Source organism: Pinus tabuliformis, chromosome J, assembly GCF_031772625.1.
Source record: "Pinus tabuliformis cultivar Carrire ecotype Pingquan chromosome J, CPIR1, whole genome shotgun sequence".
Classification (NCBI taxonomy): domain Eukaryota; kingdom Viridiplantae; phylum Streptophyta; class Pinopsida; order Pinales; family Pinaceae; genus Pinus; species Pinus tabuliformis.
The window spans coordinates 1640369443-1640441531 of record NC_142295.1 but is presented as its reverse complement, the minus strand read 5'-3'; the positions used below and the strand labels follow the sequence as shown (position 1 = coordinate 1640441531).

Here is a 72089-nt window from a genome sequence, read left to right as displayed (position 1 = left end):
CAATACCCATATCGGAAGCATCACATTCAATGACAAATGATTTGGTGAAGTTGGGTACTGCTAAGACTAGAGTGGAACACATGGCATTTTTGAGAGCTGTAAAGGCCTGTTGTGCTTCATCATTCCAGAGGAATGAATTTTTCTTGAGGATTTCAGTGAGGGGCTTCGCAATGCTACCATAATTGTGGAAAAAATTTTGATAGTAACCCGTGAGACCCAAAAATCCTCTCAGGCTCTTCAAGGTCTTAGGTTGAGGCCAATCCTGCATTGCTTGGATCTTTTTGGGGTCTACCCTGACACCTTCACGCCCCACAATGTGGCCCAAATACTCAACTTCTTCCATGCCAAAAGAACACTTGGACATCTTAACAAATAATTTATGCTTGCGGAGCAATTGCAAAAGCAGATCTACATGCTAAAGATGTGCAGCCCAAGTGCGACTGTAGATGAGGATGTCATCGAAGAAAACAAGGACAAATTTTCTGAGATATGGTTTGAGAAGGTGGTTCATAAGGCTCTGAAAAGTAGATGGGGCATTACAAAGACCGAATGGCATGACCAGGAACTCATAATGGCCTTCATGAGTTCTGAAAGCAGTATTTGGAATGTCGACTTCTTTCATGCGAATTTTGTGGTAGCCTGGGCAAAGATCTAGCTTAGTGAAGAATTGAGCCCCATTAGTTCATCCAGCAAATCATCAACAACCGGGATGGGAAATTTATCTTTGACTGTCAACTTATTGAGCGCCCTGAAGTCTAGACACATACACCATTCCCAACATTTCTTGAGTACCATGACTACCGGTGATGAATAAGGACTAATGCTGGCACGAATGACACCTACTTCCAAAAGTTCCTTGATTATTTTTTCTATTTCATTCTTTTGGGTGAACGGATATCTATATGGGTGCACATTTGGTGGTTGGGCCCCTGGGACCAAAGTGATGCTATGATCATGTTCCCCTCTCGAGGGTGGAAGCTCATGAGGCTTGTCAAAGACTGGCAGATGGTTATTTAAATCTGTTGCATCTCAGGATGAATCGGAAGAGAATTGGGTTTCACGGCCTGGATGGCATTAAATTGAGATATAACTCCATGATGGACCTTTTTTAACAATTTTTCCATCCTATGTGAGCTGATGATAGAGGGATCTCCCGCCTGGAGTCCGCGGAGGGTATGTGTGTAGTCGTTCTGCTTAAAGCTCATATATAACTCCTGAAAATCCATTATGATTGGCCCAAGTGTGTGAAGCCATTCAGCACTGAGGAAAATGTCGCACCCTCACATGTGTATGGCAAACATGTGGGTCTTCAACTAATAATCACCCATTTGAAGTTTGACATTTTCACAGTGGCCGTCACATTTCATTGTTCCCCCATCCGCAATTTGGACTTGGAAGTTAGAAACTGCTCGTACAAAACAATGCACTACTTCCGCGATTTTTGATGGATAAAATTATGTGTACTTCCACTATCAATCAGGACTACTACTAGGCGATGCTTAATAAAACCTCTGATTTTGAGAGTTTGAGGTGAAGAAATCCCTGCCAAAGCATGTAGCGAAATAACTGGTTTGTCAGGGACATTGTCCTTCTGGTTGTCCTCTTCTTCCTCCTTAGGTTCCTCAAGTGGTGGGGCTTCCTCCGATGAGCTGTGATCAGTGGCATCAATTTGAAAGAATTTGGGCTCCTTGCATTTATGATCGGGGGAGTATTTTTCATCACAGTAGTAACATAATCCCTGCTTTCGTCTTTCTGCCATTTCTGCAGGTGATACCTTTTGAACCTTAAGTGTTTGAGTAGTGTTGTGAGCCTGTGGGGGCCGACCCTTGGCGGTGAAATTTGGGTGATTGAACTGGGCTGCTAACGCACGTTCAACTTTACAAGCTACCTTGCAAGCCTCCGACCATGTGGGAGGGTGGTGCAGTCGAATGTGAGCTTGTATGGCCTCTTTAAGACCACTCATAAAACATTCCATGTAGAACTCATCTTGGAGACCCATAGTGCGGAAAGCTAAGGCTTCAAAGGCTGTAATATATTCATCCACTGTGCCAGTCTGTCGGAGCTTAGTGAGACGACCCAAAAAAACAGAGTCATGGTCAAAGCGCTCTATAAGAGCTTTTTTGAAGGTGTCCCAAGTCAAGGGCCTTCCATTGCAACATTGATGCCATTGCCACCATTTCCATTTTTCATTGTCCAAGTACATGCTCCCTACAATAACCTGAGTCTCATTATCCAAGATGTAATTCAGATTGAAATACTGCTCCATTTGTGCTACCCATGCTGCCGGGTTAGAACCATAAAATTTATGCATATCCAGCTTGGGTGGTCGCGGACGGGATTGTTGGTGGGTGCCTCAGAGGTGAAGAAAGTGGCTAGACTCACCCTCACTGTGTTCATTGCCAATATACACCTCTTCGCGGGCTTCCGCCTTGCCCTTAGAGAGTGTGCTAGTTATTGTCGCCAACTGGTCTTGGATTTCTTTCAAGGATTGTTCAAGTTTATCAATCTTCTCATTGACCATAGCTTGAGCTCTAGTTTCTACCATGCACCGATCCGATGTACTTGAAATTTAGGACCGCCTGAATTTTTTTGGCACTACAATTGAATAGTACCCTCCTGCTCAGCTCGTCGTCCTGATTCTTATCGGCTAAGTGACCAATAAGTGCTTCGGGTTTTTTTTTTTTTTTTTCTAAGGACTCCTAATGGAGTTTTACTCCTTGCTTAGGAATACTACAGTCACCGAATCTCCGAAATGTCAATTCTACCAAAAGTCCTTCGAAAATCATGCCCAAGTCAAATATGGATGGCAGATCTGATGGATCTAAGAGATCTCAATGGCTGATTGGAGAGACGGAATAGATTTCTGCTATGGATTTGATGGATCTAATAGATCTGAATGGCGGGATTGATTGCTACTGCTGTTGTAAAATCCCCACCTACGAGATCTGATCTAGCAGAGATTATGCATGATCTAGAGATAGAGAAGGGAACTATGGTCTCGAGGAGTGTCAGGTGCTACAGATCGCAATATACATAAGGGTCTGACAGTAGTACTCGGCCCAATGTTTCAGGGCACTAACTAAGGAGGATCAATCGTACCCTTAGCCGTACAACCCGACTACCCTATCATACGGGCGAGTAATCTCTCTGAGTGTCGTTCTCGGTGTACTGTAGCAGCAAGATGGCCGACGGTTTATCTATGGCGAGGTTTCAAAGGAGCTAGGGGGCTTCCGATATACCCAGAAGGTACTTGGAAGACAGTCCGTGCGTGGTTCTGTCTAATGCGCTACTACTCGAAGGGGTACCCACAGGGGTTACAAGGGAGTCCAACAAGCGTGACCACCTCTTGTATTTCCTGCATGCATGCCTCCCCAAATCCGCAGGTTTATGTGCTCAACGACAGATCCCGTTGTTTAAAGATGCTGGAACACGTCTCTAGCCAAAAAAATTTGCTAAGAAATGGAGATCCCGCCGGCCCTAGAAAGCGCTCTGATACCACTTGTTATGCTCTTAACCTGCAAGATGATACAAGAATACCAAATATGCGCAGAAATATACCCAGAACATAGAACAGTGAGAAATAACAACAGTTAATATTTTATTCAGAGAACAATGTTCACTTGCCTCTTCGAGGGGGCAACCTCCAATAGAGCAGAGCTCAATTACAAAATAAGACACGATGCTCCTTGCAGGGAGTCTCTATCCTTTATATATGACTCATACATGCAATACCATGGTTCTTATTAATACCATCTATCTAATACCATGGCCCATTTGCAACTAACTGTGGTCCCGTCATTAATTGCGGGTTAACCACTTACAATTATTAATATGGGCTTTATTGACTCTTTACTTAACTATAACTATGACTCGATCCTACTACATAGATAAGGGGGTTAGGATGAGACCCTAACAAATAAACTGTTCCTATAGAAAAAGATGTATAGCCTAAGGATGAAAGATGGACACTCAGTGACAGAGAATTTGGACGCATTTAATACTGTGGTAAGTCAGTTATTATCGGTTCATATTAAAATTTCAGATGAAGATAAGTGCATCAATTTGTTGTGTTCTCTACCAGAGTTGTGGAATAGTCTGGTTATTGCAATAGGTAGCAATGCAATTGCCTTGCAGTTTGATGAAATAGTCTTATCCTTGCTGACAGAGGAAATGAGACAGAAAAGTATGGAGAGCCAGAATGTTGATGTCTTGTCTATTCGAGGACGGTCCTAGAATAGAAACAAAAATAAGTCATTGAATGGGAGATATAAATCTAGAGGGAGATATAAATCTCCAAGAAAACTTGTAAATGTGGTGTGCTGGAAATGCGGAAAGGAAGGGCATTATAAAAGGGACTCTAAATCTAAAGCTCCCAAGAAAGGAAAGAGATCTGATGATGCTCCTTCTATAGAGGCGAAAATCACCTTAGATGAAGGTGGGGATGTGTACTTGGCTTCTTCAAGTACACATGTAGATCATGAGGCATGTTTGATTGACTCAGGTGCATCCTTTCACTTCACTTCCCATAGAGAGTGGTTCTACGAGTATGAGAAATATGATGGTGGTGATGTCTTCTTAGGGGATGATAGGAAGGCTAGAATCATTGGTCGTCGAAAAGTAAAGTTGAAGTTGCAAGGTGGAAAGGTTAGAACACTTCCGGGTGTTCTGCATATTCCTGCATTAGCTAGAAATCTGATTTCCGTAAGAAAGCATGATGATGCAAGTGTAAAAATAGTGTTCGAGAAATATACCTGCAAGATGGTTCGAGGAGCACTAGTATTGATGCAGGGAGTTTGGTTTGGAAATATGTACAAGCTGCAAGGTAGCTCTGTTATTGATGGGTGCAACAGTTCTGTGGTTCTTGAAAGTGGAGTAGAAAATCTAGTGGTCTCTGGAGAAAATACCATGCTATGGCATCAAAGGCTTGGACATATTGGAGAGAAGGACCTTCAAATACTTCATGGTAAAGGTATGGTAATAGCTCTCTAGATTTTGATTTCTATGAAAATTATTTATATGGGAAGCAGAATCAGGTGAGTTTCCCCTCTGGTGGTAGAAGGGTGAAATAGATGTTGGAGCTTGTGCACAGTGATGTGTTTGGACCTGTGAAGGTTCCATCATTAGATAAGTTTGTGTACTATGTATCATTTATATATGACTTCACAAGGAATATATGGATATATTTCCTTAAGAAGAAATATGAAGTCTTTAACAGGTTTAAGGAATTTAAGGTTCTAGTGGAAAACTAGACAGAAAAGAAGATAAAGGTGCTCATGACATATAACGGTGGAGAGTTTTGCAGTAAGGAATTTGAAGAATTCTATAAGTAGTGTGGTATAGCACGACAGAAGACTACTCCATACACACCTAAGAAAAATGGAGTTGCAGAAAGAATGAACAAGATGTTGATGGAAAGGGCAAGAAGCATGATCAGTGGTGACGGGTTAGGACAGGGATTTTGGGTAGAGGCTGTGGAGACAGCATGTTACCTGGTCAACAGATCTCTTTTATCAACGTTGGAGGATAAGACTCCACAAGAGATATGGACTCATAAGAAACCCTCTCTTTCACATCTGAGGGTATTTGGATGTGATGCATATGTACATGTTCCAAAGGAGAAAAGAACAAAGTTGGATAGTAAATCTGAAAAGTGCATCTTTATTGGGTATAAGGATAGTTTAAAGGGTTATAAGGTTTGGAACCCAGTAATAAGGAAGGTTGTGTACAGCCGAGATGTGGTGTTCAAAGAGGTGAAAAATATTATTAAACATGAAGTCCCATCAAAGGAACCCGAGAATATAGAATTTGATCTAGAGGAGAAAGAATCAGACTCTAAAACAGAAGATGAATCAGAAGATGAAGAGCCACAAACTCCGGTTGTGAGAATATCAATTCGAGAAAAATGACAGCCAGAAAGGTATAGTCCATCTGCTTTCTGTTCAAATTTTTCTATATCTATAATTGATGATGATCCTAGAACTATGAAAGAAGTAGTAGATTTAGAGGATGAAAAAAAATATGGAAAGAGGTCATGGTTGATTAAATGGCATCTTTGCACAAAAATGAGGCTTGGGATCTAGTGGAGTTGCCAGTTGGAAGGAAACCCATTGGCAAAAAATGGGTGTTCAAGAAGAAGACAAATGCAGAAGGGAAGGTGGAGAAATACAAAGCTCAGTTGATAGCAAAAGGTTATTCTCAGATGTCGAGAATTGATTTTGGTGATATTTTTTCTCCTGTTGCCGAGGTAGCTTCTATTAGATTACTTTTATCTGATGCTACTTCTTTTGATTTTGAAGTAGAAAAGATGGATGTGAGGACAACATTTCTCCACAAGGATCTGGAAGAGGAGATCTACATGAAGCAACCTGAAGGATTTGTAATGAAGAGTAAGAAAGAACTGGTATGCAAGTTATAGAAGTCTCTGTATGGGCTAAAACAGTCACCAAGGATGTGGTATCAGAAATTTGATACATTTATAAGCAGACTTAGCTTCACCAGAAGTAAAGCAGATCGTTGTGTGTATTTTAAATTAATTGGTGACCGTGTTATTTATCTGGTCTTGTATGTGGATGATATGTTGCTGGTTGGGAATGATAAAGAAATTATCCAAGATTTGAAGACCCAATTGTTCTCCAAATTCGACATGAAAGATATTGGTGCTGCAAACTATATTTTGGGCATGGAAATTAAAAGAGATCGGGTAAAGAGGATCTCTGGTTAAACCAGAGGAAGTATGTCGAGACAACACTGCAGATGTTTAATATGCAGGACAGTAAACTGGTGAAGGTTCTTATTCTTGTAGGTGTAAAGTTATGTGTTGAACAGTGTCCCAAGACACAAGAGGAAGAGGCCATGTCCCATGTTCCATATGCAAGTGCAGTCGGTAGCCTAATGTATGTGATGGTCTGTACTAGACCATACATTACACATGCAGTGGGAGTATTGAGCAAGTTTATGTCAAAACAATGGAAGGAGCATTGGATAGGAGTGAAGCAGGTTTTCAGGTATTTGCATGGCATTAGTGATTATGGTTTGTGCTACCAAGGAAGAACAGGATTGGACAAAGTTTTGGGTATTCGTGGCTTTGTTGATACAGACTGGGCTAGATATCCAGATTAGAGAAGATCAACAAGTAGGTATGTGTTTAACCTATTTGGAGGTGTAGTCAGTTGGATGAGTAAGAAAAAATCTGTGGTGGCACTATCAACTACAGAGGCATAATACGTGGCAGCCACTCATGCACGCAAGGAAGCATTTTGGTTGCAGAGATTGTGTTCAAGTATGAGGTTAGTGTAGGGAGCTATAAGGATAGACTGTGACAGTGAAAGTGCAATTTTCTTGGCAAAGAACCCTTCTTACTATTCAAATACAAATCACATTGATGTTCAGTATCACTTTGTGAGGGATATGATATAAGAAAAAAAGGTGTTGCTAGTAAAGGTGGACACTTTGAAGAACACTGTAGATGCATTGACAAAATCTGTGAGTTCTGAGAAGTTATTTTGGTGTAAAGAAACAATGGGCATTACAACGCTCAATAAATGACTAAGCTCTCATGTGGCCCCTTGTGGAAAGAAAACAACAAGTGGGAGAATGTTGGGTTGTATTATATTCTTTCCCTGACTAGATCCCCTAGTAGACCGGGGGGTTAGAGGGGGGAAGAGCTCCCCCTTCGTTGCACCAATTGCGCAACAGGGGGGTCACAAGTGGTTTGAGGGGGGTGGAGCACCACCTTGGGGAATTTTTTTTTGGACCCTATATTAGGTTGGGCAGACCTACCTATGGTTTTGTGCATGGTTTTCGCACATGGTTTTGGACACGATGGTTTTTGGTCCATGGTATTGGATGTTTCAACATGTATAAATATGTATTGTAACATTGAAAGGAACATAATGAAAAATCAATCTGGTAGTCCCAATTTTGGGATCCAGGGGAAAATCTCTGTGTATATGTGTTTTATGTGTTATTCTCTTTCATTATTTATTTTCTATGTTTTAGAAATTGTATGTAGGTAATTTCTGTATGGAGTTAAAATATACAAAACATTCTATTGTTTTTCATCTGCACCTTTGCAATTAGTTGCCTACTTGGAGGCCTATCCAAAATTATGCATACATCATTCTTGATAAAAATGTTGTAGCCCTTTTGCACGAGTTGTCCAATGCTTATGAGGTTATGCTTTAAACCATGGACAAAGTAAGCACCTGAGATGTACTTCTTCTCCCCCTTCTTTGTTAGGATATTAACTCTTCCTTTTCCCATGATAGAGATTTTGCCATCAGTCCCTAATGTCACTTCATATTTCACACTTTCATCTAGATTGGAAAACATTTCTATGTTCCCTAACATGTGATTGCTACACCTTGAATCTAGTTACCACATATCACTTTGTTTTTCTTGTGCTACATTACAAGCTAAACACATGCTATCATGGTTTTGATTTTCTTTTGTGAAATTTAAACTTGGTTTGTTACTAATGTCATATTGCTTCTTCCTGCATTCTTTTGAATAATGACCATACTTCTTATAGTAGTGACATTAGACTTGAGATTTATCATACTTCTGACCTTGTGCTTGATTTTGGCTTGGGCCTTGACTTGGATTTTTATTGCTGCCTCTTTCATTTGAGCTTGAAGGGCTACTTCTTCCACCTTTGTGTGGGCTTCTACCTCTTCCTCTAGCATATGATATTCCTCTGCCTCGACCTTGACCAAAGGAAATTTGTATCTTGAAGGCATGCTCCAATGAGAAGCTTTTTTATCTATTTAGTCTATGTTCATGACAAATGAGTGATGAATTGAAGCTTATCCACTTAGAATTGTGAGAGATCCTTTGTCTCTTCTATGGCCACAACAATGGCATCAAACCTTGCTGGCAAACTTCTTAATACTTTCTCAACTATTCTTCTTTCTTCAAGTGTCTCACCATGAGACCTGATTTGAGTAACCAACCCAATTACATGTGTAAAAAACGAGTCTACATTATTAGACTCTTCCATACAAAGTGTTTCAAAATCTCTTCTCAACTTTTGTAGCTTTGTTGTCTTGACTTTTGCCATGCCTTGGTAGGCTATTTGGAGGGTGTCCCATGTTTGCTTGGAATTTGTTGCTGCTGCAACCCTTGGGAAAATACTTTCGTGAACTGCTTGAAAAATATAGAACATGGCCTTTGAATCCTTCTTTCTTGTCAGGCCAGGCAGTAACTCTCCAATTGGTAGTGAAACTGATTCAATTCATTTCATTAGGTATGTTATTGTTATATACAAAAGGGTGTGACTGCTCAGTTCATCTCCTGATGACTGTTCACATTCCTAATTTAACTATTTACATAAATTCACCCAATCGTGAGGATTAGGTGTTAACATTCCCCCCCTTAATCTGAAGGGATGTTGGTGAGTCCAAGCATCATTCTGAATCTTTCAAGTTTTTCTCTTCCTAGTGCTTTGGTGAAGATGTCTGCAATTTGCTCATTTCTGGAACAATGACGGAGATGGATTGTTTTGGCCTCAACATGATGTCAGATCAGATGATATTTAGTATTGATGTGCTTTGTTCGATCATGGAACTTTGGGTTCTTGGCCAACTTTATTGCGATGTGTTTTCAATCATAAGTGGAGTTGATTGTACTTGTTTTACCTGCAAATCTTCAAGAATTTTCTTGAGCCACACAATTTCTTTTATTGCTTCAACTGCTACCATGTATTCTGCTTCTGTTGTGGAATCTGCTGGAACTGATTGTATGTGTGATCTCCAGGAGACAGCTCCTGATCCAAGACTCATAGCATATCCTAAAGTAGATACCCCAGTTTCTTTGTCTCCATCGAAGTCTGAATTAGAGTATCCGATCAAACTGAAGTCATCCACCTGTGTGTACTTGATTCCAAAGTCTTGAGTTCCCTTCAAGTACTTTAGAACTCTTTTTGCAGCAGACCAATGTCCCTCACAAGGTTTTTGCATAAACTGGAGAGGATTCCAACAGCAAATGAAATGTCAGTTCTGGTAGTAGTAAGGTAGTTGAGGCTTCCTACAAGCTGTATATACTTTGTTGCATCCTCAAATTCCTTTCCTTCAATAGATGTGAGCTTTAAGTTTTGTTCCATTAGAGTAGTAAGAGGATTGCACTCTGTCATGCCAAATCTGTTTAACAAATCTCCAATGTATTTCTTTTGAGAAAGAAATATGGACTTTGGATGTTGGGTTACTTCAATGCCAAGATAGTAATGAACATAGCCCAAATCATTCATTTCAAAACTTTTCCCTAATTCCTTCTTTATGGATGCAATGTAGTTTTCATTGTTCCCTGTCATTAAAAGATCATCTACATATACCACAAGAAATACAATTGTTTTGCCAACTTTCTTGACAAATAAAGTTGCATCATCAAGACCAAAATGATTGAAGTTGACTTTCAGAAGATGCTCATGTAGGTTTTAACCCTGTACAGAAATTACATGCATACGAATTCTTAAACAAAGAAAATAAAAAATACGATAGCATAACCCATAAAACACATATGCACAGAGATTTTTCCCTGGATCCCAAAACAGGGACTACCAGCTTGATTTTTCATTATGTTCCTTTCAATGTTATAATACATATTTATACATGCCGAAGCATCCAATACCATGGACCGAAAACCATCGCGTCCAAAAAAACATGTGCGAAAATCATGCACAAAACCATAGGTGGGTCTGCCCAACCTAACATATGGTCCAAAACCAAAATTTTCTGGGGCGCTGCCCCGGACCCCATAAAGTGGGGTTACAGGTGCCCTTCAAACCCCCTATTAACTACGTGGAAAGAATATAACACAACCCAACAATCTCCCACTTGTTGTTTTCTTTCCACAGGGGGCCACAGGAGAGCTTAGTCATTTTTTCAGCCTTGAGATTCCCATTGCTTCTCTACACCAAGAGAACTTCTCAAAGCTCACATATTTTTTCAATGCATCTGCAGTATTCTTCAAAGTGTCCACATTTACCAGCAACACCTTTCTGTCTTCTATCATATCCCTCACAAAGTGATACTGAACATCAATTTGCTTTGTCTTTGAATGATAAGCAGGGTTCTTTGCCAAGAAAATTGCACTTTGGCTGTCACAGTCTATTCTTATAGCTCCCTGTACTAACCCCATACTTGAACACAATCTCTGCAACCAAACTGCTTCCTTGCTTGCATGAGTGGCTACCATGTATTCTGCCTCTATAGTTGATAGTGCCACTACAGATTTTTTCTTACTCATCCAACTGACTGCACCTCCAAATAGGTTAAACACATACCCACTTGTAGATCTTCTCTGATCCAGATCTCCAGCCTAGTCTGCATCAACAAAGCCATGAATATCCAACACTCTGTCCAATCCTGGTCTTCCTTGGTAGCACAAACCATAATCACTAGTGCCACGCAAATACCTGAAAACCCACTTCACTGCTTTCCAGTGCTCCTTCCCAGGTTTTGACATAAACTTGCTCAATACTCCCACTGCATGTGCAATGTCTGATCTAGTACAGACCATTGCATACATCAGGCTACCCACTGCACTTGCATATGGAACACGGGACATGTCCTCTTCCTCTTCTTGTGTCTTGGGACACTGTTCAACAGATAACCTCACACCTACAGGAATAGGAACCTTCACCGGTTTACTATCCTGCATATTAAACCTCTGGAGTATTTTCTCGACATACTTCCTCTGGTTTAACCAAAGCTTCCTCTTTGACCGATCTCTTTTAATTTCCATGCCCAAAATATAGTTTGCAGCACCAAGATCTTTCATGTCGAATTTGGAGGACAATTGGGTCTTCAAATCCTGGATAATTTCTTTGTCATTTCCAACCAGCAACATATCATCCACATACAAGACCAGATAAATAATACGGTCACCAATTAATTTAAAATACACACAATGATCTGCTTTGCTTCTGGTGAAGCCAAGTCCCCGTATAAATGTATCAAATTTCTGATACCACATCCTTGGTGACTGTTTTAACCCATACAGAGACTTCTTTAACTTGCATACCAGTTCTTTCTTACCCTTCACCGCAAAGCCTTCAGGTTGCTTCATGTAGATTTCCTCCTCCAAATCCCCGTGAAGAAATGTTGTCTTCACATCCATCTGTTCTACCTCAAAATCAAAAGCAGCAGCAACAGATAAAAGTAATCTAATAGAAGTTACCTTGGCAACAGGAGAAAAAATATCACCGAAATCAATTCCTGGCACCTGGGAATAACCTTTTGCTACCAACCGAGCTTTGTATTTCTCCACCTTTCCTTCTGCATTTGTCTTCTTCTTGAACAGCCATTTGCTGCCAATGGGTTTCCTTCCAGCCGGCAACTCCACCAGATCCCAAACCTCATTTTTGTGCAAAGATGCCATTTCATCGACCATGGCCTCTTTCTAGAGTTTTCCATCCTCTGAATCCATTACTTCCTTCACAGTTCTGGGATCATTATCAGTAACATACAAAGCAAAATTTGAACTGAAAGCAGATGGACTATACCTTTCTGGCTGCCTTCTTTCTCGAACTGATCTTCTCACAGCCGGAGTTTGTGGCTCTTCATCTTCTGATTCCTCCTCTGCTGCAGAGTCTGATTCTTCCTCCTTTGGCTCAAACTCTATCTTCTCAGGTTCCTTTGATTGGACTTCACGTTGAATAACATCTTTTACGTCTCTGAACAACACATCTCGGCTGTACACAACCTTTCGTGTGACTGGGTTCCAAAGCTTATAACCCTTTAAACCATCCTTATACCCAATAAAGATGCACTTTTCAGATTTACTATCCAACTTGGTTCGTTTCTCCTTTGGAACATGTACATATGCATCACATCCAAATACCCTTAGATGTGAAAGAGAGGGTTTCTTACCAGTCCATACTTCTTGTGGAGTCTTATCCTCCAACGCTGATGAAGGTGATCTGTTGATCAGGTAACATGCAGTATCCACCGCCTCTGCCCAGAATTCTTGTCCTAACCCGGCACCACTGAGCATGATTCTTGCCCTTTCCATCAACGTCTTGTTCATTCTTTCTGCAACTCCATTTTGTTGAGGTGTATATGGAGTAGTCTTCTGCCGTGCTATACCACACTTCTTACAAAATTCTTCAAATTCCTTGCTGCAAAATTCTCCACCATTATCTGTCCTGAGCACCTTTATCTTCTTCTCTGTCTGATTTTCCACCAGAGCCTTAAATTCTTTAAACCGGTCAAAGACTTCAGATTTCTTCTTAAGAAAATATATCCATGTATTCCTTGAGAAGTCATCTATGAATGATACATAGTACATAGACTTACCCAGTGATGGAACCTTCACAGGTCCAAACACATCACTGTGCACAAGCTCTAATATCTGTTTCGTCCTCTTACCACCAGAGGGGAAACTCACCCGATTCTGCTTCCCATATACACAATTTTCACAGAAATCAAAATCTAGAGAGCTATTATTCATACCTTCTACCATACCTTTACCATGAAGTATTCGAAGGCCCTTCTCTCCAATATGTCCAAGCCTTTGATGCCACAACATGGTCTTCTCTCCAGATACCACTAGATTCTCTACTCCATTTTCAGGAACCATCGAACTATTGCACCCATCAACAACAGTGCTACCTTGCAGCTTGTACAAAGTTCCAATCTGAACTCCCCGCATTAATATCAGTGCTCCTCGAACCATCTTGCAGGTATCTTTCTCGAACACCGTCTTTACACCTGCATCATCCAACTTGCTTACAGAAATCAGATTTCTGGCCAAGGCAGGAATATGTAGAACACCCGGAAGTGTTCTAACCCTTCCACCTTGCAACTTCAACTTTAATTTTCCCCGACCAATGATTCTAGCCTTCCTATCATCTCCTAAGAAGACATCACCACCATCGTATTTCTCATACTCGCAGAACCACTCTCTATGGGGAGTGAAGTGAAAGGATGCACCTGAGTCAATCAACCATGCCTCATGATCTACATGTGTACTTGAAGAAGCCAAGTACACATCCCCACCTTCATCTGAGGTGGTTTTCGCCTCTGCAGAAGGAGCATCATCAGATCCCTTTCCTTTATCAGGAGCTTTAGATTTACAATCTCTTCTGAAGTGCCCTTCCTTTCCGCATTTCCAGCACACCACCTTTATAGGTTTTCCTGGAGATTTAGATCTCCCTCTAGATTTAGATCTCCTACTCGATGACTTATTTTTTTTTCTGTTCTGGGACCGTCCTCGTACAGACAAGGCATCACCATTCTGGTTGTCCATATTTTTCCGTCTCATCTCCTCCGTCAGCAAGGCTGAGACTATTTCATCAAACTGCAAAGCAGTTGCATTGCTACCTATTGCAATAACCAGACTATCCCACGAATCTGGTAGAGAACACAACAGACTGATGCACTTATCTTCATTTGAAATTTTAATATCAACAGATAATAACTGACTTACCACAGTATTAAACGCATTCAGATGCTCTGTCACCGAGTCTCCATCTTTCATCCTTAGGTTATACAGCTTTTTCTGCAGGAACAGTTTATTCACCAGAGACTTAGATTGGTACAAAGTCCCTAACTTGACCCACAAAGCCTTTGTCGTAGCTTCCCCTGATACATTTAGCAATACTGAATCCGAGACACACAATCGTATTGTGCTCTTTACCTTCCGATCCAACTTCTTCCATTCTTCATCGGTCACTCCCGATGGTTTAGTACCCGGATCTACCGCGATCCACTGATCTTTATCCACCAACAAATCCTCCATCTTGAGCTTCCACAACTCAAAATTCTGACCATTGAACTTCTCAATTTCTATCTTTCCACTGCTCACCATCTTCTTTCACCACCAGAATCGATCTCGCAGATCTCCCACTGAACAGGGTCTACCACAGGCCCGAGCGAAACCCTTCAGCAATAAAGGCGTCCCCTTGAAGCCAAAACAGCTCTGATACCAAATGTAGGTTTTAACCCTGTACAAAAATTACCTGCATACGAATTCTTAAACAAAGAGAATAGACAATGCGATAGCATAACCCATAAAACACATATGCACAAAGATTTTTCCCTGGATCCCAAAACCGGGACTACCAGCTTGATTTTTCATTATGTTCCTTTCAATGTTACAATACATATTTATACATGCCGAAGCATCCAATACCATGGACCGAAAACCATCGCGTCCAATACCATGGACCGAAAACCATTGCGTCCAAAAAAACATGTGCGAAAATCATGCACAAAACCATAGGTGGGGTTACGGGTGCCCTTCAAACCCCCTATTAACTACGTGGAAAGAATATAACACAACCCAACAGCTCAGTTAGTTTTTCATACCAGGCTCGCGGTGCTTGTTTGAGGCCATACAAGGACTTCACAAGTTTGCATACTTTATGTTCATGTCCTTTCACAGCAAATCCTTAAGGCTGGGACATAAAAACATTCTCTTTTAGATCTCCATTCAAGAAGGCAGTTTTTACATCCATTTGATGGACTTTCCAACCATTCTGAGCTGCTAGTGCAAAGAGTGTCCGGATGGTGGCCCATTTTTTTGTGGGGGCAAAAGTTTCCTCATAGTCGACCCCTTCCTTCTGTGCAAAACCTTTTGCCACAAGCCTAGCCTTGTGCTTGTCAAGTGAGCCATCAGCTTTGTACTTGTTCTTGTAGACCCCCACTTGCAGCCAATTGGTTTGGTTCCAAATGGAGGATCAACCAGCTTCCAAGTGTCGTTCTTTATGAGGGCATCATACTCCTTTTGCATCGCTTCTTTCCATTCATCATGAGAAGCAACTTCTTTAAAGGAAGTTGGTTCAAAATCTGTAGACAAGTTCAATTCACAATCATAAGAAACATCCATATCAACAGGTGAATTAGAGTCATCTACATCACCTCCATTTTGCCGGTTTGAATTTCTGGTTCCTGTTTTTCCAATTTCATCAAGATGAAAACTTTCAAGTGTCTTTGTCAGCCACTTTGGGGGACCTTTCTGAGATGGTCCAGGCTGCTCTGTTGATTGAGTTGGGACTGAATCAAGATTGAGTCTCCCAATTCTATCAATTACATCAGTTAAAGCATCATCTGTTATTGGAGTTTCATTTGGGGGAGAGTGTTCTTCAGAAGAAGATTCCACATGTTGATCTAGAATAGGAATCCCCCCTTCAAGATGTGGAATTTGATTATCAAATTCTTGAAATGATTTCATTTTTGCGAATCTATCCAAGCGATCAAGTTGCCGCTCAACAACATTGTCAGATTTGGATGATTCAAGAAAATCACATCTCTAGATACAACAAACTTTTTATTTACTTCATCATAGAGGCGGTATGCTTTGGAGGTGTTTGAATACCCCAGGAAGATACACTTACGACTTCTAGCACCAAGTTTGTTTCTATGTACCTTTGGTATCAAAGCATAACAGGTGGAACCAAGGAACCTGAGATGTTTTACCGAAGGAACATGTCCATACCATAATTCATAAAGAGTCTTGTTTCTTATAGCATTAGATGAACATCTATTCTTTATATATGCAGCACATAGAATAGCATCATCCCAAAACATTATCTTTACATTTTTGAAGAAAAGCATGGATCGTACCATATTCAAGATTGTTCTATTCATTCTTTTAGCTACACCATTCTGTTGGGGATTATAAGGCACAGTTGTTTGATGTTTGATCCCATGTTTGTGAAGATAGTTTTCAAATTCATTTGATGTATATTCTTTTCCATTATCAGTGCGAATAGACCCAATATGAGATTGTGCATCATTTTCAATCCATTTATGAAAATTCTTGAATGTTTGGAAAGCATCAGATTTGTTCTTCAATAAATAAACCCAACACATTCTGGTGTAGTCATCAATAAATGTCATGATATATTTATTTCCATTTGCAGAAGGAACAGGCATTGGACCACATAAATCTGAATGAATAAGTTCAAGCTTCCTATGTGCTCTTGAATGTGAATCTTGAAAATACTGTTTGCTATGCTTTCCTAGAATGCAAGCATCACATTGCTTAAGTTTTCTAGGAATTGTAGGCAAACCAACAACACCATTTTTCTTCAATAAGCGGAGACTGTCATAGTTTAAATGTCCAAATCTAGCATGCCATAATAAATTTGATGGAAGTGTACCTTCTTCATGATGAGAAATATATGAGAAATGTTGTGCATGAGCAGAGGTTCCTTGCAGTTTGAGAACCCTTTCTTCTTCTATTCCCCTCATGACAAGTGAGTGGCGAGATGCTTTTCTTACTTCAAGCTTGCCATCAAACATATGAATGGAGTGACCTTGCTGGCGGATGTGGATCAAGGAGAACAAGTTTCTCTTGAGCTATGGGAGATATAGAACATGATCCAGAAGAAAGTCTAGAAGACCAGGCAGTTTAAGCTTGATTGTGCCAAGCCTTGATGGCTTGATTTTTGATTGATATGCAAAGTATACTGCTCCATCAACATTGTCAGTGAAATCTTCAAAATAATCTTTTCTATGAGTCATGTGACAGGTTGCTCCTGAATCAAGAAACCAATCATTTTTCCAAGAAGCAAGTGAAGCATTAAACAAATCTTCATTTACTCCAATGTTACATTGTGCCTCAACATAGTGAGCGGATTCAAGTGCTTTACCTTTGTCTGTATCATCAGTTTTACCTTTCTGTTGGTTTCTTTTCTGCTCAATTTTGTCCCATGGTAGCTTGCATGTAGAGGCATCATGTGATCCATTTCTTTTGCAGCAAATACAGTGTAAATCTATCTTTTCTCCTTGAGAATGTCTGCCCCCCCCCGCCTCTGAAATATCTTCCTCTTCCTCTTTGTCCACCTCTTCCTCTTGTAGAATCTTGAGCAGGATGCTTTTCTTTATGAGCAAGGCACAAAGTCTCTTCAGAAGACTCAGGGGTTGTCTTCTTTCCAAAAGCTTTCTCTCTTTTAGCAAAATTTTTCACAAGAGAGTCAAAGGTTATATCTTTGAGATTTCCATTTGCTTGCAAAGACTCAAGATAATTGGAGTAAGTAGGATAAAGTGCCTTGAGAAAAGAAATAAGAGGGATATACAGCTCAACCTTAGTGGATTTGATATCATGCATTATAGACTTTACTTCAGATGCAAGAGCAAGATGATCATTATTTTGCAGTTCAAGAGTGAAGAGTTTAATCATGAGTTGAACAACCTCAAGTACAAAATGTGAGTCATAGAGTTCTTTCAGCTTTTTTAAGGCTTCAAAGGCAGTTGAATATGACGAAATATGGCAACTCACCTCTTCATTTGCAAATGCTACGATTAATGCATAAGATTTGTTGTTCTTGTTTTCCTAAATGACGAGCTCTTTGTCTGAGGTAGGCTGTACTGGGTCATTGTCTCCTTCTCTGACACACACTCCTTTCCACAACTCATTGAAGATGAGGGTGTGTTTTATCATTTGGGACCATTCAGGATAGTTCTCCTTGCTAGTGAGAACTATTCCTACCATGGAGATGATTGAATGCATTCTGTAAAAAAACTTTTGTTGATAGAAAAGAATACTTCAACCAATGTACTCAAAAAAGCATTCTCAAAAGATTTCAAATCCACAATGTGACCCATATAAATCCATCATTGTATAAATTCACCTCACATAAACCTCATATAAGTTTTATATAAGTCCATCATATAACTCTCATAAAACTTCACCTTATAAATCTTATATAGATCTCATAAAACTTCACCTATAAATACCATGGTCATGCACATTCTTTGAACAGTAATTTACAGCGGTCAACTTCGGCAAAGCATCAAACATATGAATGGCACCAGCAATCAAATCAGATCCAACTGTAGGGACAGAAGCACAGAATCTCAGTTGCAAATGGAATTCGAACTATTCAAAGCTGCATTCGAACTTATTTGAAATGTTGCATAGCAAATGGAATTCGTTACCATACACATTGTTCATAAAATACCATGAACACATGAAACAACAACATTCGAACTTATTTGAAACATCTGCATTCGAACTTATTTGAAATGGCAGTATTCAAAACGTATTTGAAATAAACAACAACATTCGAACTTATTTGAAACATCTGCATTCGAACTTATTTGAAATGGCATCATTCAAAACGTATTTGAAATAAACAACAGCATTCGTTGGATCGTATACCATTCAGGCAGTATTGAAAACAGTCATAACCAGCGTTTGAAAACTTATGGGATCTCCGCTATGGCACCATGAATCTCGGTGGAACCTCCAAGGCAGTATTGCGTGGTTTGGAGAGGCGGTATCCGCAGAACAGGAAGCTCTGATTCCAATCCAGAAATTCAAGCCGCCAGCAGTGCCGCCCTCGGTGGTAAGGCCTACTCCATGGACGCCGGCCTCCAGGTACACGGGAAATGTGCAGTTCAACACTGGTCCGAACTTATTTGAAACAACAACGAACGTATTTGTTTGAAATGGCATTCAAAACGTTCATAACCAGTGTTTCAAAATTTTCATAACCAGCGTATGTCAATTCAACAGCGTAATGCCACAACACGCCATCAACACGATTTCCATTTCAATCCAGCGCAGTTAAACACATCATCATAGAGGACAGAGGACAGAGGCGTTGAGGAAAATGCTCACTTCAGAAACGCATACAATAATACAGCTAAACACATACCAATTCACTGAAAAAACGTAGAGGACAGAGGCGTTGAGGATAGAGGCGTCAGAACAGTGCTCAGGTCAAAACGATAGAGAACAACACTCAGTGGACAATGCTCAGACCAGCGTACAGCCCACAATAGCAAAAATGAAGGGAGTTGCAACTTATTTTGAGAACTGGCTCTGATACCATGTCAGGCCAGGCAGTAACTCTCCAATAGGTAGTAAAACTGATTCGATTGATTTCGTTAGGTATGCTATTGTTATACACAAAAGGGTGTGACTGCTCAGTTCATCTCCTGATGACTGTTCACATTCCTAATTTAACTATTTACATAAATTCACCCAATCGTGAGGATTAGGTGTCAACATTTCTATTGTCCCTCAACAAATCCCTTTCTGCTTGAGACAAGGAATTGTATGTTGCTGCATCTGTTGATTCTTGAAAACCATTCTCCACCAAATCCCAAATGTCTTGAGTCGAAAACATGGCCTTCATTGTAATAGCCCAATAATCATAATTGTTGCCATTAAATTGAAGTATGTGAGGATTAATTAAGTTTGTGCTTGATGTTTCCATTTCTGAGTGAAAAAAATATAAATAAATAAATAAAATTCTTTCTACTCATAATTCTTGCCATTAAATTGAGGTGCTTGTGCTTGATGTTCCATTTCTGAGTTGAAAAAAAAAAGAACTTTCTACCTGTAATAGCCCAATAATCATAATTTTTTCCATTAAATTGAGGTATATGAGGATTAGTCAAGGTTTTGTTTGATGTTTCCATTGCTGAGTGAAAAGAAACTTTCTACTTGCTGGTAAATAAGCTAAAAAACAATCTGAACTCAAAACAATTTTTGATAAAAATGACAATGTTTGTATTAATAAAATAAAACCCACTGGTCAGCTCAAAGAGAGTCTGAACTAGGAGAGTCTGGCTTTGCATAACGCTCTACATTGTTCATGTACATTACACATTAAATAGAAAACATGGTCTTAGGGAAGTTAGAATAGCATCTGCATCTCGCTCTGCATTGTTCATGTACATTACACATTAAATAGAAAACATGGTCTTAGGGAAGTTAAAACAATATTCTAAGAAATAGAAACTAATTCCTATTCTGAGGTTACGTGAACCAACTCTACCTATTCTAGGATATTCTCCATTATCTTCAACAATTTTAACTGCTACTAAAAAAACTTGTTTTTATTCTCACTGAATTTAACCCAATCTACCCTCAAAACAATTTAACTGCTAGTAAAAACACTTGTTTTTATTCTAACAGAATTTAGCCCACTCTAATACCATGTTAGAAAAATTTTACGGGGCAAAGGAGAGGAGTCTCACTTAGAATTCAGTTTCGGCAAGGTCAGTCTTATGAGAATTCAATTGGTAAGTTTTATGTTTCTGCATGGAAACCACAACTACACAAAGGCTTAATAAAACACATGAAACAATTCACTGCAAAACAGAATAAAAGCAAAAGGGTTGCGGTAAATTTACTCATGAATGTTTAAGAATACATCTCAACATAATATATTCTTGATTATAATATAAAACAGAGGTTGTGACTCCAAGTGAAAATACAAAAGACTTACTGCGATTTACATATCGCTTGGTTGTGGAGTAAATATCTGTAAAACTGGTTTTCAGGCGCCCACCAATATTTCCTCAAAATACTACGCATCACTCGGTTGGCATCACTCGGTTGTAGAGTAAATCTCTGTAAACTCGGTTGTGGAGTAAATGTCTGTAAAACCTCCACGATTTTCTGCTCACCACCTCCACGATTTTTTGCTCACCACCTCGACTCTCACTCTCTAAGTTGCCCAACTGTTACAAATGACATTTACATCTATATTTATCTCAACATACAAATTTGACATGAATACATGAAAAAACAAATAATTGATACTCACCATGGGTGATTTTACATAGTAAATGGTTTTATGAAAGTGTATGTGTTGTGGAGTGTGGGCAATAATTTCCGAGTGAATGCTTCCCATATTTATTTACCAAACTTCACTAAATGCCTTAAACTCTTTGGTGTGTTACGGAATAGTCAGCGTTATACTTCTACTCTGACTTCAGTTGAAATCCCTTGATATTGACACCAAAATAAGATTTTCCAATCCCCGAAACCCTTGCACTCTGACTTCAATTAAAATCCCCTAGACCCTTAGCAGAAGACTTTGACATTGCCCTTGTACCATGCCCCTGAATTTTTCAACAAAATCTCAATAGAATGTGATCATTATCATACGAAAATATCCATAGATTTATTTTTCTATTTTAATAATGAAATCATATATATATATATATATATATATATATATATATATATATATATATATATATATATATATATATATATATATATATATATATATATATATATATATTCTATTCTATTCTATTCCATGTTTCAAGTTTTGTGAATACTGTTTCCTCAGCATGAAGTCGCAAGAGAATTGAATATGTAACATCGGTGACCAATTGAGCGAACACACACCCCTAAGATTAAGTGGTTTACCGATTCTCATATTATTCGAAAAGCTTAAAGAAATATCTGCCTAATTCTGAAATATTCTGGGAATTTACAACTAACTTAAAAATGCCCAACCGTCAGGGCTATATAGGGAAGGATCCTAGCTCCTAATTAAAGATCTCATACCACAAGACACTGTGAATTTTCTCATATTATTCGAAGCTATTAAAGAAATATCTGTCTAATCCTAAAATATTATGGGAATTTACAACTAACTTAAAGATGCCCAACCCTCAGGGCTGTTGGAATTTTCTGATAAATTCCATAACAGACAGACAAAAAATTGCTCTGTTATTGCACTCTGTTTTTGCACAGAAAAACAGAAAATTGCTTGCTGGAAACGGTGTTTCAGCAACACAGTTTGGTGTTGCAGCAACTGAGTTTGGTGTTGTAGCAACTGAGTTTGGTGTTGCAGCAACGCAGAATAACACTCTGTTTTAACACAGAAAAATACTCTGTTTTTAACTCAGAAAACAGAAAAATTCGTTCTCTGGAAATGGTGTTGCAGCAACGCAGTTTTTCTTCAGTTGTTGTAACTTGTGTTGCAGCAACGCTGTTCGTGGTGTTGCAGCAACGTAAATTTTTGACGTCAAGTATTTTTTGAGTTACGGTGTAACAGCAACGGTGACGGTGTAACAACAACAGAAAAAATTAACTTGTATTCATCAAAATAAACTAACTGTTACAGATTTGTCTTCCTCATACTGAGGGAATTTCACAACTTCTATTACAAAATAGATTTACCAAGGAACGCTTCTGTTCCACACAAATAACATCTACCCTTTCTATCAGCAAACAACCAGAAAGCAAATTACATTCAAATTTCTGCACTGCTGTGCATTTCACTGTTCTAAAATTATTCTTCTTCCTCACGCTGCTGCGTGCTCTCCTCTGCTCTGTGTGATTCTTCAGCTGTTGCTGCTTCTCACCTCAAAACAGAACTGCTGTGTGATATTTATATGCTAAAACATATCTGATTAAAACAATAAAATATTACAAAATATCTTCTAATGTTTATCTCTGTATTTAATGCAGCAAGGCGGTGATGCTTCTATCAAAAACAAGTCGGCTGTCTGCTGGGGAAATCAATTGAAACTTTAATGCATATTCATGTGCAAAAATATCGGGCTTGACTTTGATGCACCGATCAGCCTGGAGTATTTACTGCAGATCAGATTCTTGTCCAGCTGTTCATTGTTGCAGTTGGAATTAAATTCCAACACTCCCCCTTAATTTCAACTGCTGCATACCCAGACATTTTCTGAAATGATCAAAACCTTTCTTTGCTAATGGTTTTGTCAAGATGTCAGCTAGTTGATCCTCTGTTCTGCAGTGCTGCGAAATAATCTCACCATTGTTAACCAATTCACGTATGAAGTGAAATTTGGTGTCTATGTGCTTTGTTCTTTTATGAAAAAACAGAGTTTTTAGACAATGCTATTGCTGAGCTATTGTCACAGTAAATGGTTGTGCCATTTTCTTGTTCATGACACAAATCTTTGAGAACTCTTCTCAGCCATACTGCTTGGCATGTTGCTGCTGTTGTTGCCACATACTCTGCCTCTGCTGTTGACAAAGCCACAACTGGTTGCTTCTTGGAAGCCCATGAGATGGCTCCCGATCCCATATGAAACACATATCCCGATGTGCTTTTCCTATCATCAACACTTCCAGCCCAATCACTGTCAGTGTAACCTGTCAACATGAAACTTTCAGAAGAGGAGTATAAAATACCAAACCCCTTCGTTCCATTCACATACCTTAGAATCCTCTTGGCTGCCTGCCAATGAGTCTCTTTCGGTCTTTCCATAAATCTGGAAATTAAACTCACAACGTGCATAATGTCCGGCCTAGTTGCAGTCAAGTACATAAGGCTGCCAACTATGCTCTTGTACAATTTTGGATCAAAATATTTGCTGCTGTCTTCTTTGGTTAATTTCAGCCCCACAACAGTTGGAGTCACAGCAGCCTTGTTGTTCTGCATGTTAAATCTCTTCAACACAGCTTCTACATATTTATCTTGAGAAATGAAAACACCATTTTCACTTTGGTCTACTTCAATTCCAAGAAAATATCTTAAGAAGCCCAAGTCAGTCATTTCAAATTCACTTTTCATGACTACTTTAAAATCAACAATGAGAGAAGCATCATTGCTAGTAAAAATCAAATCATCTACATATAAAACAACAATAATAATCTTACCGTCATTCTGTTTTATGTAGAGTGTGGGTTCACCATCACACTTATCAAACCCATTCTAAATCAGATAAGCATCAATTCTGCTATACCATGCTCTTGGAGCTTGCTTCAGCCCATAAAGAGCCTTCTTCAGTTTACAAACTTTATGCTCTTGGCCTTCAACTTCATAGCCCGGAGGTTGATCAACATAAACCTCTTCTTTCAACACTCCATTCAGGAATGCAGATTTAACATCCATCTGATAAATCTTCCATTTGTGTTGTGCTGCAATAGACAACACTGTTCTCACTGTTTCCATCCTTGCTACTGGTGCAAAGGTTTCATCATAATCTTTTCCTTGTTGCTACTTGTAGCCTTTCACAACTAGTCTTGCTTTGTGCCTGTCAATCTTACCTTCAGCATTGCTTTTGGTCTTATAGACCCACTTAACTCCAATGGCATCCTTGCCTTCAGGGAGGTCCACTAACTCCCATGTTTTACTCTTCTCAATTGCACCAATTTCTTCATTCATTGCTTCAATCCATTTATCTTCATTTACAGCATCTTCAAAATGGATTGGGTCATCAATATGACAATACAAAGCGAATAATGAATTCAGACCGGTATTGTTACTTACCTCTCCTTGTTCATAAATCTCATTCAGATTTCTGAATCTTGGTCTTCTTGGTGTGCTTGGAGTTCCATCCGAACTTGAGGGTATTTCTGATCCCTGTGGTGTTTCAGCAGTAGGTGTTTGTGGTGTAACAACATCTGTTCTTCCTTGACTTCTCAAGGTTGTTCAGATTCCAGCTTGTGGTGTGGTTTGTTGTACTTGTTGTGGTGTAAGAGGAGCCACCAAGGAAGGATTATTTGCTGCTGTCCCTTCCTCTTGTTCTTCATGAGACACTATTGTCTTTACATTCACTGTTTTTTTCAAGCTTCCATCCCAAGCTTCATCTTCAATGAATTGCACATCTCTGCTTACTATTAATTTCTTGGTGGATGGATTATAGAGTTTGTATGCTTTTGACTCATCACAATAGCCAATAAAGACACACTTCTCCCCCTTACTATCAAGCTTTTTCCTTAGCTAATCCGGTACATGTGCATATGCAACACAACCGAATACTCTCATGTGAGTGACAGTTTGCTTTTGACCACTCCATGCCTCTTCTGGTATTCTGTTCATGACAACTTTAGTTGGGCATCTATTCAAGATGTAAACTGCGCAAGTAACAGCTTCTGCCCAATACTCATACGGCAAATGTTTTGCCTTCAGCATACTTCTGACCATGTCAAGAATGGTCCTATTCTTTCTTTCAGCAACACCGTTTTGCTGAGGTGTATACCTTGCGGTAAATTGCTTTTGTATGCCATTCTCTCTGCAAAAACGCAGAAAGTCTTGGGAGATGTACTCTCCTCCTCTATCTGTTCTGAGCACTTTGATATAATGCCCACTCTGCTTTTCAACAAGAGTTTTGAAGTGGCGGAATTTCTCAAACACTTCACTCTTCTGTTTCAGCATATACACCCATGTCTTTCTGGTGTAATCATCAATAAAAGTTAAAACATATTTATTTCCAGCAAATTATGGTATTTGCATCGGTCCGCACACATCAGAATGAACAATTTCCAAGGGTGCTTTTGCCCTTATACTCTTTCCTGCTGGAAAGCTTTCCTTGTGTTGCTTGCCCAAGATGCAGCCTTCACAAAGGCTGTTTGGTTTCTCAATCAACGGCAATCCCTTTACCATGCCCTTTCTGTGTAACAGATTCAGGCCTCCGAAATTGAGATGTCCAAATCTCAAATGCCACAACCAATTCACATCTTTCACCTGTTCCTGAAAGACTTCTTGTGTTACAGCCGCAATAGTTCTGCCTTCCTTCAAATCTACCCTGAGTTTGAGAGGAAACATTCTATTGCTGGTCATTTGCACCTGTGCAATGATCTTCTTACTTGGAGGTATGTCTCTGATAGTACACAAATCATCTTTGAAGAACACATTGTAACCTTTGTTTATGAGCTGTCCAATGCTCAAAAGATTACATTTCAGACCAGGTACATAGTATACCTCTGGCACAATCATCTGTTCTCCATTTTTTGCTCGAATACTGACTCTGCCCTTACCCTTGACAGATATCTTATCATCTGTCCCTGTTGTTACCTCAGATTTCACATTTTCATCCAGATTGGCAAACATTGCAATATTTCCAGTCATGTGATTACTACAACCTCAGTCTAAAACCAAAAATCTTCTTGTTTGTCTTGCGCTATGTTACATGTTAACAACACGTTCTTTGGGTTCTTATCTTCTTCATTTGCAAAATTAGCATTCTGTCTATTATTCATGTCATTTTGTTTTTTCTTGCATTCATTGGTGTAGTGCCCAAATTTTTTACAATAATGACATTGGACTTGGGATTTGTCATACCTTTGTCCATGAGCTTGCTGTTTGCTTGAACCTTCAGCTTGGTTCTGATTGCAGCTCCTTTCGCTTGTGCTAGCAGGGTAATTTCTGCCTCTGTTTTGGCTTCTACCACGACCTCTGTTATTTGCTCTGCCTCGACCTCTTCTTTGGCCAAAAGACATCTGAGTCTTGAATGCTTGCTCAAAAGAGGAATCTGTTCCTCTACTCAGTCTGTGTTCATGAGACAACAGAGAAGCACTCAGCTCATCTACCGTGAACTGTGAGAAATCTTTTGTTTCTTCTATTGCCACCACAATAGATTCAAACCTTGAGGGTAAACATCTCAAGATTTTCTCTACAATCCTTTTATCTTCAAGAATCTCACCATGAGATCTTATCTGGGTTATCAAGCCAATAACCTGAGTGAAGAATGAATCTATTGTATCAGATTCCTTCATGCTGAGATTTTCAAAGTCTCTCCTCAACATCTGCAACTTTGCAGTCTTCACCTTCTCCATGCCTTGATAGGCAGTTTGGAGAATATCCCATGCCTCTTTGGATTTTGTTGCTGCAGCAATCCGCGGAAAAACACTTTCATGTACTGATTGGAAGAGGAAAAAGAGGGCTTTGGCATCCTTCTTTCTGTCACCCTTCAACTGGTCTCTTTCTGCTACTGTCAAAGCAGCCAGTGCTGTTGCATCTGCAGGTTCAGCATAACCTGTTTCAACCAGCTCCCATATTCCTTGAGAAGCAAACAATGCTTTCATTGTTATGGACCAATAACTATAATTTTTCCCATTAAACTGTGGCAGTTGGGGATTTGTCAAACCTGTTCCAGCATCTGCCATCTTAACCTGTATTGGTAAAGAAAAGATACTGGCTGTATTTTGAAAATAAGCAAAAACTTTCTCTGCTGGAAAAATCTGCTCAACAAACTTCTTACAACTCCTACAGTGAAAAACAATCTCTGTTTTGACTCACTGAGTGCCTAGACTAGCTCTGATACCATGTTGAAATTTTCTGATAAATTCCATAACAGACAGACAAAAATTTCTCTGTTATTGCACTCTGTTTTTGCACAGAAAAACAAAAAATTGCTTGTTGGAAACGGTGTTTCAGCAACACAGTTTGGTGTTGCAGCAACTGAGTTTGGTGTTGCAGCAACTAAGTTTGGTGTTGCAGCAACGCAGAATAACACTCTGTTTTAACACAGAAAAATACTCTGTTTTTAACTCAGAAAAGAGAAAAATTCGTTCTCTGGAAATGGTGTTGCAGCAACGCAGTTTTTCTTCAGTTGTTGTAACTTGTGTTGCAGCAACGCAGTTTTTCTTCAGTTGTTGTAACTTGTGTTGCAGCAACGCTGTTCGTGGTGTTGCAGCAACGTAAATTTTTGACGTCAAGTATTTTTTGAGTTACGGTGTAACAGCAACGGTGACAGTGTAACAGCAACAGAAAAAATTAACTTGTATTCATCAAAATAAACTAACTCTTACAGATTTGTCTTCCTCATACTGAGGGAATTTCACAACTTCTATTACAAAATAGATTTACCAAGGAACGCTTCTGTTCCACACAAATAACATCTACCCTTTCTATCAGCAAACAACCAGAAAGCAAATTACATTCAAATTTCTGCACTGCTGTGCATTTCAGTGTTCTGAAATTATTCTTCTTCCTCACGCTGCTGCGTGCTCTCCTCTGCTCTGTGTGATTCTTCAGCTGCTGTTGCTTCTCACCTCAAAACAGAACTGCTGTGTGATATTTATATGCTAAAACATATCTGATTAAAACAATAAAATATTACAAAATATCTTCTAATATTTATCTCTATATTTAATGCAGCAAGGCGGTGATGCTTCTATCAAAAACAAGTCGGCTGTCTACTGGGGAAATCAATTGAAACTTTAATGCATATTAATGTGCAAAAATATCGGGCTTGACTTTGATGCACCGATCAGCCTGGAGTATTTACTGCAGATCAGATTCTTTTCCAGCTGTTCATTGTTGCAGTTGGAATTAAATTCCAACAAGGGCTATATATAGAGGGAAGGATCCTAGCTCCTAATTAAAGATACGAGAAATTATTATTGCAATTTGGATGTTTGTGTATGGTGAAGACTCTATGATGAATGAACGAAATGGAGAGTATGGTCTGGAAATAGCCTGCCGGTACTCCTGCTGCGACATACGATATTTATAGCATCCTCTTCATTCTGGTGATCAGTATTTACAGAAAGGGAGGCAAAATTCCAAAGAGTGAGTTGAAATCAGAAGCAGGAAGATCGTTAAAGAATACTTGGCACTGGGGAACAGTTACGGGATTTGGCTTTGAGAGTCTTTGTTATATTTTCAACGACGAAGAGAGCATTGGGTCCAGAAGAACAACCAATGTCTGCAATGCAAAATGTCTTGCATTCTACCGTTAAGTTTAGGGATAAAATTGCTTCCTCCAACATAGACTGCACAATTTGTAATACGCTCTTCTGCAGTATTGCACAGTGAGACAAAGTATATTAAAAATTAAATGAAATATTGTATAGTTAATGGAGATGAAAAAGAGAAAATGATCGATCGACCAAAATTCAGACCCTGGACGAGAGCGGAATTTTGAGCATAGCTGGATTCTCCAAGGCCAGCGTTCATATGAAAATATTTCTCCATCTTCAGGTCGATCCCCATTCTTGTTGCAATCACAGAGAAAGCAGGAGACCGATAGATAAACTAGAGTGTTAATGTTAAGGGCATCAGATAACTACTCGGGCCTGGAATTCAGGCTTTGATTGCAGAGCATTGACTGAATTGAAAGTTCTTATTTTCCAAAAGTATTGTCCATTCAAATTAGAATTGGTAGATCCATACGCATGTGGGTTATTGGGGCACCTTTGAAATTTGATATATATCTCAACTTTCAAGCGGCCCAGGTGGACTTTTTTTTATATGCGAGAGAATCCCATACTCCAACTTTCTTATGTAAATGATATATTTTCGCTTGGGAATATTATATGTATGGGTGTTTTTAAGTTCGAATTTGGTGAAATAAATTTTAAATTATTTAAAATGTATTTTATTTTAGTGTTTAATATTTTAAAATTTTCAAAATGTAAATTTTTGCACTTTATAATGATAAGATAAAATATTTTCTGAAAATCACATTTCAATTTTTTATGCTAACACATTTCAAACTGCTAAATAAATTCATCATTAAAATTTGGAAAAAAAAACTGATAATTTGCAAAACAATTAAAAAATAATAAATAAATTAAATAATTAATAAAAATTTTAAAACTAACCTAAAAACTTCATATATATATATATATATATATATATATATATATATATATATAATTTTAAATTAATATTATTACTTCTATTTCATATTATTATTTTAATATAATAATCATGATTCTAATAAAAAAATAAAGTAATAGGAAATTACTAAATTAATTCTTAATAAGTTAAAGTTTTCTAAAATTTTTAGACATTTAAATGGTAAAGAAAAGGGTGTGTATTTTGTAAAGTTTTGTAATCAAAAGGAGCAAGCACAAAATCACTTAATGCTTCCAAGAGTGTATTTCGATTGTGCTGCTCAAAATGGCTCATGTGTTGTGGCATTCACATTATTATGAATGAAAATGATCAATATCTCATTGCCTGGAATGGAGGAAAGGGCATGGATAGTAAAGCCAAGGCGATGGCCTTTGCAGGGCTTTTATCCATTTGTCTTTTCTTTAACATTCATTTTGTGTCAATTTTTGGAGATTCAAAAGTCATGGTTGATTTTGTAGCAGGAAAGAGCCATATCGGCAGCCATCACCTTACAAGTTGGTTGAACAGAATCATATTCCTTTGGAGCAAATTGGAAGGATGCTCCATCCAGCACATTTTCAGATCACAGAATCACCAAGAAGATATCTTATCAAAGGAAGGTCTCCTTTTGAAACAAGGCATATGGTCATGAAGGTAAAATCTCGCGAGGAAATTTTCTCTATCCATGACTTTTCCTTGCCAGACTCTTAATTTCAAATCTTTTTATTTTTAGTTTATGCAACTACCTTTAGTATATTTGGTCTTTTCTTCCCTCCAGCTCTAATTATGGCTGAATGCAAATTTGGGATCTCTTGAACAAGTTTCTGAATTCTGTTTCTCTCTTTGGAGAGATCTTTATGCTCATATTTTAGCAATGTATTTGGTTATCCTGCTTTTTTGACAAGAAAAGAGTCAGCGATTCAAATTTGTTAAAGTTTTGTTTTATCAAATTCTAAATAAATTGACTTTTTTTAACCCAAAAACACTTCCAAATATATAACAAATAAAATAGGATTTATAAGCCTTTGCTACCCTTTCCTTTGTGACCTTGTTAGTTAATTTAGTAGTGCTCAATAATGAGCTTGTGATATTAACAATAGCGTGTTATTTTTATTTTTAATTAATTGTAATTATACAAAATCTCATCATAAAGTCATTAGTAAAATATTTTTTAAACAAAAAAATAATAAATTTTTATGTTTGGTAATATGAATAGATTTTTATGTTTGTGGAAAAAACTGTGAAATTTTTTTGAAACCGATGTTTCGGACTAGCTTAGTGAATCCATCATCAGGGCAATGTGATTTGTATTTTGAGAAGAGAGAGCGTGAAAGTTATGGAGCTATTAATAGTTAAATTATAATGTTTTTGTTATTTTTGATGTTTTTTAAAGCTTTGGATTCTTCTTTGGATATGTTGCTAGGAGGAGGTCTGGCATTTCTGAGAATTCTAGCAACGTCTTGTCTTATTTCTTCTGCAACATTTTGATCTGTGTTGTTGATAATGACTTCAATGTTGCTTATGATATCATTTATAGGAATTTTGGCTGGAGATAAAGTGAAATTGATAGTGTTCACTATGGGTCTCAATGGAACTCCAGTTTTATGGATTTTAGGCACACCATATATTCTAGGGATGATGGCATTATCAGGTATTAACCTGTTCTTAATAGTAGAATCAAGAGAGGAGTTTTTAATTTTGTTATTCACTTGGCAAAGGAAAGATAAAGCAAAATTGATGTAAGAGGGAGTGTTACTGGATAAAGGTCTAAGTTTGTTTGCAAGGAATTTTGCTAACTAGTAAGTGGGTGATCCTATAGTGTTCACTATGGGTCTCAATGGAACTCCAGTTTTATGGATTTTAGGCACAGCATATATTCTAGGGATGATGGCATTATTAGGTATTAACCTATTCTTAATAGTAGAATCAAGAGAGGAGTTTTTAATTTTGTTACTCACTTGGCGAAGGATAGATAAAGCGAAATTGATGTAAGAGGGAGTGTTACCAGATAAAGGTCTAAGTTTGTTTGCAAGGTATTTTGCTAACTAGTAACTGGGTGATCCTATAATGTTCACTATGGGTCTCAATGGAACTCCAGTTTTATGGATTTTAGGCACACCATATATTCTAGGGATGATGGCATTATTAGGTATTAACCTGTTCTTAATAGTAGAATCAAGAGAGGAGTTTTTAATTTTGTTACTCACTTGGCGAATGATAGATAAAGCGAAATTGATGTAAGAGGGAGTGTTACCGGATAAAGGTCTAAGTTTGTTTGCAAGGTATTTTGCTAACCAATAAGTGGGTGATCCTATGGTGTTCACTATGGGTCTCAATAGAACTCCAGTTTTATGGATTTTAGGCACACCATATATTATAGGGATGATGACATTATTAGGTATTAACCTGTTCTTAATAGTAGAATCAAGAGAGGAGTTTTTAATTTTGTTACTCACTTGGCGAAGGATAGATAAAGCGAAATTGATGTAAGAGGGAGTGTTACGGGATAAAGGTCTAAGTTTGTTTGCAAGGTATTTTGCTAACCAGTATGTGGGTGATCCTATAGTGTTCACTATGGGTCTCAATGGAACTCCAGTGTTATGGATTTTAGGCACACCATATATTCTAGGAAGGGACATAATGAACAATGCTCTAAATTTTGAGAAGATGAAAATTTCCAGAGCTAGAAACTTATCTAATCTCATATTTCTAAAACAATGTAGAGACGAAAACCTCACTCCAAATTTCGAAAACATCAAGAATAACAAAAACATTATAATTTAACTATTAATAGCTCCATAACTTTCACGCTCTCTCTTCTCAAAATACAAATCACATTGCCCTGATGATGGACTCACTAAGCTAGTCTGAAACATTGGTTTCAAAAACTGTTCATAGGTTTTTCCACAAACATAAAATTCTACCAACCTGCATGGACTCTCTCTTTAACACCATTAAGTCCAACCATGGAAGGGACATAATGAACAATGCTCTAAATTTTGAGAAGATGAGAATTTCCAGAGCTAGAAACTAATCTAATCTCATATTTCTAAAACAATGTAGAGACGAAAACCTCACTCCAAATTTCGAAAACATCAAAAATAACAAAAACATTATAATTTAACTATTAATAGCTCCATAACTTTCATGCTCTCTCTTCTCAAGATACAAATCACATTGCCCTGATGATGGGCTCACTAAGCTAGTCTGAAACGCCGGTTTCAAAAACTGTTCACAAGTTTTTCCACAAACATAAAATTCTACCAACGTGTATGGACTCTCTCTTTAACACAATATGAATAGATTTTGGTTAATATTAAAAAATAATAAAATAATATTAAAAATAAATGATTAATTTAAGGATATATATTTTTTGGTGTAGTTTATCTTTTTATGATATTTTTTCTGGTTAATTTTAATTAAAGTAACAAAGATTTTTAAAAACTTGAGTTTAAATTGTTTAATTTACATAATTTGAGTGTCCCAAAAGTTTTTTAAGGTGCTCAATCTATTTATGAATTCAAAAATGTATTTTAAACAATAAAAATTCTTGAAATTATATTTAAAAAAAATCCAATAAAAATAAATAAATTATCTATAAATTAAACTATACCATTTTTTTAACTTTTTAAACTATCAAATAAGTATTGAAATCAAAATTACACATGAGAAACAAACAGACGGAAGAGACAAACCCCAGGGAATCGTGATTGACCTTTGTCATGCTTGGGTATACATGCCCATATGACGAGAAATGAATTGGCATAATGAGATATTAACCTTGAGACCCGTGGAAAGTTTTTAGCCCGAATTGAAATCAGGCATAATCTCTATCATATTTTATGTTTTTCAAATTTATATTTAGAAAATAAATCTTGATTATTTTCTAAATGTGATCAAGACATTGTACATTTATGTCATTGAGCAAAACAAAAGAAGGTGAATTTGGGTAGGTTGAATTGCCCATTGTGGAGACTATTTGGGTTATTTGGTAAATTCCGCCAAGAAGATCAGAAAATGATTGAGTTGTCCAAGGTGATGAAGGGTATGGTTGAGGACGCTAAGAAATACTAGGATGTTGCCAACCCTGCCAAGTTAATGTAAGACACTTTTGTTGAACATATTGTTCAGAAAGAAAAAACATACAAAGGTCATGCATCATGCTTGGTGGGAAGTTCTTTCATTATCGTCGTTGTGCCATGAAATATGTTGGATATGGTTCTTTTTCAGCTCCCTTGAATACAACTTTCAATCGAAGAAGCAATGGGCACTAATGAGTCTAGTATTTTTTATACAAATAATTCGTATCTAGATTGTGTCCAACTAACATTTTTTATGACTGCTTTTTCTGACAACGATGACAAAAAAAAATTTGGCTAATTCTTGCTCCGCTTCAACTTGCTTTTATTTTACTTTTAAAACATCCAACTGTGTCATCATTGAACTTAGGATATCAATTTTAAAATATTCTAAAGGATTACCAATCTCTGCTCGTGTAACTCTTTTTGCAACTCGGTTAGCTCTGCGAACACGAGTTCACGAGGATTTATTATGCTCATTTTCCAACTCAATTATCTTAATCATTTTTCTTTGATGGGTTCAAATCTCTTTTATTCCCCATACTAAAATTCAACTTGTTATTTAGTTTTTTTTTACTTATTTAATTTCATATTTAAGCAAATTTCTTCATGGTTATGAATCATTAATTTCAATTTCAATTCTTAGTAATTCAAATTTGTTATCAATCATTTAATTTAAATTTAATTTAATTTTATATTCAATTTTTCTTTTTCTTTTTTTCATTTCGATGAATTTATATTATTCTAAATACTATCTAAAATATTTTTGTTAAAAGTTAATATATATTATAATATTTATAATTAAAAATAAAAATAAATAAAAACAAAATTTGTACACATAAATGAAAAATGAAAAAATAAATAGTAAAATATCTTATTTTTAATTTTAAAATAAATATTTCATTAAGCACAATTAAATTATAGTTTTAAATTTAAAAAAAAAATTGTAAAAATAATTATATTATTTTGTAATGTAAATATTTTTAAAAGATTAATAAAACTAAGTAGAATGGTTAATAAAACTAACTCAAATGCAGATGAGTTAAAACAATGAAAATGTAATAAGTATTATAATCAGTGGTTCAAAGTTTTTTTCAATAACGTTTAAAGGACATGTAATTATCCCTGTCAAATTGGGTAGAAATTTGAGTCATAATGGCTGCTTATAATGTAGAAAAAGAATTTGGGAGAGATGTATAGTTCTTTTTAAATGGATTAGTATTGAAAATAAATATACTAATTTTTAAAACTATTTTATTAATTTATTTTTTATAATATTTTTTTTAAGATTAACCATAATTTTATGTTAGAGTACGATGTGATTAGCAACAATGCAATGTAGTTAGTCTCCAAAGGTTTTATTACAAAGTTGGTTATGTTTTTTTCGTAATTTTATGTTAGAGTACGATGTGATTAGCAACAATGCAATGTAGTTAGTCTCGAAAGGTTTTATTACAAAGTTGGTTATGTTTTTTTCAAACAATTTTAAGTTAAAAATGAGTAAGGATTTGGTTAAAATTGGGTATGGTTGAAATTTGATAGATATTTTTTTAGTTATAATGTTATATACTTAAGGGGATTATATGGGGTACCAAGGGAGGTATTCAAGGTAATAATGTAATAATGGGATGGGTCATAGTAATAAATACGGTGGTTAACCTATGTCATGTAATGGACCACTAGTAGTTAATAATAATGTAATGGGTCCATGGTATTAGTTTGATGGTATGAGGGAACCATGGTAATGATCCATGGTATTGTATGTATAAGGCCTATATAGAGGCTAGAAACTCCACATGGGAGATAGTCAAGGATTATTGTATAAATAGGCATATGGCTTGTGGAGCGTTCTCCTTCCTTAAGAAGTGAATGTATGGTGTTGCCTTACCTTAAAGGTTTTGATTAATAAAGAAGCATTTCTATCTATTTTGATTTTGTTATTTATTGGGTATATTTGTATTCTCATATATTTTTGGGTTAGATCTATAACATATAACTTTGATTTATATTTTTCAAAAAATACATTTTAAATGATAAAAATAATAATTTAATCATAAATTATATCTTCACATTCCAATTATATATATATATATATATATATATATATATATATTAGTAATTATACACCACTAAAAACCATCAAATGATTAACTTACATCATAATAATTAACCACAGCACTTTACTATTGGTTTTGTTGCCAATATTTACCATACCAAAAAGCGAAAGAGTCAAATTTTGCTCTATCTATGAAGTTGTATCCATTCCATGAAATACTCCTCTAAATTTGCCAATAAAGACTCTGATGAACTCTAACTGCCATGACGATGGCCATTAGAAAATGCAGTCTGACTTTATTTGTAACACCAATTGTTTAGAGTTTTCATTTGCGTTCGAGAACTATGACCAGATATCCTCCCTTCTTTCCAGATTCCATGCGCTCGCTCAGTCTCTCTCCCATTGTTTCTCCGAATCTCTCGAACAAAGCATCCACTATTTCTTCTCCGAAGTGGAGTTTTATCAGGCTTTCAGTCACTGCTCTCAATTGCTTTGCAAGTTTTCTTCCATACGCATCCTTTAGAGAGGCTGAGCTCCCTGTCATCGCTTCAATCTCCTCCTCGCTAAATCTCTCTGATTTTCTTAACACCTCCAATCTTAGTATTTCAAATGAACCCTCTCTTGTTACTTCGCTGCTCACTTCCTCTGGGCATGGAGCATACAAGGGGATGTTGAACGAGTCAACTTTCTCCTGCTCGATCACCCCCTGCACAAATATTAAACTTATTATTAGCCATTTCAATTCAAGATCAAACGCATTCAAATTGCAAAATCAATAATATAAAAATACCTGAGACACCAAATCATTCAAACTGCTTCCTAATGTCTCCCAGGGGAAAGCAATGAAACCCTGATCGCTTGGATCGCGAGATGTTCGACCCGTTAACACCAAAAATATGCGGCCTCCACGAACCAGCTCCTCTGCCCGGGCTCTCAGAAACGCGTTAAAATCCCTCTGATATTGATGAAAATAAGCTTCTCCAACAGCTGGAGACCCTTCGCAGAAAATTTTTCCCTTGTTCCATGCCACTGAATTTTTCTCCAAAATCTCAGGAGGAACCTGATCATTATCATAAGAAGACATCAATATCTCATACCACAAGACTGAGTGTGAATTTAAATGAGAAATTATTGTTGCAGTTTGGATGTTTGTGTAAAAACATACTTGAGATAACCAGTGAAGACTGTTTGATGAATGAACGAAATGGAGAGTATGGTCTGGAAATAGCCTGCCATAGAAAGAACCCGGTACCCCTGTTGCGAAATACGATCTAGCTACCGCACCCTCTTCATTCTGGTAATCAGTATTTACAGAAAAAGGAGGCAAAATTCTAAAGAGTGAGTTGAAATCAGAAGCAGGAAGATCGTTAAAGAATACTTGGCACTGCGGAAGAGTTATGCCCGCAGATAGGCATTTGGCTTTGAGGGTCTTTGTTATATTTTCAACCTCGAAGAGAGCATTGGGTCCAGAAGAACAACCAAGGTCTGCAATGCAAAATGTCTTGCAGTCCACCGTTAACTTCATTGATAAAATGGCTTCCTCCAACATAGGCTGTACAATTTGTAATACGTTCTTCTGCAGTATTGCATTGTGAGACAAAATATATTAAAATTTAAATGACATTAGTTAACAGAGATGAAAAAAAGAAAATGATCCATCGATCGAAATTCAAAACCTGGATGAGAGTGGAATTTTGAGCATAGCTGGATTCTCCAAGCCCAGAGTTCATATGAAAATCTTTCTCCATCTTCAGGTCGATCCCCATTTTTGTTGCAATCACAGAGAAACCAGGAGACCTATAGATAAACAAAAGTGTTAAAGTTTAGGGCTTCAGATGCGATTTTAAAGCAACTATTCGTGCCTGGAATTCAGGCTTCCAGATGAGTGGAGAGCGTTGACTGAATTGAAAGTTCATCATCTTCAAAATTAGTGTCCACACAAATTAGAGTTGGTAGATCTATACCCACGTGGGTCACCGTGACACCTTTTGAAATTTGATACTTATCTCAACTTTCAAGCCGCCGAGGTGGACTTTTTTGAATTAGAGAGAATCCCATACTCCAAATCTCTTATGTAAATGACATCTTTTCGATTGGGCGTATTATATGTATTGATGTTTTTAGGTTCGAATTTGACGAAGTCAATTATAAATTATTTGAAATGTATTTTTACTTTAGTGTTTAGTATTTTAAAAATTTCAGAATATAAATTTTGTTGTGATTTATAAGGTTAAAAATCACATTTTAATTTTTGTCGTTAATATATTTTGAATTTATTATTAAGATTTCTTCTTATTAAGATTCAGAAGAAAGTATTGATCGAATTAACAATTATATAATGTAGGGATGCAAAATTACTATTAAAAAAAAAAAATAACATTAAAAAAATAAAAAATAAATGTTAAATAGTTAATAATTTAATATTTTTCTTGGAAAAGTAATATGATTTCTCTGTAGTATTTATGATTTTTCTGCAGTAATAGAAAAACAATCTGGGGCATGTGCGTCTGCGGTCATTTTCAATATATATATATATATATATATGTGCGCGTCATTTTCATATATATATATATATATATATATATATATATACACATGATCTCTTTGCGGTAATAATTCCTGATCTCTCTACGGTAATAGAAAAACAAGGTCCGGCTTGCTAATATCAAGTGCACACATTTCTTATATTTTCTAATACATATCTGCTCATATATTTTCAAGTATGAATAATTCACCACAATTACTAAAGATTACTAAAGGTAGACCTAGCACAGTTACTTTATAGAGCCTCTATGAGTATATAGAGTCTTTAGAGAAACATAGAGAAGAAAGAGAAGTCAACCTACAAACAGAGTTAACAGCCATGTTGGAAAATAAATTCACATCTTTTGAAGACAAGATCTAAAAACAAAAAGAAAATAAAATAGAACTATTGGAGAATAAGATGGCGATAATGGAGATTAGGTTGCAGGTTATAGAGAAACAAAACCAAGATATGAACCAAACATCCCAGCAAGTAGATGTTGATACTTTAAAGAGTCTTAAAATGAAGGACATGATTAAAGAGCTAGAAGAAAAAGTTAATAGATGCTTCACCCTAAATAGTGTGGCAGGTAAATTAGATATCAAACCAATTAAAGATGAAATGAAAAAATTGATAGAATTAGACCATGAGCATAACAAAAGGGTCTTGAACCTTATAATCTTCGGTTTGAAAGAAGAGGTAGAGGAGGATACTTTACCATAGCCGAGACATAATTACATAACATATTACAAATTGAAACAACGTGTCTCATTAAAGCAACAAGGCTGGGGAAACTAACTGAGAATAAAGGAATGTTGATCCGAATAAAGTTGAGCTCTAATGAGTCTAGTGATTTTTTATACACATAATTCGTATCTAGATTATGTCCAACTGACATTTTTTATGACTGCTTTTCTGACAACGATGAAAAAAAATTGGCTAATTCTTGCTCCGCTTCAGCTTGCTTTTATTTTACTTATAAAACATCCAACTATGTCATCATTGTACTTACGATATCAATTTTAAAATATTCTAAAAGATTACCAATCTCTGCTTGTGTAACTCCTCCTGCAGGTCGGTTAGCTCTGCTGGGAAGATCACGGGTTCACGAGGACCATTTGTTATGCTCATTTTTCAGTTCAATTATCTTAATCATTTCTTCTTTATGGGTTCAAATCTCTTTTATTCTCCATACTAAAAGTCAACTTCTTTAATTTCATATTTCAGCAAATTTCTTCCATGGTTATGAATCATTAATTTCAATTTCAATTCTAGTAATTCAAATTTGTTATCAATCATTTTATTTCATTTCATTTTATATTCAATTTTTCATTTTTCATTTTCATTTTGGTGAATTTATATTATTCTAAATACTATCTAAAATAATTTTAAAAAAAATTAATAAATATTATAATATTTATAATTAAAAATAAAAATAAATAAAAACAAAACTTGTACATGAAAAATAAAAAAATAAATAATAAAATATTTCATTTTACATTTTAAAATAAATTATTTCATTAAACACAATTAAATTATAGTTTTAAATTAAAAAAATAATTGTAAAAATATATATTATTTTGTAATTTAAATATTTTTAAAAGATTAATAAAGCTAAGTAGAATGGTTAATAAAACTAACTGAAATGTAAATGAGTGAAAACAATGAAAATGTAATGAGTATTATATGCAGTGATTCAAAGGTTTTTTCAATAACGTTTAAAGAAACATGTAATTATCCCTGTCAAATTCTGTAGAATTTTGAGTCATAATGGCTGCTTATAATGTAGAAAAAGAATTTCGGAGAGGTGTAGTTTTTTTTAATGGATTAGTATTGAAAATAAATATACTAATTTTAAAAACTTTTTTATTAATCTATTTTTTATAAGATTAACCATACTTTTATGTTAGAGTGCGAAGTGATTAGCAACAATCCAATGTAGTTAGTCTCGAAAGGTTTTATTACAAAGTTGGTTATGTTTTTTTCAAAAAATTTTAAGTTAATTTTGTTGAAAATGAGTAAGGATTTGGTTAAAATTGGGTATTGTTGAAATTTGATAGATATTTTTTTAGTTATAAATTTGATTTATATTTTTCAAAAAATACATTCTAAATAATAATTTTATCATAAATTTTATCTTCAAATTCCAATTAAAAAAATATATATATATAATATTATAGTAATTATCCACCACTAAAAACCATCAAATAATTAACTTACATTATAATAATTAACCACAGCACTATACTATTGGTTTTGTTGCCAATATTTACGTACCAAAAACCGAAAGAGTCAAAATTTGCTCTATCTATGAAGTTGTATCCATTCCATGAAATACTCCTCTAAATTTGCCCATAAAGACATGATGAACTCTAACTGCCTTGCGGGTGGCCATTAGACATTAATGCAGTCTGACTTTATTTGTTACACCAACTGTTTAGAGCTTTCATTTGCGTTCGAGAACTATGACCAGATATCCTCCCTTCTTTGCATATTCCATGCGCTCGCTCAGTCTCTCTCCCATTGTTTCTCCGAATCTCTCGAACAACGCATCCACTATTTCTTCTCCGAAGTGGAGTTTTATCAGGCTTTCAGTCACTGCTCTAAATTGCTTGGCAAGTTTTCTTCCATACGCATCCTTTAGAGAGGCTGAGCTCCCTGTCATCGCTTCAATCTCCTCCTCGCTAAATCTCTCTGATTTTCTTAACACCTCCAATCTTAGTATTTCAAATGAACCCTCTCTTGTTACTTCGCTGCTCACTTCCTCTGGACATGGCGCATACATGGGGAGGTTGAACGAATCTACCTTCTCCTCCTCGATCAGCCCCTGCACAAATATGCAACTTTTAACAACTATTTGAATTTAAGATCAAATAAATTAGCCATTAGCCATTAGCCATTTCAATTCAAGATCAAACGCATTCAAACTGCACACCAAAGTTACCTGAGACACCAAATCATTCAAACTGCTTCCTAATGTCTCCCAGGGGAAAGCAAGGAAACCCTGATCGCTTGGATCGCGAGATGTTCGACCCGTTAACACCAAAAACATGCGGCCTCCACGAACCAGCTCCTCTGCCCGAGCTCTCAGAAACGCGTTAAAATCCCTCTGATATTGACGAAAATAAGCTTCTCCAACAGCTGGAGACCCTTCGCAGAAAATTTTTCCCTTGTTCCATGCCACTGAATTTTTCTCCAAAATCTCAGGAGGAACCTGATCATTATCATAAGAAGACATCAAGATCTCATACCACAAGACTGAGTGTGAATTTAAATGAGAAATTATTGTTGCAGTTTGGATGTTTGTGTAAAAACATACTTGAGACAACCAGTGAAGACTGTATGATGAATGAACGAAATGGAGAGTATGGTCTGGAAATAGCCTGCCATAGAAAGAACCCGGTACCCCTGTTGCGAAATACGATCTAGCTACCGCACCCTCTTCATTCTGGTAATCAGTATTTACAGAAAAAGGAGGCAAAATTCTAAAGAGTGAGTTGAAATCAGAAGCAGGAAGATCGTTAAAGAATACTTGGCACTGCGGAAGAGTTATGCCCGCAGATAGGCATTTGGCTTTGAGGGTCTTTGTTATATTTTCAACCGCGAAGAGAGCATTGGGTCCAGAAGAACAACCAAGGTCTGCAATGCAAAATGTCTTGCAGTCCACCGTTAACTTCATTGATAAAATGGCTTCCTCCAACATAGGCTGTACAATTTGTAATACGTACTTCTGCAGTATTGCATTGTGAGACAAAATATATTAAAATTTAAATGACATTAATGTATAGTTAACAGAGATGAAAAAATGAAAATGATCCATCGATCGAAATTCAAAACCTGGAGGAGAGTGGAATTTTGAGCATAGCTGGATTCTCCAAGCCCAGAGTTCATATGAAAATCTTTCTCCATCTTCAGGTCGATCCCCATTTTTGTTGCAATCACAGAGAAACCAGGAGACCTATAGATAGATAAACAAGAGTGTGAAAGTTTAGGGCATCAGATGCGATTTTAAAGCAACTATTCGTGCCTGGAATTCGGGCTGCTAGATGAGGGGAGAGCCTGGCTGAATTGAAAGTTTATCATCTTCAAAATTATTGTCCACACAAATTAGAGTGGGTAGATCTATACCCACGTGGGTCACCGTGACACCTTTGAAATTTGATATTTATCTCAACTTTCAAGCCCCCGAGGTGGACTTTTTTTTAATCAGAGAGAATCCCATACTCCAAATCTCTTATATAAATGATAATTTTTCGATTGGGCGTATTATATGTATTGATGTTTTTAAGTTCGAATTTGGTGAAGTAAATTATAAATTATTTAAAATGTATTTTTACTTAATTGTTTATTATTTTAAAAAGCTCAGAATATAAATTTTTTGTGATTTATAAGGCTAAAAATCACATTTTAATTTTTGGTGTTAATATATTTTGAATTTTTTATTAAGATTTCTTTTTATTAAGATTTAGAAAAAGTTTTGATCCAATTAACAATTATATAATGTAGGGATGCAAAATTACTTTTAAAAAAAATGAACATTAAAAAAATAATAAATTAATTAAGATAAACGTTAAATAGTTAATAATTTAATATTTTTCTTGGAAAACTAATATGATCTCTGTAGTAATAATTCATGATCTTTCCGTAGTAATAGAAAAATAATCTGGGGCACGTGTGTCTGTGGTCAATTCCTATATATATATATGATCTCTTTGCGGTAATAGAAAAATAATCTGGAGCACATGTGTCTGTGGTCCGGTTTGCTAATATCAGGTGCACACATTCCTTATATTTTCTAATACATATCTGCTCATATATTTTCAAGTATGAATAATTCACCACAATTACCAAATATTGCTAAAGGTAGACCTAGCACAGTTACTTTATAGAGCCTTTATGAGTATATAGAGTCTTTAGAGAAACATAGAGAAGAAAGAGAAATCAAGCTACAAATAGAGTTAGCAGCCATGCTCGAAAATAAATTCACATCTTTTGAAGACAAGATCTAAAAACAAATAGAAAATAAAATAGAACTATTGGAGAATAAGATGGCGATAATGGAGACTAGGTTGCAGGTTATAGGAAAACAAAACCAAGATATGAACTAAACATTCCAGCAAGTAGATGCTGATACTTTAGAGAGTCTTAAAATGAAGGACATGATTAAAGAGCTAGAAGAAAAAGTTAATAGCCGCTTCACCCTAAATAGTGTGGTAGGTAAATTAGATATCAAACCAATTAAAGATGAAATGAAAAATTGATAGAATTAGACCATGAGCGTAACAAAAGGGTCTTGAACCTTATAATCTTCGGTTTGAAAGAGGAGGTAGACGAGGATAATTTAGCCATAGTCGAGACATAATTACATAACATATTACAAATTGAAACAACATGTCTCAGTAAAACAACAAGGCTGGGGAAACTAACTGAGAATAAAGGAATGCTTATCCGAATAAAGTTTAGCTCTAATGAGTCTAGTGATTTTTTATACAAATAATTCGTATCTAGATTGTGTCCAACTGAAATTTTTTATGACTGCTTTTTTGACAACGATTGACAAAAAAATTGGCTAATTCTTGCTCCGCTTTAGCTTGCTTTTATTTTACTTATAAAACATTCAACTATGTCATCATTGTACTTACGATATCAATTTTAAAATATTCTAAAAGATTACCAATCTTTGCTCGTGTAACTCCTCCTGCAACCCTGTTAGCTCTACTAGGAAGATCACGGGTTCACGAGGATCATTTGTTATGCTCATTTGCAAGTTCAATTATCTTAGTCATTTCTTTTTTATGTGTTCAAATCTCTTTTATTCTCCATACTAAAAGTCAACTTGTTATTTAGTGTTTTTTTTACTTCTTTAATTTCATATTTAAGCAAATTTCTTGCATGGTTATGAATCATTAATTTCAATTTCAATTCTAGTAATTCAAATTTGTTATCAATCATTTTATTTAATTTTATTTTATATTCAAATTTTATATTTTTCTTTTTCATTTTGGCGAATTTATATTATTCTAAATACTCTCTAAAATAATTTTAAAAAAAATTAATATATATTATAATATTTATAATTAAAAATAAAAATAAATAAAAACAAAACTTGTACACATAAATGAAAAATAAAAAAATAAATAGTAAAATATCTCCTTTTAATTTTAAAATAAAATATTTCATTAAACACAATTAAATTATAGTTTTAAATTTAAAAAAAATAATTGTAAAAATAATTATATTATTTTGTAATTTAAATATTTTTAAAAGATTAATAAAACTTAAGTAGAATGGTTAATAAAACTAACTAAAACGTAAATGAGTGAAAACAATGAAAATGTAATGAGTATTCACAAATCATAAATTTTATCTTCACATTCCAATTAAAAAATATATATAATATTATAGTAATTATCCACCACTAAAAACCATCAAATAATTAACTTATATTATAATAATTAACCACAGCACTATACTATTGGTTTTGTTGTCAATGTTTACCGTACCAAAAACCGAAAGAGTCGAAATTTGCTCTATCTATGAAGTTGTATCCATTCCATGAAATACTCCTCTAAATTTGCCAATAAAGACATGATGAACTCTAACTGCCTTGCGGGTGGCCATTAGACATTAATGCAGTCTGACTTTATTTGTAACACCAACTATTTAGAGCTTTCATTTGCGTTCGAGAACTATGACCAGATATCCTCCTTTCTTTGCATATTCCATGCGCTCGCTCAGTCTCTCTCCCATTGTTTCTCCGAATCTCTCGAACAACGCATCCACTATTTCTTCTTCGAAGTGGAGTTTTATCAGGCTTTCAGTCACTGCTCTCAATTGCTTGGCAAGTTTTCTTCCATACACATCCTTTAGAGAGGCTGAGCTCCCTGTCATCGCTTCAATCTCCTCCTCGCTAAATCTCTCTGATTTTCTTAACACCTCCAATCTTAGTATTTCAAATCAACCCTCTCTTGTTACTTCGCTGCTCACTTCCTCTAGACATGGCGCATACATGGGGAGGTTGAACGAGTCTACCTTCTCCTCCTCGATCAGCCCCTACACAAATATGCAACTTTTAACAACTATTTGAATTTAAGATCAAATAAATTAGCCATTAGTCATTTCAATTCAAGATCAAACGCATTCAAACTGCACACCAACGTTACCTGAGACACCAAATCATTCAAACTGCTTCCTAATGTCTCCCAGGGGAAAGCACTGAAACCCTGATCGCTTGGATCGCGAGATGTTCGTGTTGTACAAATGAAGGAAAGAAACAGAGAAACAACAAGACAAGAAATCGAATGCTAAACTGAATTTTGGATCGGACTGTTTTTTATTTAACAATGAGTTTTCACCGCTTTTCATTTCATGGGCAAATGTCTGTTTTATAGTTACATAACTAATCAACCATTACAAACTTATTCGTTACAAGGAACTGTCTATACCTAAATTTACTAAACCGACTAAATCGTTGTCAAACTAACAAACTCCACCTTGACAACAATTTTCCCATTCATCATCTTTCCTGCAAGCCAAGAGAAGCTAAACACCACCGCAACTTCTCTACTGTAACTGGTTTTGTGAATATGTCTGCACAATTTTCTCGTGTATGGACCTTTTTAAGAGCTACTTTTCCGCCATCGATCACATGTCTCAGAAAATGATACCTTACATCAATGTGCTTGGTTCTGCTATGGTAGGCAGGGTTTGTAGCCAAGTGAATAGCGCTTTGACTGTCACAAAGTACATTCACTTTCTCTTGCGTCCTTCCAATCTCATCGAGCAAACCCTTTAACCAAATTGCTTCTTTACTGGCATCTGAAGCAGCTATATATTCAGCTTTGGTAGTGGACAACGCAACTGTTTCTTGAAGCTTTGACATCCAACTAATTGCTCCACCTGCAAGAGTAAAGACATAACCTGTAGTAGATCTTCTTTTGTCCAAATCACCTGCATAGTCAGCATCTACATATCCGCAAACTGATCCTTCACTACCATTAAAGACGATGCAATGGTCACTTGTGCCTCTTAGATATCGAAGCACCCATTTCACTGCTTGCCAATGTTCTTTACCTGGATTTTCCATGAACCAGCTGACAACTCCAACTGCATGTGAAATGTCAGGTCTTGTAGATACCATCGCATACATTAAGTTTCCTACAGCGTTTGCATATGGTACATGAGACATATACTGCTTTTCTTCATCAGCTCTAGGACTCAAAACCGAAGAAAGCTTAAAATGGGAAGCTAAAGGAACATTAACAGGTTTCACATTATTCATAGAGAACTTTTCAAGTACCTTCTCCACATACTTCTGCTGTGACAACCAAAGCTTACCATTTTTCCTGTCTCTGTGTATCTCCATGCCCAAGATATGTTTTGCTGCTCCAAGATCCTTCATATCAAACGTCCTAGAGAGTTGAGCCTTTAACCTGTTGATCTCTTCCATGCTTTTGCTTGCAATAAGCATATCGTCAACATACAAAGCTAAGATAATGAACATGTCATTGAAACTTTTGAAGTAGATCATACTCACTTCTTATAAAGTTCTGGCTCACCATGGAGGAATCAAACTTCTTGTACCATTGTCTGGGAGACTGCCTCAGACCATACAATGATTTCCTGAGCTTGCAAACTAATCTTCTGCTGTGACCTCGTACAAAACCTTCTGGTTTTTCCATATATATCTCTTCGTTCAAATCACCATGTAGAAAAGCTGTTTTAACATCTAACTGTTCTAACTCAAGATTAAGCAACGCAGTTAGTGCCAACACAGTACGTATAGAAACAAGTTTTACAACTGGAGAAAAAATCTCATGAAAGTCTATACCTTCAACCTGAGAATACCCTTTCGCTACCAGTCGCGCCTTATACCTTTCAATACTACCATCAACTTTTCGTTTCAGCTTGAAGACCCATTTACATCCAACAACACTTCTCCCTTCAGGAAGCTCTACAAGATCCCAGGTATTGTTTTTGGCTAAGGAGTTCATTTCTTCTTCCATAGCCATTTTCCATTTCTCGCTATCTGTATCATCTACTGCTTCCTGATAACACGAAGGTTCTCCATCTTCACTAACCAAAGCAACAGATGAAGCAGAATCTTCATACCTTTTGGGAGTTTTCCTTTCCCTTGTAGACCTTCTTAGAGCGACTGGTTGCTGAACTGGTTCAGAAACTTGCACTGGTTCAGAAGCTTCAACGGCTTCCTTTGTGTCTTCAACACCTTTGTCTCCAGAAGTCTCTCCTTCCTTTGGACTGTCACCGAAAGATCTAGCCTCCAACTGAACTCGTTGACTCAGCGATACCTGTTCCTGTTCAATTCTTTCAACATTTGATTTTAACAAAGAGGATTAATCAAATGTTACATCTCTACTAATGACTATCTTCCACAATGTAGGATCCCACAACCTATATCCTTTCACTGCATAGTCATACCCAACAAAGACATAACATTTTGACTTTGGATCTAATTTTGAACGCTGATTTTTTGGAATAAGAGAATAAGCATCACAGCCAAATATCCTCAAATGAGAATAGTCACAAGACTGACCTGTCCAAACCTCTTCAGGAATTTTACAATCAATTGCTACTGAAGGTGATCTGTTAACTAAATAACGAGCAGTAGATACTGCTTCTGCCCACAACTCCTTTTGCAAGTTAGCATTGCTGATCATGCTTCTGGCTCTTTCCATAAGAGTCTGATTCATACGCTCAGCAACACCATTTTGCTGAGGAGTATAAACAACAATTTTGTGTCTAACAATGCCCTCATCCTTACAGTATTGTTCAAATTCAACATAAGTGAACTCACCACCATTGTCAGTTCTTAGACATTTAATAGATTTGCCTGTTCTTTTCTCTACCATTACTTTAAATTGTTTAAAGACATTGAATCCATCAGCTTTCATTTTTAGCATATAGACCCAAACTCTACGAGAGTAATCATCAACGAACGTTAAAAAATACAATGCACCTCCATATGACATAACAGGGGAAGGCCCCCACAGATCAGAATGAATGTAGTCTAAAACATCTTTACTATTATGATTGCCAACTTTAAATCTCTGTTTACACTGTTTTCCATACACACAATGTTTACAGAAATCTAAATTCAAGGATTTCAGACCGGGAAGAGATTTACGTTTCATCAGTATGTGAAGACCTTTCTCGCTCATATGACCCAAACGCTGATGCCACAGACGAGTACATGCTTCTTCCTTTTCTGACGCAACCGCTGCTTCACCGACCTGAGTACTTCCTTTTAACCTGTAAAGATTTCCGACCTTTTCTGCCTTCATAACCACAAGGGCACCTTTGAAGACTTTCAAGACGCCATCCTGACCTGTAAACTTATAACCATCTGAATCCAACACTCCCAAAGAGATTAAATTTTTCTTCAAATCAGGTACATGTCTAACACTAGTTAATGTTCTAACTGTGTTATCATACATCTTAATCCTGATATCTCCCATCCCAACAGTCTGACATGACATATTGTTACCCATAAACACAGAACTACCATTTACATTTTCATACGAAGTAAACCAATTTCTATGTGGGCACATATGATGCGAAGCACCAGAGTCTAACAGCCAGCTATCAAAACTCTGAGAGACATTACATTCAGGTGAGGTTTCATCTATCATACACAATTCTTCAGCAGATAAAACTTCGTCTACCATACCTGAATCAGCCTGATTCGCTTCGTTCTTCATGTTTTCGGATTCCTTCCGTTTCCAACAGTCCTTCTTCAAGTGTCCAACTTTACCGCAGTTCCAACATTTTGCCTTACACTTCTTGCCCTTCGATTTCGACCTAGAAGACCCCCTTGGTTTGTCTCCTCTTTCCTTTGAGCGTCCTCTAGCGACCATGGCTTCTGATGCAATTGTATCAGTGCTGGATTTCCTTCGTACTTCTTCAGACAGAAGAGCTCCCACAACTGATTCAAACTTCAAAGAATCAGCAGAGCTGAAGTTGATTGAGGTTACGAAGTGATCCCATGATTCAGGCAGAGAACACAACAAGGTTATGGCTTTATCTTCTTCCTGTATTTTGACTTCCATATCTGTTAATTGACAAATTAGTGTATTAAAAGCATTCAAATGTTCTGCAACGCTTGAACCTTCTTTCATTCGAAGACTGTATAATTGTCGTTTCAGATAAATTCTGTTGGTTAATGATTTTTTCATATAAAGGTTTTCAAGTTTTTCCCACAAACCTGACGCCGTAGTCTCTTCAACGATGTTGAAGAGAACTTCATCCGCTAGACATAACCGGATGGTACTGAGAGCTCGGGCATCCAAGTCCTCCCAGTCTGAAGTAGTCATGGTTGTAGGTTTCTTAGTAACCCCATCCAATGCCTTGTGCAACCCTTGTTGCACAAGCAGATCCTTAACCTTCAGTTTCCAAAGAGCAAAATTGCTCTTTCCGGTGAATTTCTCCACCTCGAATCTTGCATTCGACATCTTGGCCATTTTTCCTCCTTCCTAGGGTTTCAGTCTTTCTAGGGTTTTATATTTCTTTTTTTTTTTAGGTTTTCCTTCAACTAAAGAGTATATCTCCTTATTTCTCCAAATAGAAAAAAAAAACCCTTAAAATTTGTCTTTTCTTCAATAAAAAAAAAACTGTCTCCTTATTTCTCCAAAACCCTTAAAATTTCCTTTTCTTCAAAAAAAAATTGTTATGTTCCTCCTATTTCACTCACACATTCCTTTAAAAAAGAAATTCTGAAACAATTTCTGAATACAAGCCCAGAATTATTTAGCAATGGCTGGAAAAAAAAAATGATACCCAGTCTTTCACGCTTTCACGCAGCTTTTGTTGGTCTTTACGCAGGTTCTGAAACGCAACCCTCCTCTTACGCAGGATGATTGCAAGTATTGGACTCACGTTGCCTTCACGCCCATCCAACCGCTCTCACGCGGGCTGATTGCTGTAGGAATTTACAGGGTCCAAGTATGCTTGTGATATTCTTCGTCATTTTCACATGGAAGACTGTAAGCCAGCCCCCTCTCCCTTTCAGTCTGGAGTCAAACTTTCAGTCTCTTGTACTTCTCCTGAATTTGATGCTACCTTATACCATCAACTTGTAGGAAAACTCTTGTATTTAACCCATACTCGTCCTGATCTTTCCTTTGTTGTTGGCCTTGTTGCTCGTTTTATGCAAAACCCCCGTGAAAGTCATTGGAAAGCAGCTAAAAGAATACTTCGTTATGTTCGAGGTACAGTACAGTTTGGGATTCATTACAGTGCCAAAGCAGCTCCTCTGTTAGTTGGTTTCACTGATTCTGATTGGGCTGGTGACCCTGATGATCGGAAGTCTACTGTCGGTTATGTCTTCACTCTTGGTTCAGGACCTATTACATGGGCTTGTAAGAAACAGGCTGCCATTTCTCTTTCGTCAGCAGAAGCAGAGTATCGTGGTGTCGTGGAAGCTAGTAAGGAAGCCTTGTGGCTTCGTCAGATCCTATCAGAGTTTGGCTTTGAGCAGCAACATCCAACCACACTTTGGTGTGATAATCAAAGTGCCATTCAGCTATGCAAAGATCCAGTCCAGCATCAGTGCAGCAAACACATTGAACTACACATGCACTTCATCAGAAAGCTCATTCATGACCATGTTCTTGAAGTGCAATATTGTTCAACAGATGATCAGGTTGCAGACATCTTCACAAAGGCTCTCACAGAGGCGAAGTTCACTAAACTTCGATATATGCTTGGAGTTCACGAAGTTGTCACTAAGGGGGGATAGGCTCTAGTGCCTCCTTCCTTCTCCTATTGTGTCATATTTGTAAATCCTTCAATCCTATCCCAAGTTGTTCTTAAGGGGGGATGTTAGGATATTCCGACACATAGGATATAGTTAAGTTCAACTTGGTCTAGTGTAGAGTTAGGTATAGAGTTAGGTAAAGTGTGTTTCTTTACCGTTGTACATTTTGTAACTTACAATCCGACGGTCACGATATGTAGTGATCTGACGGTTCATTCTCTCCTCGGTATTACCGACACTTGATCCGTGGCTTGACACCCGATTGGTCCATGAGTTCTATTTAAAGCGCATGGAGGGTCATTGTTCGGGTAATCCGTGCATGAGAGAAGCTTATGTAAATTTTCATTCTTTGATTAATAAATTGCCTGTAGTACCCACGTTGGGACAGGCCGTGGACTGTTTCCCTCTTTGAGGGTTTTAACCACGTCAAAATACTGGTGTATTGATCTGTGATCTGGTTGTGATCCCAACCTTATAAACCATGTGAAGTCCAGCCTTAAAAAGAAATTTGAAATGACAGACTTAGGACACTTACACTATTTTCTCGGTCTTCAAGTCTTGCAATCCAAGGAGGGTATTTTCCTTTCCCAGTCCAAGTATGCTTGTGATATTCTTCGTCATTTTCACATGGAAGACTGTAAGCCAACCCCCTCTCCCTTTCAGTCTGGAGTCAAACTTTCAGTCTCTTGTACTTCTCCTGAAGTTGATGCTACCTTATACCGTCAACTTGTAGGAAAACTCTTGTATTTAACCCATACTCGTCCTGATCTTTCCTTTGCTGTTGGCCTTGTTGCTCGTTTACAGGGTAAGTTCCTCAGAAAGAATACCAAAAGGACACCGCTCACAACCAGATCACAGATCAATACACCAGTATTTTGACGTGGTTAAAACCCTCAAAGAGGGAAACAGTCCACGGCCTGTCCCAACGTGGGTACTACAGGCAATTTATTAATCAAAGAATGAAAATTTACATAAGCTTCTCTCATGCACGGATTACCCGAACAATGACCCTCCATGCACTTTAAATAGAACTCATGGACCAATCGGGTGTCAAGCCACGGATCGAGTGTCGGTAATACCGAGGAGAGAATGAACCGTCGGATCACTACATATCGTGACCGTCGGATTGTAAGTTACAAAATGTACAACGGTAAAGAAACACACTTTACCTAACTCTATACCTAACTCTACACTAGACCAAGTTGAACTTAACTATATCCTATGTGTCGGAATATCCTAACGATTGCAAGTTCTTCAATGCACAACTGGTCTTTACGCAGGTGCTGATTGCAAGTTCTTCAATGCACAGCCGCCTTTTATTCAACGCTTTACACACGCAGATTTGAGAAACACCTTCACGCTAACCGCTGAACACATAGACGTTCACTCTGACCGCTGAACACACAGACAGGTCTGGCAACGTGGAACTTGGCTGGGCGCAGAGACACCTTCAAGATGACTGCAGAACGCAGAGATGCAGAGATACACAGCCTTCATGCTGAGAACAACCTCTCGACAGCACTCCTGGACTCCAGACTCAATTCACTGGCTCTGATACCAATTGCTGTACAAATGAAGGAAAGAAACAGAGAAACAGCAAGACAAGAAATCGAATGCTAAACTGAATTTTGGATCGGACTGTTTTTTATTTAACAATGAGTTTTCACCACTTTTCATTTCATGGGCAAATGCCTTTTTTATAGTTACATAACTAATCAATCGTTACAAACTTATTCGTTACAAGGAACTGTCTATACCTAAATTTACTAAACTGACTAAATCATTGTCAAACTAACAGTTCGACCCGTTAACACCAAAAATATGCGGCCTCCACGAACCAGCTCCTCTGCTCGGGCTCTCAGAAACGCGTTAAAATCCCTCTGATATTGACGAAAATAAGCTTCTCCAACAGCTGGAGACCCTTCGCAGAAAATTTTTCCCTTGTTCCATGCCACTGAATTTTTCTCCAAAATATGAGGAGGAACCTGATCATTATCATAAGAAGACATCAATATCTCATACCACAAGACTGAGTGTGAATTTAAATGAGAAATTATTGTTGCAGTTTGGATGTTTGTGTAAAAACATACTTGAGACAACCAGCGAAGACTGTTTGATGAATGAACGAAATGGAGAGTATGGTCTGGAAATAACCTGCCATAGAAAGAACCCGGTACCCCTGTTGCGAAATACGATCTAGCTACCATACCCTCTTCATTCTGGTAATCAGTATTTACAGAAAAAGGAGGCAAAATTCTAAAGAGTGAGTTGAAATCAGAAGCAGGAAGATCGTTAAAGAATACTTGGCACTGCGGAAGAGTTATGCCCGCACATAGGCATTTGGCTTTGAGGGTCTTTGTTATATTTTCAACCGCGAAGAGAGCATTGGGTCCAGAAGAACAACCAAGGTCTGCAATGCAAAATGTCTTGCAGTCCACCGTTAACTTCATTGATAAAATGGCTTCCTCCAACATAGGCTGTACAATTTGTAATACGTTCTTCTACAGTATTGCATTGTGTTGACAAAATATATTAAAATTTAAATGAAATTAATGTATAGTTAACAGAGATGAAAAAAAGAAAATGATCCATCGATCGAAATTAAAAACCTGGAGGAGAGTGGAATTTTGAGCATAGCTGGATTCTCCAAGCCCAGAGTTCATATGAAAATCTTTCTCCATCTTCAGGTCGATCCCCATTTTTGTTGCAATCACAGAGAAACCAGGAGACCTATAGATAAACAAGAGTGTTAAAGTTCAGGGCATCAGGTGCGATTTTAAAGCAACTATTCGGGCCTGGAATTCAGGATTCTAGATGAGTGGAGAGCGTTGACTGAATTGCAAGTTCATCATCCTCAAAATTATTGTCCACACAAATTAGAGTGGGTAGATCTATACCCACGTGGGTCACACCTTTGAAATTTGATATTTATCTCAACTTTCAAGCCGCGGAGGTGGACCTTTTTTTAATTAGAGAGAATTCCATACTCCAAATCTCTTATATAAATGATATTTTTCGATTGGGCGTATTATATGTATTGATGTTTTTAAGTTCGAATTTGGTGAAGTAAATTGATGATGATGATGATGATGGTTAATGTCCAGTGAGACCAAATAATGGTCTATCAGACCTAAAGAAACAAATTATCTATTTTGATTTAAGATTTTATTCCTATGCTCAAAAAGCTTGGAGAGAAGCCTCCCGAGCTCACTATAATTTTGACATTGTAAAAGGCTAGGAAGGTCAGTATTGTAACAAAGATTGTGAAACTGAGATCTTAAAATGTATTTTTACTTTAGTGTTTAGTATTTTAAAAATTTTGAGAAAATAATTTTTTTTTGTGATTTATAAGGTTAAAAATCACATTCTAATTTTTGTTGTTAATATATTTTCAATTTATTTTTAAGATTTCTTCTTATGTAGAGATGCAAAATTACTTTAAAAAAAAATGAACATTAAAAAAATAATAAATTAATTAAGATAAACGTTAAATAGTTAATAATTTAATATTTTTCTTGGAAAAGTAATATGATCTTTTCGCAGTAATAATTCATGATCTTTTGTGGTAATAGAAAAACAATCTGGGGCACGTGCTTCTGTGGTCAATTCTTATATATACATATATATATATATATATATGATGATGATGATGATAGTGGTTACCGTCCACTGAGACCAAATTGGTCTATCGGACCTATAATATTTTTAATTTTTAATTGTCTGGCTCCTCGTCTTTCTTGGCGAGATTGGTGTTGTAGCTCTCATTTTTTTCTCTACGGTCTTCCAACTTCCTTTATCTTGCATCTCCTTCATCTCTTCTGGTTCTTGAGACAATGGTGTCTTAGCTTCGCGATCAATTGTGTTCGTCCTTTTGAAGATAGTCGGAGAAGAGGTTTGGTCTAGGAGATCTGCTTTGTTGTTAAATGAAGATTTATTTTGCACGATATTCGAATCCTCATAACTGTTGACACTTGAGGGGTTGTCGAGTGCACTTTTTTGTTGTTGGGCAGGGCTTTCTCCATGCTTGTCTTGAGAGTTGTTTCTGTCTTGCCCAATTTCTTGTGATTCAGAGTTTTCTCTAGAGTATTCTTCTTTGATGACAGTGTAGTGTTCCTTTTGTGCTCCTTCCCACCAAGTAGATCTGTGGTGGCTTTTTTTACCAGGATTTTTCTGGGAGGCTTTTGGGCAATTTTTGGCTAGATGGCCTGTCTCAAAGCAGGATCGACATCGGAAGAGGACACTTTCATAATCGAGTTTCTGGTTCCACACATAATCTTTACTTGTTAGGTCTATTTCCGCTGGGAATCCGGCACTGAAGTCCATTTCCACACAAATGTGTGCATAGGTGGTTCTGGCATATTCCTCTGTTTCTGGACACCTGCAGTAAAATTTCCCAATTGCATTTCCAATGGCTTTTAGCGAGGAGAGATTCCAGAGATGCAAGGGTAGGCTTGGCAATCTCACCCAAACTGGTGCTGAGGTTATCACTGCTGTTGAGGGATCGAATGATGGGTTCCATGGATTCATGAATAAGCCTGATTTTTCCCAAAACCAAGGGCCAGAATCCATAATACATTGTCTGCTTTCAGGATTTTCAAAATCTACTATAAAAAAACCCCTAGCATAGGGGTAGATATTAATTTCATCAAAAATTACAGGCTTCCATACCTCCGAGATCCAATTGTGGAGCGCTGTTAGTCGAGGCCAAAAACCATTGAACCGACAAATTAGGGCACTTTCAAAAAACTTCAAAGCCTCATAGAGTGAGGCTTGGACCACCTGGAGAGTGGGTGCTGGGGCTTCACTGACAATATGTGCAGGAGCTTTCCCTCCAGGAGCTGATGGCACTGAGCCAGCAGCTATTTTCGCGAAGCTGGGAGCCATATTTTACTTCCCTGTAGAACCCAGCCGTAGAGGAAAAAGGCAAAAGATTAGATCTAGATCTAGTCGGAAAAGATTAGATCTAGATCTAGCTATAGAGGATTATAACCCAGCCGCAAAGAAATAGCCCAGAATATTAAATCTACAATCACAAACAATATCAGAAACGAACTCGGGAACTAAACAACCCTAGCTGAATGCGAGCTTCAAGTCAAAACGTAGTCGTCATGTGTGAAAGTCGACTGTTAAACCGCTCTGTCAACAATTCTTTTTTCGCTTCGCTATTAGCATGCAAAGAAACAATTGCCGAAAGAATTAGCCTGCGATTTGGTAGAGGCCCACGCGCAGAAGAAACCCTGGCCAGAAGCGCGCAGAAGAAACCCTGGCCAGCTGCGTTCACGGCCAGAAGCGCGCAGAAAAAAAAAACCCTGAAATCAGATGGATGGCGAAAAAGAAACCCTGAAATTTTAAAATGAAAGCTTCTCAGATTCGGACCAACGTCGGCCCTTCAAAAGATTCGGCCGGAGTTTGGATGTTCGCAAAGCGATTCCATCGAAGATCTTCAACGCATCGATGAAATCGGTAGAGTCTGTGAAGCAGTGATAATTCATATATATATATATATATATATATATATATATATATATATATATATATATATATACACACACACACGATCTCTTTGCAGTAATAATTCATGACCTCTCTGCGGTAATAGAAAAACAATCTGGAGCACCTGCGTCTGCGGTCCGGCTTGCTAATATTAGGTGCACACATTCCTTATATTTTTCTAATACATATCTGCTCATATATTTTCAAGTATGAATAATTCACCACAATTACTAAAGATTAGTAAAGGTAGACCTAGCACAGTTACTTTACAGAGCCTCTATGAGTATATAGAGTCTTTAGAGAAACATAGAGAAGAAAGAGAAGTCAAGCTACAAACAGAGTTGACAGCCATGCTGGAAAATAAATTCACATCTTTTGAAGACAAGATCTAAAAACAAATAGAAAATAAAATAGAACTATTGGAGAATAAGATGGTGATAATGGGGACTAGGTTGTAGGTTATAGAAAAACAAAACCAAGATATGAACCAAACATCCCAGCAAGTAGACGTTGATACTTTAGAGAGTCTTAAAATGAAGGACATGATTAAAGAGCTAGAAGAAAAAGTTAATAGCTCCTTCACCCTAAATAGTGTGGCAGGTAAATTAGATATCAAACCAATTAAAGATGAAATGAAAAAATTGATAGAATTAGACCATGAGCATAACAAAAGGGTCTTGAACCTTATAATCTTCAGTTTGAATGAGGAGGTAGAGGAGGATACTTTAGCCATAGCCGAGACATAATTACATAACATATTACAAATTGAAACAACGTGTCTCATTAAAGAAACAAGGCTAGGGAAACTAACTGAGAATAAAGGAATGCTGATCCGAATAAAGTTGAGCTCTAATGAGTCTAGTGATTTTTTATACAAATAATTCGTATCTAGATTATGTCCAACTGACATTTTTTATGACTGCTTTTCTGACAACGATGACAAAAAAATTGGCTAATTCTTGCTCCGCTTCAGCTTGCTTTTATTTTACTTATAAAACATCCAACTATGCATCATTGTACTTACGATATCAATTTTAAAATATTCTAAAAGATTACCAATCTCTGCTCGTGTAACTCCTCCTACAGCTCGGTTAGCTCTACTGGGAAGATCACGGGTTCACGAGGATCGTTTGTTATGCTCATTTTCCAGTTCAATTATCTTAATAATTTCTTCTTTATGGGTTCAGATCTCTTTTATTCTCCATACTAAAAGTCAACTCGTTATTTAGTGTTTTTTTTACTTCTTTAATTTCATATTTCAGCAAACTTCTTCCATGGTTATGAATCATTAATTTCAATTTCAATTCTAGTAATTCAAATTTGTTATCAATCATTTTATTTAATTTTATTTTATATTCAATTTTTCATTTTCCTTTTTCATTTTAGTGAATTCATATTATTCTAAATACTATCTAAAATAGTTTTTAAAAAAATTAATAAATATGATGATATTTATAGTTAAAAATAAAAATAAATAAAAACAAAACTTGTACACATAAATGAAAAATAAAAAAATAAATAGTAAAATATCTCATTTTTAATTTTAAAATAAATTATTTCATTAAACACAATTAAATTATAGTTTTATTTTGTAATTTAAATTTTTTTAAAAGATTAATAAAACTTAAGTAGAATGGTTAATAAAACTAACTAAAATGTAAATGAGTGAAAACAATGAAAATGTAATGAGTATTCGCAAATCATAAATTTTATCTTCACATTCCAATTAAAAAATATATATAATATTATAGTAATTATCCACCACTAAAAACCATCAAATAATTAACTTACATTATAATAATTAACCACAGCACTATACTATTGGTTTTGTTGCCAATATTTACCGTACCAAAAACCGAAATAGTCGAAATTTGCTCTATCTATGAAGTTGTATCCATTCCATGAAATACTCTAAATTTGCCCATAAAGACATGATGAACTCTAACTGCCTTGCCGATGGCAATTAGACATTAATGCAGTCTGACTTTATTTGTAACACCAACTATTTAGAGCTTTCATTTGCGTTCGAGAACTATGACCAGATATCCTCCTTTCTTTGCATACTCCATGCGCTCGCTCAGTCTCTCTCCCATTGTTTCTCCGAATCTCTCGAACAACGCATCCACTATTTCTTCTCCGAAGTGGAGTTTTATCAGGCTTTCAGTCACTGCTCTCAATTGCTTGGCAAGTTTTCTTCCATACGCATCCTTTAGAGAGGCTGAGCTCCCAGTCATCGCTTCAATCTCCTCCTCGCTAAATCTCTCTGATTTTCTTAACACCTCCAATCTTAGTATTTCAAATGAACCCTCTCTTGTTACTTCGCTGCTCACTTCCTCTGGACATGGCGCATAGATGGGGAGGTTGAACGAATCTACTTTCTCCTCCTCGATCAGCCCCTGCACAAATATGCAACTTTTAACAACTATTTGAATTTAAGATCAAATAAATTAGCCATTAGCCATTAGCCATTTCAATTCAAGATCAAACGCATTCAAACTGCACACCAAAGTTACCTGAGACACCAAATCATTCAAACTGCTTCCTAATGTCTCCCAGGGGAAAGCAAGGAAACCCTGATCGCTTGGATCGCGAGATGTTCGACCCGTTAACACCAAAAACATGCGGCCTCCACGAACCAGCTCCTCTGCCCGAGCTCTCAGAAACGCGTTAAAATCCCTCTGATATTGACGAAAATAAGCTTCTCCAACAGCTGGAGACCCTTCGCAGAAAATTTTTCCCTTGTTCCATGCCACTGAATTTTTCTCCAAAATCTCAGGAGGAACCTGATCATTATCATAAGAAGACATCAAGATCTCATACCACAAGACTGAGTGTGAATTTAAATGAGAAATAATTGTTGCAGTTTGGATGTTTGTGTAAAAACATACTTGAGACAACCAGTGAAGACTGTATGATGAATGAACGAAATGGAGAGTATGGTCTGGAAATAGCCTGCCATAGAAAGAACCCGGTACCCCTGTTGCGAAATACGATCTAGCTACCGCACCCTCTTCATTCTGGTAATCAGTATTTACAGAAAAAGGAGGCAAAATTCTAAAGAGTGAGTTGAAATCAGAAGCAGGAAGATCGTTAAAGAATACTTGGCACTGCGGAAGAGTTATGCCCGCAGATAGGCATTTGGCTTTGAGGGTCTTTGTTATATTTTCAACCGCGAAGAGAGCATTGGGTCCAGAAGAACAACCAAGGTCTGCAATGCAAAATGTCTTGCAGTCCACCGTTAACTTCATTGATAAAATGGCTTCCTCCAACATAGGCTGTACAATTTGTAATACGTACTTCTGCAGTATTGCATTGTGAGACCAAATATATTAAAATTTAAATGACATTAATGTATAGTTAACAGAGATGAAAAAATGAAAATGATCCATCAATCGAAATTCAAAACCTGGAGGAGAGTGGAATTTTGAGCATAGCTGGATTCTCCAAGCCCAGAGTTCATATGAAAATCTTTCTCCATCTTCAGGTCGATCCCCATTTTTGTTGCAATCACAGAGAAACCAGGAGACCTATAGATAGATAAACAAGAGTGTGAAAGTTTAGGGCATCAGATGCGATTTTAAAGCAACTATTCGTGCCTGGAATTCGGGCTGCTAGATGAGGGGAGAGCCTGGCTGAATTGAAAGTTTATCATCTTCAAAATTATTGTCCACACAAATTAGAGTGGGTAGATCTCTACCCACGTGGGTCACCGTGACACCTTTGAAATTTGATATTTATCTCAACTTTCAAGCCCCCGAGGTGGACTTTTTTTTAATCAGAGAGAATCCCATACTCCAAATCTCTTATATAAATGATATTTTTTCGATTGGGCGTATTATATGTATTGATGTTTTTAAGTTCGAATTTGGTGAAGTAAATTATAAATTATTTAAAATGTATTTTTACTTTAGTGTTTATTATTTTAAAAAGCTCAGAATATAATTTTTTTGTGATTTATAAGGCTAAAAATCACATTTTAATTTTTGGTGTTAATATATTTTGAATTTTTTATTAAGATTTCTTTTTATTAAGATTTAGAAAAAGTTTTGATCCAATTAACAATTATATAATGTAGGGATGCAAAATTACTTAAAAAAAAATATGAACATTAAAAAAATAATAAATTAATTAAGATAAACGTTGAATAGTTAATAATTTAATATTTTTCTTAGAAAAGTAATATGATCTTTGTAGTAATAATTCATGATCTTTCTATAGTAATAGAAAAATAATCTGGGGCACGTGCGTCTGTGGTCAATTCCTATATATATATGATCTCTTTGCGGTAATAATTCATGATCTCTCTGCGGTAATAGAAAAATAATCTGGAGCACCTGTGTCTGTGGTCCGGCTTGCTAATATCAGGTGCACACATTCCTTATATTTTCTAATACATATCTGCTCATATATTTTCAAGTATGAATAATTCACCACAATTACCAAATATTGCTAAAGGTAGACCTAGCACAGTTACTTTATAGAGCCTTTATGAGTATATAGAGTCTTTAGAGAAACATAGAGAAGAAAGAGAAATCAAGCTACAAATAGAGTTAGCAGCCATGCTCGAAAATAAATTCACATCTTTTGAAGACAAGATCTAAAAACAAATAGAAAATAAAATAGAACTATTGGAGAATAAGATGGCGATAATGGAGACTAGGTTGCAGGTTATAGAAAAACAAAATCAAGATATGAACTAAACATTCCAGCAAATAGATGTTGATACTTTAGAGAGTCTTAAAATGAAGGACATGATTAAAGAGCTAGAAGAAAAAGTTAATAGCCGCTTCACCCTAAATAGTGTGGTAGGTAAATTAGATATCAAACCAATTAAAGATGAAATGAAAAATTGATAGAATTAGACCATGAGCGTAACAAAAGGGTCTTGAACCTTATAATCTTCGGTTTGAAAGAGGAGGTAGACGAGGATAATTTAGCCATAGTCGAGACATAATTACATAACATATTACAAATTGAAACAACATGTCTCAGTAAAACAACAAGGTTGGGGAAACTAACTGAGAATAAAGGAATGCTGATCCGAATAAAGTTTAGCTCTAATGAGTCTAGTGATTTTTTATACAAATAATTCGTATCTAGATTGTGTCCAACTGAAATTTTTTATGACTGCTTTTTTGACAACGATTGACAAAAAAATTGGCTAATTCTTGCTCCGCTTTAGCATGCTTTTATTTTACTTATAAAACATTCAACTATGTCATCATTGTACTTACGATATCAATTTTAAAATATTCTAAAAGATTACCAATCTTTGCTCGTGTAACTCCTCCTGCAACCCGGTTAGCTCTACTAGGAAGATCACGGGTTCACAAGGATAATTTGTTATGCTCATTTGCAAGTTCAATTATCTTAGTCATTTCTTTTTTATGTGTTCAAATCTCTTTTATTCTCCATACTAAAAGTCAACTTGTTATTTAGTGTTTTTTTTACTTCTTTAATTTCATATTTAAGCAAATTTCTTGCATGGTTATGAATCATTAATTTCAATTTCAATTCTAGTAATTCAAATTTGTTATCAATCATTTTATTTAATTTTATTTTATATTTTTCTTTTTCATTTTGGTGAATTTATATTATTCTAAATACTATCTAAAATAATTTAAAAAAAAATTAATATATATTATAATATTTATAATTAAAAATAAAAATAAATAAAAACAAAACTTGTACACATAAATGAAAAATAAAAAAATAAATAGTAAAATATCTCCTTTTAATTTTAAAATAAAATATTTCATTAAACACAATTAAATTATAGTTTTAAATTTAAAAAAAATAATTGTAAAAATAATTATATTATTTTGTAATTTAAATATTTTTAAAAGATTAATAAAACTTAAGTAGAATGGTTAATAAAACTAACTAAAACGTAAATGAGTGAAAACAATGAAAATGTAATGAGTATTCACAAATCATAAATTTTATCTTCACATTCCAATTAAAAAATATATATAATATTATAGTAATTATCCACCACTAAAAACCATCAAATAATTAACTTATATTATAATAATTAACCACAGCACTATACTATTGGTTTTGTTGTCAATATTTACCGTACCAAAAACCGAAAGAGTCGAAATTTGCTCTATCTATGAAGTTGTATCCATTCCATGAAATACTCCTCTAAATTTGCCAATAAAGACATGATGAACTCTAACTGCCTTGCGGGTGGCCATTAGACATTAATGCAGTCTGACTTTATTTGTAACACCAACTATTTAGAGCTTTCATTTGCGTTCGAGAACTATGACCAGATATCCTCCTTTCTTTGCATATTCCATGCGCTCGCTCAGTCTCTCTCCCATTGTTTCTCCGAATCTCTCGAACAACGCATCCACTATTTCTTCTCCGAAGTGGAGTTTTATCAGGCTTTCAGTCACTGCTCTCAATTGCTTGGCAAGTTTTCTTCCATACACATCCTTTAGAGAGGCTGAGCTCCCTGTCATCGCTTCAATCTCCTCCTCGCTAAATCTCTCTGATTTTCTTAACACCTCCAATCTTAGTATTTCAAATGAACCCTCTCTTGTTACTTCGCTGCTCACTTCCTCTGGACATGGCGCATACATGGGGAGGTTGAACGAGTCTACCTTCTCCTCCTCGATCAGCCCCTGCACAAATATGCAAATTTTAACAACTATTTGAATTTAAGATCAAATAAATTAGCCAATAGCCATTTCAATTCAAGATCAAACGCATTCAAACTGCACACCAACGTTACCTGAGACACCAAATCATTCAAACTGCTTCCTAATGTCTCCGAGGGGAAAGCACTGAAACCCTCATCGCTTGGATCGCGAGATGTTCGTGTTGTACAAATGAAGGAAAGAAACAGAGAAACAACAAGACAAGAAATCGAATGCTAAACTGAATTTTGGATCAGACTGTTTTTTATTTAACAATGAGTTTTCACCGCTTTTCATTTCATGGGCAAATGCCTGTTTTATAGTTACATAACTAATCAACCGTTACAAACTTATTCGTTACAAGGAACTGTCTATACCTAAATTTACTAAACCGACTAAATCGTTGTCAAACTAACAAACTCCACCTTGACAACAATTTTCCCATTCATCATCTTTCCTGCAAGCCAAGAGAAGCTAAACACCACCGCAACTTCTCTACTGTAACTGGCTTTGTGAATATGTCTGCACAATTTTCTCGTGTATGGACCTTTTTAAGAGCTACTTTTCCGCCATCGATCACATGTCTCAGAAAATGATACCTTACATCAATGTGCTTGGTTCTGCTATGGTAGGCAGGGTTTGTAGCCAAGTGAATAGCGCTTTGACTGTCACAAAGTACATTCACTTTCTCTTCCGTCCTTCCAATCTCATCGAGAAAACCCTTTAACCAGATTGCTTCTTTACTGGCATCTGAAGCAGCTATATATTCAGCTTCGGTAGTGGACAACACAACTGTTTCTTGAAGCTTTGACATCCAACTAATTGCTCCACCTGCAAGAGTAAAGACATAACCTGTAGTAGATCTTCTTTTGTCCAAATCACCTGCATAGTCAGCATCTACATATCCGCAAACTGATCCTTCACTACCATTAAAGACGATGCAATGGTCACTTGTGCCTCTTAGATATCGAAGCACCCATTTCACTGCTTGCCAATGTTCTTTACCTGGATTTGCCATGAACCTGCTGACAACTCCAACTGCATGTGAAATGTCAGGTCTTGTAGATACCATCGCATACATTAAGTTTCCTACAGCGTTTGCATATGGTACATGAGACATATACTGCTTTTCTTCATCAGCTCTAGGACTCAAAACCGAAGAAATCTTAAAATGGGAAGCTAAAGGAACATTAACAGGTTTCACATTATTCATAGAGAACTTTTCAAGTACCTTCTCCACATACTTCTGCTGTGACAACCAAAGCTTACCATTTTTCCTGTCTCTGTGTATCTCCATGCCCAAGATATGTTTTGCTGCTCCAAGATCCTTCATATCAAACGTCCTAGAGAGTTGAGCCTTTAACCTGTTGATCTCTTCCATGCTTTTGCTTGCAATAAGCATATCGTCAACATACAAAGCTAAGATAATGAACATGTCATTGAAACTTTTGAAGTACACACAATGATCATACTCACTTCTTATAAAGTTCTGGCTCACCATGGAGGAATCAAACTTCTTGTACCATTGTCTGGGAGACTGCCTCAGACCATACAATGATTTCCTGAGCTTGAAAACTAATCTTCTGCTACGACCTCGTACAAAACCTTCTGGTTGTTCCATATATATCTCTTCGTTCAAATCACCATGTAGAAAAGCTGTTTTAACATCTAACTGTTCTAACTCAAGATTAAGCAACGCAGTTAGTGCCAACACAGTACGTATAGAAACAAGTTTTACAACTGGAGAAAAAATCTCATGAAATTCTATACCTTCAACCTGAGAATACCCTTTCGCTACCAGTCGCGCCTTATACCTTTCAATACTACCATCAACTTTCCGTTTCAGCTTGAAGACCCATTTACATCCAACAACACTTCTCCCTTCAGGAAGCTCTACAAGATCCCAGGTATTGTTTTTGGCTAAGGAGTTCATTTCTTCTTCCATAGCCATTTTCCATTTCTCGCTATCTGTATCATCTACTGCTTCCTGATAACACGAAGGTTCTCCATCTTCAGTAACCAAAGCAACAGATGAAGCAGAATCTTCATACCTTTTGGGAGTTTTCCTTTCCCTTGTAGACCTTCTCAGAGCGACTGGTTGCTGAACTAGTTCAGAAACTTGCACTGGTTTAGAAGCTTCAACGGCTTCCTTTGTGTCTTCAACACCTTTGTCTCCAGAAGTCTCTCCTTCCTTTCGACTGTCACCGAAAGATCTAGCTTCCAACTGAACTCGTTGACTCGGCGATACCTGTTCCTGTTCAATTCTTTCAACATTTAATTTTAACAAAGAGGATTAATCAAATGTTACATCTCTACTAATGACTATCTTCCACAATGTAGGATCCCACAACCTATATCCTTTCACTGCATAGTCATACCCAACAAAGACATAACATTTTGACTTTGGATCTAATTTTGAACGTTGATTTTTTGGAATAAGAGAATAAGCATCACAGCCAAATATCCTCAAATGAGAATAGTCACAAGACTGACCTGTCCAAACCTCTTCAGGAATTTTACAATCAATTGCTACTGAAGGTGATCTGTTAACTAAATAACGAGCAGTAGATACTGCTTCTGCCCACAACTCCTTTTGCAAGTTAGCATTGCTGATCATGCTTCTGGCTCTTTCCATAAGAGTCCGATTCATACGCTCAGCAACACCATTTTGCTGAGGAGTATAAACAACAGTTTTGTGTCTAACAATGCCCTCATCCTTACAGTATTGTTCAAATTCAACATAAGTGAACTCACCACCATTGTCAGTTCTTAGACATTTAATAGATTTGCCTGTTCTTTTCTCTACCATTACTTTAAATTGTTTAAAGACATTGAATACATCAGCTTTCATTTTTAGCATATAGACCCAAACTCTACGAGAGTAATCATCAACGAACGTTAAAAAATACAATGCACCTCCATATGACATAACAGGGGAAGGCCCCCATAGATCAGAATGAATGTAGTCTAAAACATCTTTACTATTTTGATTGCCAACTTTAAATCTCTGTTTACACTGTTTTCCATACACACAATGTTTACAGAAATCTAAATTCAAGGATTTCAGACCGGGAAGAGATTTACGTTTCATCAGTATGTGAAGACCTTTCTCGCTCATATGACCCAAACGCTGATGCCACAGACGAGTACATGCTTCTTCCTTTTCTGACGCAACCGCTGCTTCACCGACCTGAGTACTTCCTTTTAACCTGTAAAGATTTCCGACCTTTTCTGCCTTCATAACCACAAGGGCACCTTTGAAGACTTTCAAGACGCCATCCTGACCTGTAAACTTATAACCATCTGAATCCAACACTCCCAAAGAGATTAAATTTTTCTTCAAATCAGGTACATGTCTCACACTAGTTAATGTTCTAACTGTGTTATCATACATCTTAATCCTGATATCTCCCATCCCAACAATCTGACATGACATATTGTTACCCATAAACACAGAACTACCATTTACATTTTCATACGAAGTAAACCAATTTCTATGTGGGCACATATGATGCGAAGCACCAGAGTCTAACAGCCAGCTATCAAAACTCTGAGAGACATTACATTCAGGTGAGGTTTCATCTATCATACACAATTCTTCAGCAGATAAAACTTCGTCTACCATACCTGAATCAGCCTGATTCGCTTCGTTCTTCATGTTTTCGGATTCCTTCCGTTTCCAACAGTCCTTCTTCAAGTGTCCAACTTTACCGCAGTTCCAACATTTTGCCTTACACTTCTTGCCCTTCGATTTCGACCTAGAAGACCCCCTTGGTTTGTCTCCTCTTTCCTTTGAGCGTCCTCTAGCGACCATGGCTTCTGATGCAATTGTATCAGTGCTGGATTTCCTTCGTACTTCTTTAGACAGAAGAGCTCCCACAACTGATTCAAACTTCAAAGAATCAGCAGAGCTGAAGCTGATTGAGGTTACGAAGTGATCCCATGATTCAGGCAGAGAACACAGCAAGGTTATGGCTTTATCTTCTTCCTGTATTTTGACTTCCATATCTGTTAATTGACAAATTATTGTATTAAAAACATTCAAATGTTCTGCAACGCTTGAACCTTCTTTCATTCGAAGACTGTATAACTGTCGTTTCAGATAAATTCTGTTGGTTAATGATTTTTTCATATAAAGGTTTTCAAGTTTTTCCCACAAACCTGACGCCGTAGTCTCTTCAACGATGTTGAAGAGAACTTCATCCGCTAGACATAACCGGATGGTACTGAGAGCTCGAGCATCCAAGTCCTCCCAGTCTGAAGTAGTCATGGTTGTAGGTTTCTTAGTAACCCCATCCAATGCCTTGTGCAACCCTTGTTGCACAAGCAGATCCTTAACCTTCAGTTTCCAAAGAGAAAAATTGCTCTTTCCGGTGAATTTCTCCACCTCGAATCTTGCATTCGACATCTTGGCCATTTTTCCTCCTTCCTAGGGTTTCAGTCTTTCTAGGGTTTTATATTTCCTTTTTTTTTTAGGTTTTCCTTCAACTAAAGAGTATATCTCCTTATTTCTCCAAATAGAAAAAAAAACCCTTAAAATTTGTCTTTTCTTCAATAAAAAAAAAACTGTCTCCTTATTTCTCCAAAACCCTTAAAATTTCCTTTTCTTCAAAAAAAAAACTGTTCTGTTCCTCCTATTTCACTCACACATTCCTTTAAAAAAGAAATTCTGAAACAATTTCTGAATACAAGCCCAGAATTATTTAGCAATGGCTGGAAAAAAAAAATGATACCCAGTCTTTCACGCTTTCACGTAGCTTTTGCTGGTCTTTACGCAGGTTCTGAAACGCTGACCTCCTCTTATGCAGGATGATTGCAAGTATTGGACTCACTTTGCCTTCACGCCCATCCAACCGCTCTCACGCGGGCTGATTGCTGTAGGAATTTACAGGGTCCAAGTATGCTTGTGATATTCTTCGTCATTTTCACATGGAAGACTGTAAGCCAGCCCCCTCTCCCTTTCAGTCTGGAGTCAAACTTTCAGTCTCTTGTACTTCTCCTGAAGTTGATGCTACCTTATACCGTCAACTTGTAGGAAAACTCTTGTATTTAACCCATACTCGTCCTGATCTTTCCTTTGATGTTGGCCTTGTTGCTCGTTTTATGCAAAACCCCCGTGAAAGTCATTGGAAAGCAGCTAAAAGAATACTTCGTTATGTTCGAGGTACAGTACAGTTTGGGATTCATTACAGTGCCAAAGCAGCTCCTCTGTTAGTTGGTTTCACTGATTCTGATTGGGCTGGTGACCTTGATGATCGGAAGTCTACTGTCGGTTATGTCTTCACTCTTGGTTCAGGACCTATTACATGGGCTTGTAAGAAACAGGCTTCCATTTCTCTTTCGTCAGCAGAAGCAGAGTATCGTGGTGCCGTGGAAGCTAGTAAGGAAGCCTTGTGGCTTCGTCAGATCCTATCAGAGTTTGGCTTTGAGCAGCAGCATCCAACCACACTTTGGTGTGATAATCAAAGTGCCATTCAGCTATGCAAAGATCCAGTCCAGCATCAGCGCAGCAAACACATTGAACTACACATGCACTTCATCAGAAAGTTCATTCATGACCATGTTCTTGAAGTGCAATATTGTTCAACAGATGATCAGGTTGCAGACATCTTCACAAAGGCTCTCACAGAGGCGAAGTTCACTAAACTTCGATATATGCTTGGAGTTCAGGAAGTTGTCACTAAGGGGGGATAGGCTCTACTGCCTCCTTCCTTCTCCTATTGTGTCATATTTGTAAATCCTTCAATCCTATCCCAAGTTGTTCTTAAGGGGGGATGTTAGGATATTCCGACACATAGGATATAGTTAAGTTCAACTTGGTCTAGTGTAGAGTTAGGTATAGAGTTAGGTAAAGTGTGTTTCTTTACCGTTGTACATTTTGTAACTTACAATCCGACGGTCACGATATGTAGTGATCTGACGGTTCATTCTCTCCTCGGTATTACCGACACTTGATCCGTGGCTTGACACCCGATTGGTCCATGAGTTCTATTTAAAGCGCATGGAGGGTCATTGTTCTGGTAATCTGTGCATGAGAGAAGCTTATGTAAATTTTCATTCTTTGATTAATAAATTGCCTGTAGTACCCACGTTGGGACAGGCCGTGGACTGTTTCCCTCTTTGAGGGTTTTAACCACGTCAAAATACTGGTGTATTGATCTGTGATCTGGTTGTGATCCCAACCTTATAAACCATGTGAAGTCCAGCCTTAAAAAGAAATTTGAAATGACAGACTTAGGACACTTACACTATTTTCTCGGTCTTCAAGTCTTGCAATCCAAGGAGGGTATTTTCCTTTCCCAGTCCAAGTATGCTTGTGATATTCTTCGTCATTTTCACATGGAAGACTGTAAGCCAGCCCCCTCTCCCTTTCAGTCTGGAGTCAAACTTTCAGTCTCTTGTACTTCTCCTGAAGTTGATGCTACCTTATACCGTCAACTTGTAGGAAAACTCTTGTATTTAACCCATACTCGTCCTGATCTTTCCTTTGTTGTTGGCCTTGTTGCTCGTTTACAGGGTAAGTTCCTCAGAAAGAATACGAAAAGGACACCGCTCACAACTAGATCACAGATCAATACACCAATATTTTGACGTGGTTAAAACCCTCAAAGAGGGAAACAGTCCACGGCCTGTCCCAACATGGGTACTACAGGCAATTTATTAATCAAAGAATGAAAATTTACATAAGCTTCTCTCATGCACGGATTACCCGAACAATGACCCTCCATGCACTTTAAATAGAACTCATGGACCAATCGGGTGTCAAGCCACGGATCAAGTGTCGGTAATACCGAGGAGAGAATGAACCGTCGGATCACTACATATCGTGACCGTCGGATTGTAAGTTACAAAATGTACAACGGTAAAGAAACACACTTTACCTAACTCTATACCTAACTCTACACTAGACCAAGTTGAACTTAACTATATCATATGTGTCGGAATATCCTAACAATTGCAAGTTCTTCAATGCACAGCTGGTCTTTACGCAGGTGCTGATTGCAAGTTCTTCAATGCACAGCCTCCTTTTATTCAACGCTTTTACACACGCAGATTTGAGAAACACCTTCACGCTAACCGCTGAACACATAGACGTTCACTCTGACCGCTGAACACACAGACAGGTCTGGCAACGTGGAACTTGGCTGGGCGCAGAGACACCTTCACGATGACTGCAGAACGCAGAGATGCAGAGATACACAGCCTTCACGCTGAGAACAACCTCTCGACAGCACTCCTGGACTCCAGAATCAATTCACTAGCTCTGATACCAATTGCTGTACAAATGAAGGAAAGAAACAGAGAAACAGCAAGACAAGAAATCGAATGCTAAACTGAATTTTGGATCAGACTGTTTTTTATTTAACAATGAGTTTTCACCGCTTTTCATTTCATGGGCAAATGCCTGTTTTATAGTTACATAACTAATCAACCGTTACAAACTTATTCGTTACAAGGAACTGTCTATACCTAAATTTACTAAACTGACTAAATCGTTGTCAAACTAACAGTTCGACCCGTTAACACCAAAAATATGCGGCCTCCACGAACCAGCTCCTCTGCCCGGGCTCTCAGAAACGCGTTAAAATCCCTCTGATATTGACGAAAATAAGCTTCTCCAACAGCTGGAGACCCTTCGCAGAAAATTTTTCCCTTGTTCCATGCCACTGAATTTTTCTCAAAAATATGAGGAGGAATCTGATCATTATCATAAGAAGACATCAATATCTCATACCACAAGACTGAGTGTGAATTTAAATGAGAAATTATTGTTGCAGTTTGGATGTTTGTGTAAAAACATACTTGAGACAACCAGTGAAGACTGTTTGATGAATGAACGAAATGGAGAGTATGGTCTGGAAATAGCCTGCCATAGAAAGAACCCGGTACCCCTATTGCGAAATACGATCTAGCTACCATACCCTCTTCATTCTGGTAATCAGTATTTATAGAAAAAGGAGGCAAAATTCTAAAGAGTGAGTTGAAATCAGAAGCAGGAAGATCGTTAAAGAATACTTGGCACTGCGGAAGAGTTATGCCCGCACATAGGCATTTGGCTTTGAGGGTCTTTGTTATATTTTCAACCGCGAAGAGAGCATTGGGTCCAGAAGAACAACCAAGGTCTGCAATGCAAAATTTCTTGCAGTCCACCGTTAACTTCATTGATAAAATGGCTTCCTCCAACATAGGCTGTACAACTTGTAATACGTTCTTCTGCAGTATTGCATTGTGTTGACAAAATATATTAAAATTTAAATGACATTAATGTATAGTTAATAGAGATGAAAAAAAGAAAATGATCCATCGATCGAAATTCAAAACCTGGAGGAGAGTGGAATTTTGAGCATAGCTGAATTCTCCAAGCCCAGAGTTCATATGAAAATCTTTCTCCATCTTCAGGTCGATCCCCATTTTTGTTGCAATCACAGAGAAACCAGGAGACCTATAGATAAACAAGAGTGTTAAAGTTTAGGGCATCAGGTGTGATTTTAA

General features: G+C 36.9%; 5 protein-coding genes across 6 annotated transcripts; all 5 read right to left on the bottom strand.

Annotated features, from left to right (window-relative positions):
* Positions 1-36234: 36234 nt before the first annotated feature.
* On the bottom strand, positions 36235-37957 carry LOC149233819 (putative methyltransferase TCM_000336). The gene is made up of 4 exons (XM_089379858.1): positions 37837-37957; positions 37326-37736; positions 36951-37220; positions 36235-36866 (listed from the first exon to the last, which is right to left on the bottom strand). The coding sequence occupies exons 1-4, from the start codon at positions 37924-37926 to the stop codon at positions 36486-36488; spliced, it is 1152 nt and encodes a 383-aa protein (XP_089235984.1). The 5' UTR covers positions 37927-37957; the 3' UTR covers positions 36235-36485.
* Positions 37958-40878: 2921 nt separating this feature from the next.
* On the bottom strand, positions 40879-42727 carry LOC149233818 (putative methyltransferase TCM_000336). Of its 2 annotated transcripts, none has more exons than XM_089379856.1 (4): positions 42522-42727; positions 42004-42414; positions 41620-41898; positions 40879-41511 (listed from the first exon to the last, which is right to left on the bottom strand). In XM_089379856.1, exons 1-4 carry the CDS (start codon positions 42609-42611, stop codon positions 41131-41133), a joined length of 1161 nt encoding a protein of 386 aa, XP_089235982.1. In that variant the 5' UTR covers positions 42612-42727; the 3' UTR covers positions 40879-41130. The 2 variants fall into 2 exon arrangements, with proteins under 2 accessions (XP_089235982.1, XP_089235983.1); XM_089379857.1 differs by having other exon boundaries at positions 41629-41898; positions 42522-42726.
* Positions 42728-45529: 2802 nt separating this feature from the next.
* On the bottom strand, positions 45530-54197 carry LOC149233817 (putative jasmonic acid carboxyl methyltransferase 1). Its single transcript, XM_089382304.1, has 5 exons — positions 54066-54197; positions 53547-53957; positions 53253-53441; positions 45848-45988; positions 45530-45737 (listed from the first exon to the last, which is right to left on the bottom strand). Exons 1-5 carry the CDS (start codon positions 54153-54155, stop codon positions 45642-45644), a joined length of 927 nt encoding a protein of 308 aa, XP_089238430.1. The 5' UTR covers positions 54156-54197; the 3' UTR covers positions 45530-45641.
* A 4478-nt stretch (positions 54198-58675) lies between these two features.
* On the bottom strand, positions 58676-60554 carry LOC149233816 (putative methyltransferase TCM_000336). The gene is made up of 4 exons (XM_089379855.1): positions 60356-60554; positions 59838-60248; positions 59463-59732; positions 58676-59345 (listed from the first exon to the last, which is right to left on the bottom strand). The coding sequence occupies exons 1-4, from the start codon at positions 60443-60445 to the stop codon at positions 58965-58967; spliced, it is 1152 nt and encodes a 383-aa protein (XP_089235981.1). The 5' UTR covers positions 60446-60554; the 3' UTR covers positions 58676-58964.
* Positions 60555-62993: 2439 nt separating this feature from the next.
* On the bottom strand, positions 62994-72008 carry LOC149233815 (putative methyltransferase TCM_000168). Its single transcript, XM_089382303.1, has 5 exons — positions 71919-72008; positions 71400-71810; positions 71106-71294; positions 63692-63832; positions 62994-63581 (listed from the first exon to the last, which is right to left on the bottom strand). The coding sequence occupies exons 1-5, from the start codon at positions 72006-72008 to the stop codon at positions 63201-63203; spliced, it is 1212 nt and encodes a 403-aa protein (XP_089238429.1). The 3' UTR covers positions 62994-63200.
* Positions 72009-72089: the final 81 nt, after the last annotated feature.

Excerpts from the sequence above, each read along its gene's own strand:
- LOC149233819 (XM_089379858.1), bottom strand. The coding sequence starts at position 37,926 with ATGGGGATCGACCTGAAGATGGAGAAAGATTTTCATATGAACTCTGGG. Across the intron at positions 37,737-37,836 it reads AAAATTCCACTCTCATCCAG|AAGAACGTATTACAAATTGT; the intron begins GTTTTGAATTTC and ends GCAATACTGCAG. Across the intron at positions 36,867-36,950 it reads TGAATGATTTGGTGTCTCAG|GGGGTGATCGAGCAGGAGAA; the intron begins GTATTTTTATAT and ends ATATTTGTGCAG.
- LOC149233818 (XM_089379856.1), bottom strand. The coding sequence starts at position 42,611 with ATGGGGATCGACCTGAAGATGGAGAAAGATTTTCATATGAACTCTGGG. Across the intron at positions 42,415-42,521 it reads AAAATTCCACTCTCCTCCAG|AAGTACGTATTACAAATTGT; the intron begins GTTTTGAATTTC and ends GCAATACTGCAG. Across the intron at positions 41,512-41,619 it reads TGGTGTCTCAGGTAACTTTG|GGGCTGATCGAGGAGGAGAA; the intron begins GTGTGCAGTTTG and ends ATATTTGTGCAG.
- LOC149233817 (XM_089382304.1), bottom strand. The coding sequence starts at position 54,155 with ATGGGGATCGACCTGAAGATGGAGAAAGATTTTCATATGAACTCTGGG. Across the intron at positions 45,989-53,252 it reads TGGTGTTAACGGGTCGAACT|CATTCGATTTCTTGTCTTGT; the intron begins GTTAGTTTGACA and ends AATTCAGTTTAG. Across the intron at positions 45,738-45,847 it reads TGAATGATTTGGTGTCTCAG|GGGCTGATCGAGGAGGAGAA; the intron begins GTAACGTTGGTG and ends ATATTTGTGTAG.
- LOC149233816 (XM_089379855.1), bottom strand. The coding sequence starts at position 60,445 with ATGGGGATCGACCTGAAGATGGAGAAAGATTTTCATATGAACTCTGGG. Across the intron at positions 60,249-60,355 it reads AAAATTCCACTCTCCTCCAG|AAGTACGTATTACAAATTGT; the intron begins GTTTTGAATTTC and ends GCAATACTGCAG. Across the intron at positions 59,733-59,837 it reads GTCTTCACTGGTTGTCTCAA|GTTCCTCCTGAGATTTTGGA; the intron begins GTATGTTTTTAC and ends GATAATGATCAG.
- LOC149233815 (XM_089382303.1), bottom strand. The coding sequence starts at position 72,008 with ATGGGGATCGACCTGAAGATGGAGAAAGATTTTCATATGAACTCTGGG. Across the intron at positions 71,811-71,918 it reads AAAATTCCACTCTCCTCCAG|AAGAACGTATTACAAGTTGT; the intron begins GTTTTGAATTTC and ends GCAATACTGCAG. Across the intron at positions 63,582-63,691 it reads TGAATGATTTGGTGTCTCAG|GGGCTGATCGAGGAGGAGAA; the intron begins GTAACGTTGGTG and ends ATATTTGTGCAG.